The sequence below is a fragment of the Monodon monoceros genome, unplaced genomic scaffold (genome assembly GCF_005190385.1).
Source record: "Monodon monoceros isolate NGI ecotype Baffin Bay Population unplaced genomic scaffold, NGI_Narwhal_1 Super_Scaffold_17, whole genome shotgun sequence".
Taxonomy (NCBI): Eukaryota; Metazoa; Chordata; class Mammalia; order Artiodactyla; family Monodontidae; genus Monodon; species Monodon monoceros.
In genome coordinates this window covers 11,472,147-11,533,094 of record NW_021703773.1, presented here as the reverse complement: position 1 = coordinate 11,533,094, position 60,948 = coordinate 11,472,147, and the positions used below count along the sequence as shown (strand labels likewise).

At 42.0% G+C, this 60,948-nt stretch overlaps 1 protein-coding gene across 1 annotated transcript; it reads right to left on the bottom strand.

The window, feature by feature from the left end:
• Window positions 1-2,233: 2,233 nt before the first annotated feature.
• Window positions 2,234-47,965, bottom strand: GSR (glutathione-disulfide reductase). Its single transcript, XM_029226399.1, has 13 exons — window positions 47,589-47,965; window positions 31,981-32,007; window positions 29,315-29,403; window positions 27,710-27,779; window positions 24,451-24,598; window positions 21,427-21,481; window positions 16,198-16,297; window positions 11,829-11,915; window positions 10,213-10,371; window positions 8,541-8,652; window positions 6,713-6,844; window positions 5,490-5,623; window positions 2,234-3,170 (listed from the first exon to the last, which is right to left on the bottom strand). Exons 1-13 carry the CDS (start codon window positions 47,883-47,885, stop codon window positions 3,021-3,023), a joined length of 1,560 nt encoding a protein of 519 aa, XP_029082232.1. The 5' UTR covers window positions 47,886-47,965; the 3' UTR covers window positions 2,234-3,020.
• Window positions 47,966-60,948: the final 12,983 nt, after the last annotated feature.

Genomic DNA, 60,948 nt, shown 5'->3' with positions numbered 1-60,948 from the left:
TCCCAGCTGAGGCCAGCCTTCCAGTCAGTCATCCTTGCCCAAGTGCCTGACACATGGGTGACTGTTTTAGACTCTCTAGACCAGCCCATCCTCCAGTTGACTACCACCAAGTGATTTTTATCAACATCAACAGAAGAATCATCCTTGCAAGCTCAGTCCTGCTCCAATTTCTGACCCACAAAATCATGAGATATGATGATTGCTATTTTAAGCCAGTAAGTTTCCAGGTAGTTTGTTTTGTGGCAATATATAACCAGATCATGAGGTTCACAAGTGGGGAAGAACACTCCATACAAGGCTATCACATACTCTTGCGCTCCAACGAAGTTGAGCTCTATCATTCCCCACGGATACGTGGCCCACGTCTGCCCCACTGTGCCTGCCCCACGCTCTGACCTCCTGCACAACCCCCAAATTCCAGATCTTACCTGATCTCTTTCCTTCTCATAGCCTTCTTCAGTTCTCCCAGCAAAATGGTACTTTCTGCCTTCTCTGAACTTGTATACTTCCACCTCTCCAATGCCTCCCTAGGGTGGCACTGTCCCATTTTCCTCCAACAGTACAAATCTGTGTCTACTGTCCCAATTAATTTACGGGGGCCCCCTCACTCCCCAAAGTGTCCCATCCTAGTCAATAAATCATACAGTCACCCCGTGCTTAATGCACTAATTTGAACTGCAGTTACTTGTGTAGAACTTTTTCTCCTATTCTAGATTATATGGTTATTCAAAGAAAGCAAGTACCATGTCTTTCCTCCGATAAACATCTACTGAGCACCTACAGTGTGCTGTCTTGTGTACCTGTACCTTCCCCAGTGCCTTGTGGAATGGAGGCGGCAAAGGGTCAGATCAGCTCGCGGGCTGGACTGAGCCGAGAACTGATGAGAACGAAGACCCACCCTTGGAAAAGGTTACTTCCAGGTTGGTTTACTCCAGAACCAGAGAAAAAGCAGTGCAGAGGGTTCCTGAGATAAAAAACACATGGTGTGGACTTCCCTGGTGGTGCAGTGGTTAAGAGTCTGCCTGCTAATGCAGGGGACACGGGTTCGAGCCCTGGTCCGGGAAGATCCCACATGCCATGGAGCAACTAAGCCCGTGCGCCACAACTACTGAGCCTGCACTCTAGAGCCCGTGAGCCACAATTACTGAGCCCACGTGCCACAACTACTGAAGCCCACGTGCCTGGAGCCCGTGCTCCACAACAAGAGAAGCCACCGCAGTGAGAAGCCCGTGCACCGCAACGAAGAGCAGCCCCCTCTCACCGCAACTAGAGACAGCCCGTGCGCTGCAACGAAGACCCAATGCAGCCAAAAATAAGTAAATAAATAAAATAAAATAAAATAACTTAAAAAAAAAGAAAAAAAACACCTGGTGTGAGGGTACACATGACCACTGGGGCCGCTCCTTTTTCCTTCTGGAATCACACCCAAAGCTTGGGCCCTATGCAGAGTGAGAAACCCACCAGGTCAGCGGAGCTCAGGACCATGGTCCACTACCTTTTAGGCTGGTGGAGAAGAGGGGGCAGTGTCATGTCAGTCTACGTCCAGGTTTTTAGACCCTGTTTGCTTGCTGCAACATTTACATTACCTGGTTACCAGTGGTATTTTTCTTTCTTTGAGACTGGACTTACTTAATTTGTCAGTGCAGCAGCCTAGCCATGGCTAACCAGAAAGACATTCAGTAAAAGCTTAATGACAGAGGTCAGTAGCATTAACTCACTGCTGAAAGCCATGGAAAAATTTAACCAGCTTACGTAGCTGGTAAAGGCTAATGGAAATACAATGCTAAAAACTTGGGCTTCCCTGGTGGCGCAGTGGTTGAGAGTCCACCTGCCCATGCAGGGGACACGGGTTCGTGCCCTGGTCTGGGAAGATCCCACATGCTGTGGAGCAGCTGCGCCCATGAGCCATGGCCGCTGAGCCTGCGTGACTGGAGCCTGTGCTCCGCAACGGGAGAGGCCACAGCAGTGAGAGGCCCGCGCACCGCAAAAAAATAAATTAATTAATTAAAATTAAAATTAAAACCTATATGATTTCTAGACTGTGCTTCCAACTCAACCATTAAATTTGCTAAATGTTTCTTTTATACCTCTGGTCTTTATTTATAAAAGTGAAATCTCTTTTCTCCCCCATAAGGTCTTAAGCCAACTTAGGGTAGCTCACTATTGGCATCTGACCCTTCAATGTGAAATATTCTTAGAAAATGAACTGTTACCCATAAACACATAACAAATTTTATAAGAAGAAAAGACTGTAATTTTATTTTCAGATTTTGGAAATAGTTTTCAAAAAATAAAATGACAAGAATACATACAAAAACTGAAATCATTCACCGAACTATGAACTCTTGGCAGAGGAAAGGACTTTTGAAGTACATCTGAAAACACGGATCACTTCTAAACTGTCCCTCTCACTTGTGCAACCAGCCTCCTCAAATCTTTCCCAAATTTGATGAACTTCATCTCATAAAAGTAACACAAACCATTTTTAATCATTTAGAACAAAAGAAAGAATAAAATACAGGAGGCAGGCCTCTCAAGTTACATGCTTTTAGAGAAAACTCACATCCTTGGAGCAGCTTTGTAATATGCAGAGCGCAGTACTGGCTTCAAAAAAAAAAAAAAAAAAAGACTCTGTACTTGCATTATTTAAATGTGAAGAGCAGCTGTCATCTTCCTCTATAAAAATTAGCAAGTGACATTCATTCAAGTACATTAATTTCACTGTACTTCATATGGTTTTATACTTAGGATGAGGCAAAAACAAAACAAAAAACAGCTAGCACAGAGCTATTAATAAAACAAATAGTAATTATTGAGAGATGTAATCAAATGAAAATCAATCCTGGATAACAAAACAGATTTCTAATTACATAAATAAGTTTACTGAAAATTTCCACTACTGGAAGATCCTGATTACAATAAAGAAATACATACAATGGGAATGGTAAGTAAATGTGATGATATGGCTCCTTTCTGAAGGTCTAGTGGTCCAGCTGCTGGCCATACGAGTCTCTGGGTTCTCAACGAAGTGTGACCAGTTCTTCTGAAGAGGTAGGATGAATGGCAACAGTGTTATCAAAGTCAGATTTTGTTGCTCCCATTTTTACTGCGACCGCAAAACCCTGCAGCATTTCATCACATCCAATTCCCTGCATGTGGATCCCAACCACCTGTGACAGAAAAGACAAAAATCCTTCAAGTAAAAATTTTTATCTCCATAATTGTATGAGCCAGCTCCTTGTAATAAATCTCCTTCTAGGTACACACACACACACACACACACACACACACACTCACACACAATTTTTTTAATCAGGTACACTAATAAATTTTTTATTAGTCATGAGAGATACCTGATATTTAAAAACCTCTAAAAAAAACTTACATCTCTAATTCCAATATAGCATAACACAGCTACATGGCCTGCGCAGCCCTGACGTCCCTCCCCCTGCCTACCTCACTCAGCTCTCCCCACTCTGGACTCACCAGCTTTCCTCCTGTCCTGAGTATTCGCCATGCTCTCCCCTTTGCACAGGCTGTTCCCTCTGTCTGGACACTCTTTCCTCCCCTCTTTTAAGTGTTAAAGCCCATTCATTCTTCAGATAGCTACACCTGCCTTCCTGACCGAATTAAATTGTCCATCATGTGAGCTCTCAGTCCCAATATTTCTCCATCACGGTTCTATCACAATTGCAAAGTTGTATTCATCTGGGGACTGGACAATTACAGTCCATCTTTCCCAGGAGATGTTAATCTCTAGATGGAGGGAACCCTGCGCACTTCTGCTCCTCACTCTACCCTCCTGGCCGAGCACAAAGACAGCCCTTAGAGGCACTCAGCCCATACGTGCTGGCTGCCTGGACAAATGACCAACAAGAGGCATTTGTTTCAAATCACATTTTTCAGTCAGGTTTCTGAATATATTTTAAAATGACTAGTTAATATTCACCTCCAGCAAATACTTTTAAGGTCAGTAGACTACTGAAAAGCAAAGTTAGAGAATATAAACTAAATACGTTGCTTAAAAACAAATCAAGGATATACTTAATATTAATGAACAGTACATGTAAAAATGATTGATGCAAACTTAATGTTATACGTTTCTTTACAATTAAAAAAAAAAGTATATCTCAAGACAAAGAAATCCCAAATCATGTACTGTATATACATTCAGCCAAATTTTTAGATATTGTGATCTAAACTGAATTTACAAAGAGCTTCTGGTGATGGCAGGAGCCTTATGTTATTTCTCTCCATACGGTATCCGTTCTTACTCTTCAGTTGATTGTCAGGTGATGTTTACCAAATGAATGAATGATAAATGGCATAAAGAAATAACTGGTATGAGGAGATAAGTAAGGACCTTGCTGATTCAACAACTGGAAATCTCAGGCTACTGAGGAACATTCAGGGCAAGAAACAGCAACCTTTATCTTCCTGCCAAACCACTTACTTTCTTCTCTTTGCACTGATTCTCTGCTTCTGTCAACTGTCAGTGATGTTGATTTTTATAAGCCAGAAGCCAGGGACCATCTTGTGGCTTTCGGTGTAAGGGCCACTGATTTAGATACAGACTATGTTCTTTTTTAATAAGAAAAGTTGGAAACCATACCTGAATCTTCAGTTAAATTACCGTTCCTCACAAAGCCATGTTCCCAAGGCATATTGCTAAGTTCCACTTTAATATTTAATTCAGTTTATAGAAAAGCCCAAGAGGCTGACCTAATATCAAAACAACACCTATTTCAAAAATTATTAAAAAAAAAAAAAAACCTGTTCAAATTCAAACTCAAACCACAATGAGATACCACTTTGCATCCGGTAGGATGGCTACAATAAAAAAAGACAGTAACAAGTGTTGACGGAGGTGAGGAAGAACTGGAACCCTCGCACGTCGCTGAAGGGGACATAAAATGACACAGCCACTTTGGAAAACAGTTTAGCAGTTCCTCAAAAAGTTAAACCAAAAATAGATAACTGATTATCTCAGAACATTTTACTAAATAAACTTCTTCCTCACTGATTGGTTATGTTAATATGTTAAGTCTAAATTTTTTACATTAAATTCTTACACTTACCAATATTTCTGAGTTGCCTATCTATTCTGGCCTACTGGTGAATGACAATCCCGACCTCTCCCCTTTATATTTTACATGCTTTTTTTGGCCACACCGTGTGGCTTGCAGGATCTTAGTTCCTTGACCAGGGATTGAACCTGAGCCACAGCAGTGAAAGTGCCAAGTCCTAACCATTGGACTGTCAGGGAATTTCCCCCCCCCCACCTCCACTTATGTTTTTAAAGTAGTGGAACCTTCTTTCTATGTGAAATATTATGAAGAACCGCAATAGAGAGAGAGAGAGACAGATAAAGGGACTGTGCCAGTTGAATCAGAGAAAGCTTTACCTGGTCTTCCCTTCCCACCTCACCAAAATACCCCATCCCTGCCAACCTTGAAGACAGTCTTGAGCTTACTGGATTTTTCCCATACCTTTTCCTCTTTGTTGGCACAAACCATTTTCATCACACATTTTGTTTTCCTTTTGGTAACTGCATGATACATTGGGGTAAAGGTGGTGGAATAAACCTTCACGTTTTCTTTTCCATATTTATAAATGGCCTCATCTATAATGCACGGGGGGGAAAAAAAAGCATCTATCAGAAACTTAAACAATTCCACTGAGCTATCAGCGAGATGGCCGGAAATACATAACCTGAATCAAAGTACAAGGAAATAATAAACAAAACCACAATGAGCTGGGGCTTCCCTGGTGGCGCACTGGTTAATAATCCGACTGCCAATGCAGGGGACACGGGTTCGAGCCCTGGTCCAGAAAGATCCCACATGCCGCAGAGCAACTAAGCCCGTGCACCACAACTACTGAGCCTGCGCTCTAGAGCCCACGAGCCACAACTACTGAGCCTGTGCACTTAGAGACCGTGCTCTGTAATGAGAAGCCTGTGCACTGTAACGAAGAGCAGCCCCTGCTCGCCGCAACTAGAGAAAGCCTGTGCGCAGCAACAAAGACCCAGTGCAGCCAAAAATGAACTCATAAAATATATTAAAAAAAAAAAACCCACAATGAGGGACAATCTACAACATAAATGTCAATGTCATGAAAGACAAAAGACAGGCTGAGGAGTTCTTTCTCTTGACTAAAGGAGACCAAAGAGGTATCAAAACTAAATATACTACATTATCCTGGAATGAACCCTGGACTTGAAGGGAAAAATGTTAAAAATGAAATTATTTGAGATAACAGGCAAACTTTGAATAAGGTCTAAAGTTTAGATAATATTGTATCCACTTAAATATTCTCATTTGAAGCTATGCTTCTGTAAGGGAACGGCCTTGTTCTTAGGAAACAGATACTGAAGTGTGTGTGCATGTGTATAGAGAGAAAATGATACAGCAAAAGTGTTACCAGTAGACAGGAGTCTTCTGTAGTATTTTTGCAACTCTTCTTTAAATTTGAAATTAGTTCAAGTAAAAAAGCTTAAAAAATCAAACAGATAGGGTGGAGTGGGGAAAGGAATTATACTCTCGAAGTACTAGTAGCTGGGGAGGAAACTGGACCTGTGATGAGAAGTTAGTAGCTAAAAAGAAATATAACTCGGGGGCTAAGATAGATTTAGTCAGCTGACACACACCTAGTTTAACGTTAGCAGAGGAAGGGAAGAAACCATAAATGACCTTTATTTTTAAACACCTACCTTCTGTGAGTCCCACTGTCCCAATAGGGGGGTGGCTGAAGACCACCGTAGGGATGTTGTCATAGTCTAACTTGGAATCTTCTTTGCATTCAAAAAGTCTATGGGCAAGTTTTCGGCCAGCAGCAATCGCAACTACAAAGATATTTTTAAATCAGTGTTTAGCTTATTGTTCATCTTAACATAGCAGGATTATTCTACTAACCGTTTATCCATCTGGCTTAACATACAAAGTTCTGACAAAGTCTTCTGTCAATGCTCATTACAATATCTAGTTCAATATAATAAAAGACCTATCAATACCTTAGTTAACAATTCAAAACTATTGGCTTATGTCAATTCTGTACATTCTATTATGACCAAAAAAAAAAAAAAAAAAAAAGACACATTTACAAGTTCCCAACCATCTGGCAAGTTACCTCTTAATGCAGATATTAGCTTTTTGATATATTTATGGAGCAAACTACATTAGTTTCGAGCATCCTCAATTCTACTTTATAACCACAGTCATTTCACAGGAATATTTTGTTTCTTTTTAAAACTATTTTTATTTCTTATTGTTTTTTTTAAAGTTTATCCTCCTTAGCCTGTTTTTATTCCTAATGGTCAAAAAAAAAACAAACCCCTGAGTTCAGTAAAAGCATCAGTTACTAATTTTATTGACTTCAAATTGATAATTTTTTTTCCAAAATAAGGTATCAGTAGGATACATAAGAAATATTTTTCACCTCGACAAAATTTTCAGCTGTTAGGTTATGTTATGAAGGTTCTGAAACTTTGCTTGTTAGTTTGCTTTTGTGGAGAGAGCTTCCTTAAAGAGCTAAAAAGCTTTGGGGGTGTGTTTCCATTCTGAGTAAGACCCAGGCCATTTTGGAAAGGATGGTGGGGCCCCGGAGGGGTACAGGTGAAAGCAGATGGATGGATACCACCAGCAGAAGCAGGACAAAGAGCTTGAAATGACGCCAGTTAACTCATGAAGTAGGCTGAAGTATGGGATTCTGAGGATGGGGATCAGGTTGTATCAAGACTAAACAGTCATATAAGAATACCACTTCTGGGCTTCCCTGGTGGCGCAGTGGTTGAGAGTCTGCCTGCCGATGCAGGGGACATGGGTTCGTGCCCTGGTCCGGGAAGATCCCACGTACTGCAAAGCGGCTAGGCCCGTGAGCCATGGCCGCTGAGCTTGCGTATCTGGAGCCTGTGCTCCGCATCGGGAGAGGCCGCAACAGTGAGAGACCCGCATACCGCAAAAAAAAAAAAAGAATACCACTTCCTTCCACTGTCACCAACACAACTTGGATTCTAATTTACAGCATTCTTCAGAAGATAACTGTATCATCTGTATAAAAATTTCAGTCTTCACCAAGCATTTTTAAAATCTTTTAAAGGAAAATAAATACTATTCAAAGCATTTTTAAAGGAAAAAATGAATATTACTCATAACATGTCAGGTTCCCAACCAACATCTATCTCAACACATTTTACCATTTTGATGACATGAAGACACTCAGCCTTTTAACTCTGCTTGAGCTGATTTGACTATGAAGAGCTGAACAGTTTTTTGGGTTTTTTGGTTTTTTTGCGGTACGTGGGCCTCTCACTGTTGTGGCCTCTCCCGCTGCAGAGCACAGGCTCCGGACGCGCAGGCTCAGCGGCCATGGCTCACGGGCCCAGCCGCTCCGCGGCATGTGGGATCTTCCTGGACCGGGGCACGAACCCGTGTCCCCCGCATCGGCAGGCGGACTCTCAACCACTGCCCCACCAGTGAAGCCCTGAACAGTTTTATATAACACACAGAGCCTCCCTTAGCCCCCAAAAGAAGAAACATTACCTGGAGTAAGAAGAGCTTTTCCACACACATCCCCAACTGCGTAGACACCTTTTACATTCGTATTCTGGAATTCATCTACTAGGATATGACCTTTGTCATCAGTTTGAATCCCCTAAAATTGTAAAGGGACATCATGTAAGTATTTGGCCCATCTACAGAAAAACAGCAGCTCACATCTCTGGATCCGCCTCACTTCAGGCACCTCTTCAGCCTGAATCTCCAAGAAACCACAAGACTCAACCACAAGATGAAAAACATCTTAGCAAGCTGGCAGGCTTCACATCTTTTGCTTAATTTAAAAGGTAAATATTTAACTCAGTTTTGAGGAGTTTTAACAGGATTTGTCTTTGCATTGTACGATTCAGCTGGCCAGGCAAGCCTGAAAAGGAATCACTCAACTATCAGACATGGTACCTGGCATCCCCGTGGAGTCCACCTAAGACAGTGATTTTCAATTCCTTGGAAGCGCTCCTCCTGAAGCATGCTAACTCATACTTTAGACAGGCACAGCCTGAAGCAGTCATCAAAAGTAGACTTCTTTGAAGTTTACAGTTTTATCTTTAAAAATCCAAGCAAAATTTGTATTCTACTCTAAAAGATATCAATGTTTCCTTTAACCAAAATTTCTCCCTATACATTGAGTCAAATTTTTGCCCCAAGAATATGTGTCATGCTTATCTTGTGGCTTTGCAGATCCCCGGTGTATATACTCCCATGTGAGAAGTAGAAGGCCAGCAGGCATAGGGAGTAGGTAGTGTAGTCGTTAAGAGTAAAACCTTTGGAGCTGGGAGATCTGGGTTCAAGTCCCAGCTCTGCCACTTACTAGTTATGAGACCACCCATTTATCAACAAATACTTGACCCACACCCCAGGCTACTATACTTGACTGTCCTTCAAAATTTAAAAGAACAAATAAGAATGCTAACTATAGCACTGGTAGATGAGCTTCACATCTGTACCCATCCCCGAGTGCCACAATGTCCATGACGAGTCACACAACCATCCATTAGGATTAGAGCTGCAGACAATAAGAAATAATTATAGGGCTTTAAAGAGACAGGTATCATAGTAAAAAAGAAATTTGTAGGGAGAAGGCTAGTCAGGAAATGGCGAGACGATGACCTGATCTAGGGTGATGACACCAGAAAGGGGAAAAAAACCCTTTATTTCCATTCCAAAGGCAGAAGCAATGGGATTTAATGACAAACTGGACACATGGAATAAACAGAAAAGAATCCAACAGAACCCACTCAAGTTTTGGGGGGTCTGGGGATGGATCAGGGGAAATCACAGGACTATTGACCGATTCAAGAAGGTTTTAGGCAAGGAAAGTGGTCAAAAGGTACAAACTTCCTGTTACAATATAAATAAATACAATACCAGGGATATAACGTCCAACACAGTGACTACAGATAACACTGCTTTTAGGAGAGTAAACCCTGAGTTCTCAACACACAGAGAAAATTTTTTCCTTTTTTCTTTTCTACTTTTATTGTATCTACATGAGAAGATGGATGTTAGCTGATTCTCTTGTGGTGATCATTTCACAATGTATGTAAATCAAACCATGGTGCTGTATGTCCTAAACTTATGCAGTGATGTATGTCAGTTATTTCTCAATAAAACTGGGGGAAAAAAAATAGAACATCGTAGGCAGACTAGGTCAGCTTACCAGTTTGTTTAAATTCAGGCCCCTGGAGTTTGGGTCCCGTCCAATGGCCCAGAGTAGACAGTCAACATCTGGAATGGTGGTCAAGGTGGGTTTCCTACCAGGAATTGAAGTGACCATGCAGAGTTCCAGGCCTGAAGAAGTTTTTTTAACTTCCTTGACCTATTGGGAGATACAGTTTGTTAACTGGGGGTGTGGGGATGGGAAGGAAAGCAAATAAAGAGGAAACTAGAATTCTTAACATTTAAAAACTCTCCACTGAATCCTACATATGAGTCTTACATGCTGACACATTTAGTTTTGCCCAAAAGCCACCAACACTGGAACTCTCTGGAACCAAGATGATATCCTAGGTGGCCCCAAATCAGCCAGCAGCCAGAAGCGTCAATTCACATCAAGACCCTAATGCTTCAGCTTAAAAACAAAGTATTTGGGCTCCCCTGGTGGCGCAGTGGTTGAGAGTCCGCCTGCCAATGCAGGGGACACGGGTTCGTGCCCTGGTCTGGGAAGATCCCACATGCCGCGGAGCGGCTGGGCCCGTGAGCCATGGCTGCGGAGCCTGCGCGTCCGGAACCTGTGCTCCGCAACGGGAGAGGCCACAACAGTGAGAGGCCCACGTACCGCAAAAAAAAAAAAAAGTATTTTAAAGCATACTTCTTCAAAACTGTGATAAAATTTGAAACCACAAATCTAAGCACAGTGATTTGCAGCTGGAATCGGGGGAGGAAACGGCTGTAGCAGCATCATTAAGAGAGTTCCAAAAATTGCACCATCCTTGCTCCTCCCTGGACATTCTTAATCAGGACTTGGGGGAGGAGGGTAAGATCAGGTCCAGAGAGTGAAGGGCAGACAGAGTTCAGTGCAAGTTCCAAGGGGATTCTGATGTTGACCTTAACCACCAGTCCAGGACTTCAGCATTTACAGAGCAACTTCACATTTATTGTTTTACTTATGATATGGCCTATGCTGAAAGGGCAAAGCTTTGGGGAAGAAAGTCATTTTTACAAGGCTAATGTTCCAGGAAAAATCTGACATGTAGGTGATTCCCTGAGAATAAAAAAAATACAAAGTAGCTTTGTCATTGTTTCCATCTACAAAACCCAAAGGTGTTCTTTCAAAACTAGATTCCATGGGACTTCCCTGGCAGTCCAGTGGTTAAGACTTCACCTCCCAGTGCAGGGAGTGTGGGTTTGATCCCTGGTCGGGAAACTAAGATCTCACATACCTTACGGCCAAAAAGCCAAAACATAAAACAGAAGCGATATTGTAACAAATTCAATAAAGACTTTTAAAAAAATAGATTCCATAATAATATTTCCTGAAATAAATAAATATAAACCTGAAAAATAAGGATGTTCAATGAGGCCTTTGAGCACAAAAATTGTGGATTTAGTTCTAACTAAACTAAATTCAACTTCCAGATTTCTAATCTTTTATACCTTGGATTTCATTAAAACATTAATGTGAAATGCAGCTTCTGAGGATAAAGAAAAGTCTTGGTAATACTCTAGAAAAGAACAAACTGACTGGGGTAGAGGTAGTTTGTGTTTATAAAGCTAGTGGGGTTCACAACAGATAGACGACCAAGGGCCGTAAGCTCGCCCTCGGCTCGGTCATACCTGCGAGTACTTCAGCACCTCTATGCCAGCGTTCTCCAGCTCCTCAGTGCAGTTGGAACTGATTATTGAATCAAAACTTCTGAGCACCTGTATACACAGGCAGCAGAGGAATGGGTGGTGGGAAAGGATAAAACTTCATTAAAGATATGCTACAAAACTGGGAGGGAAATTTCAGTATCAACCCCCCTCTTATGTCCTTCTTCATTCACGGCTGCACTATGAGTGGAGTTTTTTTTCTTTTCGGTCATCTTTAAAAAATTATGGTTCTGAAGAACCCAGGGGCAGGACAGGAATAAAGACGCAGACGTAGAGAATGGACTTGAGGACACGGGCAGAGGAAAGGGTAAGCTGGGACGAAGTGAGAGTGGCATGGACATATATACACTACCAAATGTAAAATAGCTAGCTAGTGGGAAGCAGCCGCGTAGCACAGGGAGATCAGCTCGGTGCTTTGTGACCACCTAGAGGGGTGGGATAGGGAGAGTGGGAGGGAGACGCAAGAGGGAGGGGGTGTGGGGATATATGTATACATATAGCTGATTCACTTTGTTATAAAGCAGAAACTAACACACCATTGTAAAGCAATTATACTCCAATAGAGATGTTAAAAAAAGAAAAGATTTAACCAAAATAAATAAATAAAATAAGTTGCTATAAAAAAATTAAAGTATAGTTAATTTACAATGTTGTGTTAGTTTCGGGTATACAGCAAAGTGATTCAGTTATACACACACACACACACACACACACACACACTCTGTGTCAGATTTTTTTCCATTATAGATTATTATAAGATATTGAATATAGTTCCCTTTGCTATACACTAGGTCCTTCTTATTTATGTATTTTATATATAGTAGTGTGTATATGTTAATCCCAAACTCCTCATTTATACCCCCCCAACCCTGCTATCCCCTTTGGTAACCAGAAGTTTGTTTTCTATGTCTGTGGGTCTATTTCTGATTTGTAACTAAGTTCATTTGTATAATTTTTTTAGATTCCACATATAAGTTATATCATATAATATTTGTCTTTCTCTGGTGAGTGGAGTTTTAATAAGTCTGTTTTCCGACATCACCACCAACGTCTCCATTACACCTGACTTCACCCACTCCTGTTCTAGAGTTAAATCCACAGGCAACCTTCACGCCTCTACTGTCTTTGCCATGCTCCTCTCCTCCCAAGCTCTTCTCTTTTCCATAAGAATAGGGACCAGAAATTCTCTTTCCCCTTTCAGTATTCCAGGGCCAGCTTTCCTGCTGATACAATTTAAGGGAAGATTCTTGAACAAAATCTCCTATTCTAGGCAGAAAAGTCAACTACATGGCCTTAGAGATTTTTTTTAATACTAGTCTTAGTATTTGTTTAAGGTTTTAAGCTATGTATTCTAGGGTTCTAAATTTGGTAAAAATGGGATCCATTCCAATTAAGGTTCCCAACAAAGTTGAAAACACTGTGGTTTTTCTTCTGGAATGCTAGATGTTGTTCTATATGAGCCATGGCCGCTGAGCCTGCGCGTCTGGAGCCTGTGCTTCACAACGGGAGAGGCCACAACAGTGAGAGGTCCGCGTACCGCAAGAAAAAAAATAATAATAATAGTTGTTACTGTCTAGCAACTTTTTTCTTTTCTTTTAATAAATTTATTTATTTATCTTTGGCTGCGTTGGGTCTTCGTTGCTGCACGCGGGCTTTCTCTAGTTGCAGCGAGTGGAGTCTACTCTTTGTTGCGGTGCACGGGCTTCTCATTGCGGTGGCTTCTCTTTGTTGCGAAGCACAGGCTCCAGGCGCACAGGCTTCAGTAGTTGTGGCACGCAGGCTCAGTAGTTGTGGTTCGCGGGCTCTAGAGCGCAGGCTCAGTAGTTGCAGCACACGGGCTTAGTTGCTCCACGGCATGTGGGATCTTCCTGGACCAGGGCTCAAACCTCTGTCCCCTGCATTGGCAGGCGGATTCTTAACCACTGTGCCACCAGGGAAGTCCCTAGCAACTTTTCTTTACTTAGACTTCCTCCTTCTTTCTCTAGAGATTTCTTTGGGATAACACACAGGTGGGGTAAAGGTGGGAGGTCGTGATTTATTCATAGAGTAGCTCTAGAATGCAGTTATACCAGGAAGGGGAGAAGATGGAGAATGCACTGGGGGTGGGGGAGGGCAGGAAGCCCAGATATATGTGGCTCTCTGCCACAAGCCAATTTTCCAAATGCAGGAATTATCCACTCTACTGATAAACTGATGTGATTTATTTACTTATTTATATATTAGATTCAGGCTACCTATACCTCTGCCTTTCTCCCGCCATCTAATTTGCTGGACATATTCCAGCAATGCAAAATAATACTGACCTATGAAAAACATTCTTCAGGACAAAAATCTCCTGGGGGTTAATTTTAGGACAAGTCTAAAAGCCAAAGAGAAAGTCCTCTGGAGTCCACACTGACCAGGATTATCGGTTTCCCTCATCTGCCCCCCTATTTGCTCAAATACTCAGGAATCTGAGTCATTGCATTTGAGTTGTCAGGGATCTGATAAATGTTCCAAAGGCATTAAATGACTTGCCCAAGTCACACACTTGTTGGGGAAGGCCAGATTCTTAGGGACCAGATTCTTAGGGACCAGATTCTTAGGCCAACACTCTTGTTATTGCCCCACATGGTGTCTCTGAAAGCTCCAATACGGTGCCACGACCTAGTGGTGCTCGGTCACGATTAATCAACAAAACACATAAAGCAACACTTAATCAAGTACTGAGAAACATGGAGGCTGAATTTTAGCAGAAAGAATATTGGCCTGAGCTTTCTCAGAATTTCGTTGACTCTCAGTTTTGATATTAATTAGCAGTCATGAAACCTCACTTGGCCTTAATTTCTTCATCTACAAAATGAGGTTCCAGTCGATGAGATGATCTATAAGTTTCTTTTATTGTTATTATCTTTTATTGTGGTGAAAAACACATACCATTAAATTTACCAACTTAGGGCTTCCCTGGTGGTGCAGTGGTTAAGAATCCGCCTGCCAGTACAAGGGACAGGGGCTCGAGCCCTGGTCCAGGAAGATCGCACATGCTGCAGAGCAACTGAGCCCGTGCGCCACAGCTACTGAAGCCCACGCGCCTAGAGCCTGTGCTCTGCAACAAGAGAAGCCACCATAATGAGAAGCCCGCGTACCACAACGAAGAGTAGCCCCTGCTCGCTGCAACTACAGAAAGCCCGCACGTAGCAATGAAGACCCAACGCAGCCAAAAATAAAATTAATTAATTAAAAAAAAAAATTTACCAACTTAGCCATTTCTAAGTACGAAGTTCCATGGTGTTAAGTGTATTTACATTGTTGTGCAACCAGAACTTTTCCCTCTTTCAAAACCGAGACTCTGGGGGTGGTGGGGAGGGATAAATTAGGAGTTTGGGATTAACAGATACATACCACTATACATAAAACAGATAACCAACAAGGACCTACTGTACAGCACGGGGAACTACACTCAATATTTTGTGATAACCTATAAGGGAAAAGAATCTGAAGAATAATATATACATATATAACTGAATAAGTATGCTGTCCACCTGAAACTAACACAGTATTGTAAATCAACTATACTTCAATAAAAAAACCTGCGATTCTGTATCCATTAAACGGTAACTCCCCATTCCCTTTCCCCCCCGCCCCTGGCAACCCCATTTCTACTTTTTGTTTCTATGAGTGTGACTACTCTAGGTACCTCATATATGTGGAATCATATAGTGTTTGTCTTTTTGTAATTAGCTTATTTCATTTAGCATAATATCCCCAAGGTTCATCCATGTTGCAGCATGTGTCAGAATGTCCCTCCTTTTTAGAGCTGAATAACATCCCATGGTATGGATATTCCTCATTCTGTTTATCCGTTCCTCAGTGGACACAGGTTGTTTCCGCCTCCTGGCTATTGTGAATAATGTTGCGATGAACATAGGTGTGCAAATATCTTTGATACGTTTCCTTTTAATGCAAAGAATTTAGTAAATTTTTTGACTGAGTGTTAATAATCCAACACTATCTGATGTTAAATTGATTTTCAGAATAAGAAATTAACCCGACAGTCTGCTCAATTTAACTAATACTTATATTTAAGGATGTATGTTGTATTAAGGCATGCTATCTACCACTTCATGATGGAAACACCAGCCAGTCTGATCAAATCTAAATCAGTATCATCAACTAGCAGTTGGTGGCTGGGAAGGATGTAAGCCCTTATTCAGATGCCTTCAAAGCAGCTCCATGTGGAACAGACCAACCAGCTCCACATGCTTTGCACCCTAGTATTTAATGACAACATAAGAGAAAATTCTCCCTGTAGATTTTTAAAAGGATTAACATCAAGGAAAAGGATAGAATTTACCTTATCATGCCGTATGATTAGTGATGTCTTAGAACCCAGGGCAGAAAGGATCCCAGCTATTTCCACAGCAATGTAACCAGCACCAACGATGACACTGCGGCTACCATGAGAGTAGAGGGTTAAGATCGTTAAATAAACTTATTTTAGAATAATTTTAGATTTACAGAAAAGTTTAAAAGAGAGTACAGATAGTATACCCCCTGCCCAGTTTTTCCTAAAGTTAACATCTTACATTCATAGCAGCACTATTTGCAATATCCAAGCCATGAAAACAACCTAAATGTCCATCAACAGATGAATGGATAAAGAAGACATGGTACATATATACAATGGAATACTACTCAGCCATAAAAAAAGAACGAAATAACGCCATTTGTAGCAACACGGATGCAACTAGAGATTATACTAAGTGAAGTCAGAAAGAGAAAGACAAATAACATATGGTATCACTTACATGTGGAATCTAAAATACGACACAAATGAACTTATCTATGAAGCAGAAACAGACTCACATAGAGAATAGACTTGTAGTTGCCAAGGCGGAGGGGTTTGGGAAGGGATAGACTGGGAGTTTGGGGTTAGTAGATGTAGAATGGATGGACAAGGTCCTACTGTATAGCACAGGGAACTATATTCAATATATAGTCCTGAGATAAACCATAATAGAAAAGATACAAAAAATAATGTGTATATATGTATAAGGGAGTCACTTTGCTGTACAGCAGAAATTAACACAACATTGTAAATCAACGACACTTCAATTAAAAAAACATAAAGTTAACATCTTATAAACCATGGTACAGTTGTCAAAACTGAAACTGGTGGGCTTCCCTGGTGGCGCAGTGGTTGACAGTCCGCCTGCCGATGCAGGGGACACGGGTTCGTGCCCCGGTCCGGGAAGATCCCACATGCCGCGCAGCGGCTGGGCCCGTGAGCCATGGCCGCTGAGCCTGCGTGTCCGGAGCCTGTGCTCCGCGATGGGAGAGGCCACAACAGTGAGAGGCCCGAGTACTGCTAAAAAAATAACTAAAAACAAAAACTGACACTGGTACATTACTGTTGACTAAACTTCAGACTTTATTCAGATTTCACCTGTCTTTCCATTCATTTCCTTCTTCTGTCCCAAGATCAAATCCAGGATAACACAGTAATTTTAAATAGAAAATATCCTTCTGTAGAACAGAAATATATTTTTAGGTGTTTTAAAAATTCCTTAGCTTCATTTCCTCAGAGAGGAAATAGAAACCCTTTGAAGCTAGAGACGATTCCTTATGCAGAGATCTTTGCACCTAAAACTAAAATTGGCACCATAATTTTTTTTTTTTTTTGCTTTTCCGAGAAAGTCTTTTTTTCTCCACCACTTTTTTTTTTTTTTTTTTTTGCGGTACGCAGGCCTCTCACTGCTGTGGCCTCTCCTGTTGTGGAGCACAGGCTCCGGACGCACAGGCTCAGCAGCCATGGCTCACGGGCCCAGCCGCCCCGCGGCATGTGGGATCCTCCGGGACCGGGACACGAACCCACGTCCCCTGCATCAGCAGGCGGACTCTCAACCACTGCACCACCAGGGAAGCCCTCTCCGCCACTTTTGATGGGTAATTTTGCAGAGTAAAGAGTTCTATGTTGGTGGGGTTTTTTCCTCTCAACACTTTAAATATTCCACTCTCTTGTTTGCATAGTTTCTGAAGAGTTGTTGTAATTCTCATCTTTGCTCCCCTTATAGGTCAGGTGTGTTTCATCCTTCTGGCTTCTTTCAGAATTTTTTCTTTGATTTTCTACGGTTTGAAAATTATATGCCTAGGTATAGTTTTTTGACATTTATCCTACTTAGTGTTCTCTGACCTTCCTGGATCTGTGGTTTGGTGTCTGACATTAATTTTGGGGAAAGTGACAGTCATTATTGCTTCAAATATCTCTTCTGTTCCTTTCTTTGGCATCACAATCCTCACCACCGTTATTCTCCTCTGGCTCAGTATTTTCCCTTGATCATTGCTAAATTCTATCAATCTTTGCAATATGATGCAAGACCAATTTAAGCAAGCCATTTTAACTTGTAGCACAGATCTGCAATGAAACTAGATGCCCTGAATAAATTCTGGTCTAAAAAAGCATCTTAAACACTAGATAAATGTTTGGGTGAAGGTCTGAGTCCATGGTGCAGAAGCTGAGCCCAGCCCTAGAGCAATCGCTGCAGCATACAGAATAAGTGCCCTTCAGCTGGAGCTAACCCTTTCAGGGCCAGAGTTCTCTAAAGCATGGTCCTACCACTGGTGCAATGCTTGGGTAAGAAGAAAGCAATCAGGGAAGAAGAAAGGAAATCTTTCTTTAGTACCTTCTACAAGTAAGGTACCTATGTTGTGACTCCCTGCCCTCAGAGGGCTATGGTCTGGATGGAGGATGAGGTATGAACCTGAATGGCTATGTATTAGAGGTAAGGATGCTCTTATCCTACAGCCCAGTGTATAAAAAGAGAAATGTCTAGTTTGGAAACTAGGAAGTAGCTCTTCTTCCATCTCTACCATCCTCTCTCCTATTATATGTTGACCGCTTTTCCTTTCTTTGGGTCTTCGCTCCTTACTTTCTTCTTTCCTCTCTCCATCTTCTCTCTCTTCCCCAAACATTTCTCATGTAAGTCCTACTTCTGTTAAGCATTGCGCTGGACACAATGGGTAGCGATCCCTGTCCTTGAGGAATTCCTGAGGGGAAACATGCCCAGGGGTCTGTTAAAGCTCAGAGGGCAACACTTAGTTCCTGCAGGGGAGAGGGCTCAGAAACACTCCAGATTCCTGAAAGATGAATAGCTCTGGCAAGGGTTGGGAGAAGTATTCCCAGTAGAATGGATATACGAGAAACACGTGTGAAACGTCTTGGCTTCTTCAGAGAGGAGACAAAAATCTGCAAGGAGCTCAGTGTTTCCCCCTCAGCTTCCACAGGAAGCTGGAAACCACTGGAAACAATCTTTTTTTTTCTTTTTGGTTTAAAAAAAAAAAGGAATTTATTGATTCATGTAACCGAGAAGTCCTGACTTCAGGTATGGCTGCATCTAAGTGTTCCAATGATGTGTCAGGACCTGGTCCCTTAAAGATGCTCAGCTTTGCACTTCATGTTGGCTTCATTCCCAAGCTCTGCATTGTGATACAGAGACTGCCAGAGGAATGGCATGGTCTTAACAAGCTGAAGCTCAGGCTGGGGAGCTGACATCCAGGCTTTTGGAGTCTTGATTTTTTTTAAATTAATTAATTTATTTATTTTTGGCTGTGTTGAGTCTTTGTTGCTGCGCGCAGGCTTTCTTTAGTTGTGGTGAGCGGGGGCTACTCTTCGTTGCAGAGCACGGTCTTCTCATTACGGTGGCTTCTCTTGTTGCGGAGCACAGGCTCTAGACGTACAGGCTTCAGTAGTTGTGGCTCACGGGCTCTAGAGCGCAGGCTCAGTAGTTGTGGTGCACGGGCTTAGTTGCTCCGCGGCATGTGGGATCTTCCCGGACCAGGGCTCCAACCCATGTCCCCTGCATTGGCAGGCGGATTCTTAACCACTGCGCCCCCAGGGAAGCCCCTGGAGTCTTGATTTAAAACACCAGTCTTCAGTATATGAAAAACTCAGTAAGTTAGGTAAAAACTGTGAACCAAGCACAATCTCCTTCGTGCCCTCAATGCCTGTTGGTCTTGGAGAGTCTCCAGGAGAGGAGGGGGGAGGCCGTGGCTCACCCTGAGGACATAGACACTTTGGCAGCCACACCTGGGAGTCCTCCACCACCTAGAAACAATCTTATATTCTGCTGAGTCCCCAGAGCACTTCTCTTTCCCTCATTATGGCCGTCAGAACCTCTTGTCCCACAATGTTCCACAGACTCCATGCTCCAGCCTCCCCTCAACCATAAGCCCAATGAGGGTAAAAGCTGGATCATACAGCCCAGAGCACATGTTACCTCGCCTATAAATTTGTTCCTTCTTTGATTATTTACTTACTTACCAACATAACAATGATAAAGGAGTCTTAAAAAAAGAAGACAAAAATCATATACCAATTGTTAATTCATTTTCCTATGTTCCCAGAGTCTTGTTTATAACACGCATACATTCCTTTCTTCAACCTGTAGTGCTACCAGCACAAGTTTAATAAATGGTTTAAAAATAGGTAATGGACAGATATCTACAATGAAGCTTGAGTCCAGATTGAATTGTATCATTTAAACACAATGAGTCATGACCACATTTCTGCATATATTCTCACATGTCTCATATCCTTCACACCTAAAACCAAACAGATCACGAGGAAAGAAAGGCTGCTCTCTAACACACTGCCCTGCCCCACAGACAGCAAATCTAAAATGCCTGTTTGCTTTTCTCAAAGTCAGAAGATGACCTGGTCTGAATGTCGTAACAGGACATTTTCACAGCAGCTATGGAACTGCCAAGATGCCTTCTTGTCCCTGATGAACCACTTGTGGTTCCAGGTGAATTAAGGTAAAGGAACAAGCAGGGATTATTAGTCACCCTCCAGAAAGGCCTTGATGGAAAAGCGCGGGATTAAGACTTCCTACTGCACTGGCAGTACCTACCAAGAGAGCAGCAGAGTTGAGCAATAATGACTCCAGGGTGAGTGCTACTCAGAGGGAACTAAAGGCCAAACTCTGGGCTAACAGGGTCCCTCCTCCAGTTCCCAGGTGCCCTATCACTTATCATGAGTGAAGGGAGGACCCCTCTAATCAAGGAAGCCTGCAATTGGCAGCTTCTTCAAATTAGAGAAACAATCCTCCTCATTATGTTTTTTCTCTCTGTGTTATCTAAATCCATGACAGATGTCTACTAAGGTTATTAAGGACAAACATGTATAAAGGCCAATTTCAGAAAACCTATTTTTGTGAGACTGACAGAGCCTTCATTTATCCAGATGCCTCTGTACTAGCTGCTTTGAAGACCAGAATCACTTTAGACACATTATCAACTGATGCTCTATCAAGTTGAAGAAAGAAAACAGTTTTAGGACTTGAGTGTTTATTCTCAAAACCACCCTGCATTTGATTCTGCTCCTAAAAATTTTACAATGGCCTCTGACCAAAAGCATGAAAGATTTGAGTCATTTATTGTGGGCTACTCATGGATGAGATACCCAAGGTCATAAAAAGAGAAGAGGTAGAACAGAATTCTGGAAATTCCTACATTTAATAGTTGGGAAGAGGAGGTAGAAACTGAGGGAGAATGAACACGGATGTCAGGAAGAAAAGCAGCTTACCTAGGCAACTCTTCCAGCTGAAAAAACCCATCACTGGTTATTCCTAGGCTGGCACCTATGTAGGAAAATGCAATATAGGTCACACAGATGGAGTTTTCTCTTGTAAAATAATCACAACATTTTATGTACGAACCAAACACTTTCTCAGCCATCACACTCTCTGTTTCGACAAGTTCTGTTAAAGTCTCCACTTGGGAAGCTGCCAATCAAACCTTCCCTGAGCCAACATTTTTATTTCCTCTGTAGAAATAAGAGTACTGATGACTAAGTAACTATTAAATTTCTTTGAGGAATTAAGAGCTCCTCAGCTTGGGACTTCCCTGGTGGTCCAGCGGTTAATAATCCGCCTTCCAATGCAGGGGACTCGGGTTCGATACCTGGTAGCGGAACTAAGATCCCACATGCCTCAACTAAGACCCAATGGCAGCCAAATTAATTAATTAATTAATTTTTTAAAAAAACATCTCCTCAGCTCTCATGAATAGACTCCTTGCTGGCTCTGCTTCATTCTCCTGCCCCCAAATGGGCTCAGCCTTGGTTCTCTTCTCTCTGCTTTTTTCCTTCAAAGGTTTTAACCAACTCTCCCTTCATTGTGGGAGACTTCCAAATGTGTAGTTCCAGTTTTGACCTTCTCCCCAGGTTCTAGTTCCATATTTCTAACTGTCTTTCTATACCATTTAACTTTGTTTTAAACTCATTATTTTCAAAATAGAATCTTAACTTGATTTCCCAAGCCATATCCCTCTCTTGTTTACCACTTCAGCTGAAAAGACTACCTTCCATCAATAAGCCAAAGTCTTGAATTATCAATCCGTAATTCCTTCTCTCAACAATGGCCAGCTCATCAGTTATTTAAAATACTGCATTTTGCCAAATTCAATGCACAATGATTAAGGACCCATCCTGATTTCAGAGGTTTTAATGTGTCTTGGAGTCAATGAAATATACTAGCCGATTCATCCTTCTGTGTCTCTTATGTCTGTCCTCTCCTCCTAGCGCCTGGCACATAGCAGGGGCTTAGTAACTGTCTGCAGAGCTGAACTGAGTATTTCCACCACATTTCAGATGCTAACCCCGTAGTTCAGAACCTATTACCACCTCCTGTACATTCTATTGCAACAACTTGCTAACTGGCCTTCCGCCTCTGTAGATCACTATCAGATCAGTTTTCTATAATTATCACTTAGGTCTTGTCACTATCCCATTTATAGGCTATTAATAACTGGTTTTTGTGAATGACGGAGATTCCTTAATTTGACTTCATAAATGTCCACAATTTGGCCCCAACCTTCTTCCAGTTTCAGTTCAATGTACTTGCTTCCAGATTTCACTGCCAGAAAAACTGGTTTAATTGACTGAATGTCCTTTAAAGACCTATTTATTACCCACTGGTTCTTCTGGTCTTTCTCTTCTTCGGCACATGGTGCTCAATTTGTAAGCCCTTTTCCCAGGAAGTCTTTTTGGTCCATGACAGCTCATAGTAATCCATCCCACCTCTGAGGACCCCGACCCTCACTGTCTGGCAATCACCTTGGAACACTTACCTTTTATTTTATTTCTTTGCATTTGTTTTTTATTACATGTTTTAAATTAATAAATGTATATCTTTTTTTTTTTGGTACGCGGGCCTCTCACTGCTGTGGCCTCTACCATTGCGGAGCACAGGCTCCGGACGCACAGGCTCAGCGGCCATGGCTCACGGGCCCAGCCGCCTCGCGGTATGTGGGATCTTCCCGGACTGGGGCACGAACCCGTGTCCTCTGCATCGGCAGGCGGACCCTCAACCACTGCGCCACCAGGGAAGCCCAATAAATGTATATCTTAAAAAATTCAAAAAGCACCACAGAGCATCTAGTGAAAAGCAGGTCTCTTTCCCAACCCAGAGCTCTGGTCCTCTCCTTGGAGGGAGTTGGCACTGCAGGGTTTTGAGTGTCCTTCCAGAGATCCTAGTGCATCTGTACAGTCTCCCTGTCTTTTTAAAAAGACATAAACTGGGGTTTCCCTGGTGGCGCAGTGGTTGAGAGTCCGCCTGCCGATACAGGAGACACGGGTTCGTGCCCTGGTCCTGGAAGATCCCACATGCTGCGGAGCGGCTGGGCCCGTGAGCCATGGCCGCTGAGCCTGCGCGTCTGGAGCCTGTGCTCCACAATGGGAGAGGCCACAACGGTGAGAGGCCCATGTACTGCAAAAAAAAAAAAAGATGTGTATATCCAATCTTACCAACTAAATTTTAAGTTACTTGACAACAGCATCTTCACATTTTTTACAGTAGTTGTTCTTTAGCTTTTGGGGAGTCACGGACGCTTTTAAAAGCTGGTGAAATTTTATCGATCCTCTCTCCAGAGAAAAAAATACATAAATACACACACACTCAAAATTTTCCATATAAATTCAGGTTGGTCATGGGTCGTAAGAAGCCAATCCATGGTCATGGGTCTTAAGAAGAAGTTGTATAAACTATGATCACCATCCACAAAGACCTTATAATCTACTTGGCGAAAAAGATACGGACAATGGTTCCTATGAGAGAACAAGGCAGTATGTTATAACTCATCCCTGTGTATACAAAGGTAGACAAGACTGTCTCAGAGATTCCTTACTTCTTTAATTTTCTAATTCTTTATATGAGAGAAAAATATGCATGTAAGAAGGCTTAATTAGCTGATGAAGTTACATCTCTACAAGATTTCTCTCTCTTAAAGAAAACAGTAGATATCTCATGACAAACTGAGGCTGAAAACAATCTCTACTGTGCCGAGAAGGGAAGGATGGGGCTTTTGCTGATTCTTCCCCCTGTGTTACTGTAGTATGTCTGAGCCTGGAGCTGGATGAAATATCTTCCTTTGCCCCGTCACTAGGTACCACTTAGGCCAATTACATTTAGGTTCTGCAGAGACCTTCTCTCATGTGTCCAAGACAAAGAACTGGTACAGGGCAGATCCCCTGGCATGGCTTGTAAGGTGGAAAACAACGGTAAATTCTTTCTGACTATTGTTAACAAGCATACACCTTTGGAAGACTCACCAGGGATCTGGCTCTCCTGAGGAAGTGAGGGCACGCCACCTGTGGCAATCAGGATGTGAGGGGCAGTGTACTTTTCCCCGTTGACCTCCACTGTGGGCTGGGCATCACCCGTGAATACTGCATGGCCGCGGATGATTTCTATGTGGGACTGGAGAAGGAAGCATGGTCACTTCAGCCTGTTCTTAAGATTAAAAAACAAAGGGGTGGGGAAGGGCAGTACTGGGAGTTTGGGATTAGCAGATGCAAACTATTATATATAGGATGGATAAACAACAAGGTCCTACTGTATAGCACAGGGAACTATATTCAATATCCTATGATAAAACACAATGGAAAAGAACATGAAAAAAATATATATGTATAACTGAGTCACTTTGCTGAAGAGCAGAGACGAACGCAACACTGTAATTCAATTATACTTTGATAAAATTAAGAAAAAAGAAGAGGGGCTTCCCTGGTGGCGCAGTGGTTGAGAGTCCGCCTGCCGATGCAGGGGACACGGGTTCGTGCCCCGGTCTGGGAAGATCCCACATGCCGCGGAGCGGCTGGGCCCGTGGGCCCGTGGGCCATGGCCGCTGAGCCTGCGTGTCCGGAGCCTGTGCTCCGCAACGCGAGAGGCCACAATAGCGGGAGGCCACAACAGTGAGGGGCCCGTGTACCGCAAAAAAAAAAAAAAAAAAAAAAAAAAAGAAGAAGAAAAAGATTAAAAAATAAAACAAGGGAATTCCCTGTCCAGTGGTTAGGACTGGTCGGGGAACTAAGACCCTGCAAACCGTGTGGTACGGTCAAAAAATACCCAAAAAACAAACAAAAAAACCACACAACAAAACTTGCTGCAACTTCTTACATCTTTCCATTCTCTACTGAGGATTGTGATTTATGGTTTGCTGATGCTAAGACAACTCTCGAACGTTCGAGTTTCTGCAGAACTTCTGACTGTTAATTGATACTTAGGTTGGGGGTTGCCATTTGATGCTAGAAGTATGCAGTAAGAAAAAACAAAGGGACTATCTTGGGCCAAAACCCAGAGACTAAAAAAAATATACGCAAGTCATTCCCACAAGGAAGAAGATTACATCTTTGTCCCCAAGAGTTGAAGGAAAAAGCCTTCCTCACTTAGAATGAAAACACCCTGAAGAATGATGTGTCTGGAGGAAAGAAAGAAGGCTGAGAAAACAAAAGGATAAAGGTGCAGGGAGCTGAGGCCAAAGGGAAATACTCTGGCCAACGGAGGGAAAAGCAATGTTTCTGTTTTCTCAAACGAAGGAGGGAAGAATACCACAAAATTCCATGACCGTGAAGCTCTACACTAGAGGTGTTGAGAACTCAGACTTCATTTGCTCTTCCTGGCAGCCTCTGTGCCTGGGCCTGAGTTTGGACTGCCAGCAAGCTTCTGCCTGCCAGGATACACATACTGGCAAGAAATGTGGGCAACTCACAAGGATAATGGGATCCTGTAAGCACGATCACAGAATGGGGCGTTGCAACCTTTTGGAACACACCTGGTTCTGAATTGAGCTATTTCCTCCTTTCTAATCAGCCCTCCAGGCGTGTTCTGCAGGTGCCCTGCTTAGTCAAGGTGAATCAAGATTGATGCCAAAAGCCACAAGGCTCCTGAAAAACTTTCCTTCAGGAGGTAATGATTTCCTACCGGGTGCTAGACAAAAAGGAGACTGAGTCGAGTGGCAATAATATGGGTAATCGCTTGGGGAAGAAACTGATGAAATTTTTATTTTCATTTCCTAGGATATTTCACAGAAAGTTTCCTATTCCGAATTTCTGGATTGCCTGTGATTCCTTTTCCATAAGGTCATGGTCAATTCTGCTACACACCAAGATTTTTGAGTATTAAAAAATGCTATTTCCTAAGTAATTTTCCTATCTGTTTTGCAAAAGTACTTTAAGCTAGCTCCATTAAAAATTTTTTTTTTTATTTCGGTGTTGTAGTATAGCAAATGGCATCTCATATTCATGTCTAGCCACCTTAAAATCTCTTGAACTCAGTGCACAGGGGTCTGAAGACCAAATACTTTCCCCTTGAATTTGGAGGTTAAGGTCAGAAAATATCACCCTCCAAAAAAATAAACCCAATGAATGGTAAGAATTAATATAAAAATTATGAGGTCAGCCATCTGTACAAGTAACTCACCCTAAAAAGGGGTGTATAAACACGTGCTAATGAGATTACAGTGGCCCAAATACCGTCCCAAATATACTGATCTAGTATAACCTAAACTATGTTGATGTCTTAGAAATTGCAGAGTGAGACTACAGAGATCAATTAAGGGTGCTGGGAGTCACACTGTCAAGAAAAGGGAGAGTTGGGACTTCCCTGGAGGTCCAGTGGTTAGGACTCCGCACTTCCACTGCCAAGGGTGTGGGTTCAATCCCTGGTTGGGGAACTAAGATCCCACAAGCCGCACAGCGAAGCCAAAAATAAATAAAGAAAAAGGAGAGTTGGATGGTGCTTCAGTACAGTCCAGTGGAACAGGAATGACATCAAAGCATGAGGGTGGGAAAAGCCTCAGCAGAGCAAAGGACAACATACATTAGCTGAAGGCAAACACACCTTTGCCCAATTTTCCTGATTGGACTTCATTCCCAAAAACGTCCTTCTGAACCATAACATGGTGTCCTGAGTAGATTTAGCCACCAAGGACGAGGGCGTTCTCAGCAGACGAGCTATGGCAGGTTTCCAGCCAGATAATGGTCCTGATTTTAATCCATAAACTGGCACATTGTTACATCATCAGGCTCTTATGTGCTTGGTTTCTGGAACTAAGTGGAGGGTCAGACAGGTGCAGGCAGGCATCAGGTGAGACCTGATTCACCGACTTAGGCACATACGTCCCACTTTCTGTAGAAATAGAAATGAGACTGGCCTACCGAGTCCGACTTACATTCTTACAGGTCAATATCAAAACCAGTAATCACAGGGGCTTCCCTGGTGGCGCAGTGGTTGGGAGTCCGCCTGCCGATGCAGGGGATACGGGTTCGTGCCCCGGTTTGGGAAGATCCCACATGCCACGGAGCGGCTGGGCCCGTGAGCCATGGCCGCTGAGCCTGCGCGTCCGGAGCCTGTACTCCGTAACGGGAGAGGCCACAACAGTGAGAGGCCCGCGTACCGCAAAAAAATAAACACAGTAATCACAAAAGAAAGAAAAGAAACAAGAGATAAATGTAAAGGCTATGTCTGGTCAGATTTGGTTCTCTGGCAGAGAACAGCTTCTTCTCAAAGTTCAAAACCTGGCATGCTCACCTTGATTAGATTATTCTGATAGATGGTGTTTAGGCGGCTCACGTAGGCATCCCGCTTTTCCTTTATAACCCTGCAATGAAACCGGAGTCAGTACTGAGGATCTGGACTCTCCTCTTTCAGTTGTAACTAGGGCCTCTGACCCTGAACACCTCGGAGCAGAGAATCAGACTGTCCATAAGAGCCCTGGGAGTGAGTGTCTCTAAAGACAGGCACACCTTCCCCTGTGTCCGTCTGCGTTCCGTATGTGCAGAACCCTTATTCTACTCTTTGGAGAATGTTCACTTGGCACGCAAGGTTCATAAATTTCTTTCTGCAAAGAAGGCAAGGAGAGCTGCTTTGGCACAGTGCCTAGTATATGGTGGCCACTCATTATTTGCTCAATAAATGAATGAATATGCTAAAATTAAAAAAAAAATTTATGGCTAGAAAAGTTCATGGCAGGGAATTCCCCTGGTGGTCCAGTGGTTAGGACTCCATGCTTCCACTGCAGGGGGCTCAGGTTCGATCCCTGGTTGGGAACTAAGATCCTGCATGCCGCAAGGCGTGGCCAAAAAAAAAAAAAAAAAGTTTATGGCAGTTCCTTTAGAAGTTAAACACGGGGGATTAAGAGGTACAAACTATTATGTATAAAATAAATAAGCTACAAAAATATATTGGACAGCACAGGAAATATAGCCAATGTTTTATAATAACTCTAAATGGAGTAAAACCTTTAAAAGGTGTGAATCACTATGTTGTACATCTGAAACGTACATAATATTGTATATCAACTATACCTCAATAAAAAAAATAAATAAAAGGTATAAAACTTCAAAAATAGTTAAATATAAATTGCCATATGACCCAGCAATTCCGCTTCTAGGGATAGTCCCAAAACAACTGAAAACAGGGACTTGTAGACCAATATTCATAGCATCATTATTCACAATAGACGAGAGATGCAAAAAGCCTAGGAGTCCATTGAAGGATGAATAAAGAAACAAAGTGTGGTATATAAATATTAGGGAACAGCATTCAGCCTTAAAAAGCAATGAAATTCTGACACATACCACAGCATGGATGAATTCTAAAAGTGCTACGCTAAGTGAAATATGCCAGGCATAAAACGACAGATGTTGTATAAGGTACCTAGAATAGTCACATTCATAGACACAGAAAACAGAATAGAGATACCAGGGGTTTGGAGCAAGGGAAGACTGTTTAACAGGTACACTGTTTCTGTTTGGCATGGTGGAAATCTGGAAATGGATGTTGGTGATGGTTGCACATATAAATATACCTAATGCCACTGAATTGACAACTTTAAAAGGGCTAAAATGAACCTTTCATGTTGTGTTGTGTATTTTAAAACCACTTTATTGATGTATGACTGACATACAAAAAGCTGTACATATTTAATGTATCAACTTGATGAGTTTAGAGATAAGTATATGCACAAGTAAGTCATCACTGCAATCAATGCCAAAAACATATCCTTTACCTCCAAAAGTTTATGTTATATACATTTTGCCACAATAATATACCCTCAAAAAATTTATGGCTTACTTCACTATGAAAGAAAAAATGTACGTTTGTAAACAGAGCCCTCTCAGCGTTTACACTTACCGCCAGCTGAATTTACCCTCACAGCTTTGAAAGCCATAATCAACGTGGTCATGCATGAATTCAGAGTGGACAGCTGTGTTCCACATTACCTATAAAAAAAAGTACCCAAGACAGTAGTACATGAGTCCAGAGAAAAAAGAGAAATTTTTTTCTACAGAAAGGTAACTATATAATAGTAGATAAAGATACTGACCTTTAACTTACAAGCAAAACTAAACATTTTAAAAGAGAAACTTCAGAAATATGACCAGATAGATTTCATAGTGAGACTTCTGAAATGTTGGGGGAAATTAATTCTACTGCTGAATTCCACAGTTTATATACTCTGTAAAAGCAGAATATTATGTCTCACAGTTCTTCCATTCAAATTTACTACTGCTTACATTCATTTTAAGTTTCAAATTTCTTTAAGCCTTGCCTTCTGTGCTCAATTTAAGAAATAGAATTGCATCTGTAACTTTAAGATTTAGAAGGAAACTATTAGATAAAATTGAGCACTGGAAACTTTAAGAAAATGGATTCCTATTAACTACAAACGTGTCCCTGTAAGGATATATGTAATCAGACATGTGGAACTCAAAGGTTAGCTGCGTCTCCTGTGGGATGTAGCCTATAATCTGTAAACCAACTGATCATCATGAGAACTGAATTGAAATTGGCATCCAGAACTCTAGATGACAAACTACCATCTTCTTTGTCAGACACGCCAGAGACATGACTTTTATTTATTTATTTATTTTTGGCTGTCTTGGGTCTTCGTTGCTGTGCGCAGGCTTCTCACTGCAGTGCCTTCTCTTGTTGAGGAGCACAGGCTCTAGGCGTGCGGGCTTCAGTAGTCATGGCACACGGGCTCAGTAGCTGTGGCTTGGGGGCTCTAGAGCGCAGGCTCAGTAGTTGTAACACACGGGCTTAGTTGCTCTGTGGCATGTGGGATCTTCCCGGACCGGGGCTCGAACCCGTGTCCCCTGCATTGGCAGGCGGATTCTTAACCACTGCACCACCAGGGAAGTCCCACGACTTTTGACAAGCCTTTGATTCCTTCTTTGTACCTTCCTCCCTTTATGCCTAAAGAAGAATAAATGATGACTGTGCTGGATTCTTTTAACTGAGGTGCAATTCTATCAACTGCTTACCACAATGGTATCCAAATACTGTCCTCAGAAACATCATTCAAGCAACTTGAGAAATGCAATTTTAGAGTGGCCAGGAGATACTCAACGTCACAGGCTATATGATTTTAACTTGGATAATTTATAGGGAAATAGATTTCTGTTTAAAAACAAAAACTACTAACATCAAAATAAAACAAAAAACCCATGACAATCTTCACACGTCTTTCCAGGAGAAAAACTATTCTTGTCTCTCTGGGAAAAATTGATTCAGAGATGCCCTGGAGCAGGTGAAAGACCAGATGGCTTGAGGCAAACACCTCACTCCGTGCAAAGTCACCCAGGTTCCATGTAGTTAACCAGAGCCACATGTAGGAGGGACATCCATCCATCTGCCACCATCATCTACTTGCTCTTGGTCATATCAGCACTTGGGCTTACAGTGGGGTATAAACTTTTTTATTTCCTGGCTGGATCTTCTATTGAGAAAAAGTTATCCCCTGCAGATGGACAGTGCTTTTCTTTTACACCATGACTATAAACATTTTGTTGGTCTTTGTTCCTTCTAGACCATCAGAAGCTTGAGACCAGACACTGTGTTCCATTCCTGGTTATCTCCCCTCTGTGTTCCCACAGGGACTTTGTCACTATGGGAACTTAACCACAAGGTTCATGGCCAGGATGAATTTCCTTTGTATATATGATGCAATTAGTATACAGGAGCTAGTATTTCTGTGGTTATCTCTCCAGCAGCCCCTCCCTCCTTTCTTCCTGGCTGAAAATGCCACTCACTTGCCCATTCTCCCCTGCAGGCGTAGCTCATCCTGGCCAGGAGAATCTAAAGCAATCTGCAGGGGCAGTGCTGGGTGAGGACACCCTGCCTGGAGCTCCACGAGCCATCCTGTGGCCATGAGGGGGCAGGGGTTACCACTGACCATACACCTAGGATACCAGAGTGGAAAGATGGAGAGAAGCCAGGGTTCTTTCAGATATCTTTAAGTGCTAAGCCAATCTCAGAAGCTGCCTATCTCCAGGCCTCTTTATTTCTTCCTCCAGGCTTCTTAATAAATGACATTTAAAAATACAAATAAAAACTATCCTATCGAGCTTCCCTGGTGGCGCAGTGGTTGAGAATCTGACTGCCAACGCAGGGGACACAGGTTCGAGCCCTGGTCTGGGAAGATCCCACATGCCGCGGAGCAACTGGGCCCGTGAGCCACAACTACTGAGCCTGCGCATCTGGAGCCTGTGCTCCGCAACAAGAGAGGCCGCGATAGTGAGAGGCCCGCGCACCGCGATGAAGAGTGGCCCCCGCTTGCCACAACTAGAGAAAGCTCTCACACAGAAACGAAGACCCAATGCAGCCAGATAAATAAATTAATTAATTAAGTAAATTTAAAAAAAAACTATCCTATTGTTTAAGCCCTTTTAGTAGCTTTCTCAGTTATTTTTTGCAGCAAGAATTTTAACTGGCACATTTGAAAACATCCTTACTCTGATCATGATTTACCAAATATGTCAAAGGAGTGTGGAAGGAAGGAGAAGTAAAAGTTCTACCTTTTTGGGAACACATCCAACATTCACCTAGAAAAAAAATAAAAAGCACATATTTTAAGATTATTAAACTCAAACCATCAAACAAACATGCAGGAGATGAATCCCAAGCATCAACCTAGGAGACTTCCTTGAGTTCTAAGTCACACTCTACAGCTACTTCCTTTTTTCTATTAGAGTTGGAAAACATAGGAACATTACTTTCCTTGTATGAGGAGGCAGAGAATTTTACTTATGAGTATTTTCTCAAGAAAAGCAGTTGAGGGCTTCCCTGGTGGCGCAGTGGTTGAGAGTCCGCCTGCCGATGCAGGGGACACGGGTTCGTGCCCCGGTCCCGGAGGATCCCACATGCCGCGGAGCGGCTGGGCCCGTGAGCCGTGGCTGCTGAGCCTGCGTGTCTGGAGCCTGTGCTCCGCAGCGGGAGAGGCCACAACAGTGAGAGGTCTGCGTACCGCAAAAAAAAAAAAAAAAAGCAGTTGAGAAGAGACGAGGAGGAGGGGGAGGGGAGAGGAGGGAAAGGGAAGAAAGGAGGGAAAGGGAAGAAGGGAGGGAGGGAGGACAATTCCATTTCCGGGGGAGGGGGATGCTCTGCAGGGATGGTAATTGGTCAGGAGGTGGCCAAAGCCTGAGCTTGCACAGGTCCAAAGGAACAAAGCAGAGAGAAACAGCAGCACGGAGGTGAGAGGACCCACCAGCTGAATAAAGGCAACTGAACCATTTGAGCAACTGTCCTAAAGGATTTCTGGGAAACTTACCATGGCCTATGCTGGGTAAAACACCCAGAATGTCCCCTTTGAGAAAATCTCTAGTGGAAAACTACATTATTTTTCAAGATCAAAGGACAACTGATGAATCAAGCAGTCAAGTTCATCCATGCTATTATCTAGCCAGCTAGCTACTGATCTATCTCCATGCTTATATACTTGTTAGAGATAGACACAAACTTGACTCAGCCTTCTGGCAGCCTACACACAAAGGAAAACACAAATAGTTGTAAGATTTCACGTAAAAATTAGACAGTTGTTTAAGAAAGTAAGTATTCATACCCCTTAGACTAGAAAAAAATTCCTTGCAACAGTCCTTGTAAACTGTGATGTATATGTTTATACACACATTTTTGTTTACATCTGTTTTTTCCTTTTGATCACATCCTAAAATAACTTGGAAAAAAATTGTGGTTAAGAGTAACACTAATTAGAATTTAGACAATGACATTGTACTGTAATTATGTAATATGATAAATATCGCTACATGGGCGATATTACAACCTATAAATGTATCAGAGTAACACACTGTACGCCTTAAACTTACACAATGTTACATGTCAAACTTATACAATTAAAAAATATTTTTTTAAAGAGTAAGACTGATTAAAATTGCACATACCATTTGGCACATACCATTAGAACTTAGCAATTCTAAATTTAGGAATTTATTACACAGAAAGAGTCACATGTTATGTTCAAGCATCCAAAGATACATGTATAAGGATGTTCCCTGTAGTGCTGTCACAGTGAATAACTGGACACAAGTTAACTACCCAACAGTACGGAAGCATTATTACAGGGAAATTATTGTACACTGAGCCTATGGAATACTCTGCAGCCATTTAAAAGGACACAGTAGATTTCTATTTACTGTTACAGAAGGTGTTCTTAGGATATTAGGTGACAAAAAGAAAGCTGCAGAACAATTTGTTCTGCATGTTCCAATCTGCATTATATATAATTGCAAATGTACACATACATTTAAACAGTTTGAGCAAATATTCCATGTTCTTAGCAGTCATCTCTGGGGAGGGAGAAAACTTTCATATTTTACTCTAAATGCTTTTTATAATGTCATTCATTACTGTATAATTCATTTAGACCAAGAAATAAACCAAAATGATTTTATCTGGGTAGTGGAATTTAGATGGGTGATTCTTTGATCTCTCTTGTCTATTTTCAATATTTTTTTATAATACAATTATTTTTCTTTTATATGGAAACAAATGCCTTCTAGACATAACTTATGTCAGGTGCCTGTAAGCTCTGCTGATCATGACCATAAGGAAAGAGGTGGGCTCTCTTGGGGTCCAAAGAACACAGGTCTGGTGCCAAGTGTATGACTAACGTTAATTTTTTAGAAGTTTATGAACTTTTTAACTTGCGACCGTTCATTCATTCAGAAGTACTGATGAAGTGCTCACTCATTGCTGTCAGGCATTATGCAAAGCAGAGCACTCAGTGGATATGGTCCCTGCTCCCATGGAGCCCACGGTCCTGACCTGGGAGAGGTGCTCAGCCTATCCAAGATGCTGGCTCAAGAGACAGCAGCAGAATCAGCCACATTCCCTAAAATTGCCAAGTCTTCGGCCAGAAATCAGAGGAAGGAGGTGGTAGAAAATTGTGAGCTTCGGGGGCTGGAGAATCTGTATTCCAGCACAGCACACTTTGGGTCCGGGGGCTATGGCTGAATGGAAGCCCTTGACCTTGAAGCACTCCTCCTATTTTGGCAGCTCCTAGTGATAGGCCTCCAGGGTTTCCGACGGGTTTCAGAAACCTCGAACACTTCAGTGCAACACAACTGATTATCAGATGGCTCTTTGACTTGGAAGGGAAGAAAAGAACAATTGGTTACCTACAAAGCTGGGGAAGCCGGGGTGGAGAGCTCTGTGCAGTCCTGTTCAAGCCTCCATCTCGCTCTCCAGCTGAGGTTGCTTTAGGTTGTCAGAAAGAGAGCTCGGGCATAGAGTCAGACAGACAAGAGTTTGAATCCTTCACTTCCTGGAAGTTGGTGGGTAGCTTTCTAAACCCCTCTGAGCTCAATTTCCCATTCCATAGAATAGGAATGATAATACTTACATTCCAGAGATTTTGCAAAGATCAGAGATAATGTATGTAAAGCACCTCTTTTCTAATTCATGATAGGTGTGGTGATGCCACTGACCCCTCTGAATTATTCCTGCAGTCTGCCAGCTCCCCATGGGTACAAAAGCCGTATGGCAAACAGAGGAGATAAATTCCCCGGTGGCCGGCTCCCTTTCAGAAACAGATCAACAGATGATAAAGAAAGCTTGCCTTCCAGAATGGGGCACTAGGGTCACGGGTTGTCAGGGCTCTGACCTCCCAGGAGTGCACACAGCTAAGACCTGCAGCATACCATGCTTTCCACCTGGCAAATCCCCCTGCAGAGCCCGCATTCTCTAGGTGGGCACTCACCAACAATAAGCCATAGGAACAGAGACAACCCAGTGCCAGAGAGACTCCTGCAGCTCTGCCTCCCTCTGCAAACTGATGGTCCGTCTCTGAGAACTCCCTCTTCCAATCTAGTGCTCAGAATCCTTCTGTTCCGTGGGCCTGCCAGCACCGGCTCACAATGAGGATGGGGGCCTCTCCAAACAGGGAAAGAACATGTGAGGAGTCTGATGGTACCTGTGGCAAAATTCAGAGGTTCTCCACTTCCCTAGGGCTGGCGCTCTTACCTTCAATTCTGCCCAGATAAGTAAAAACCGCACACTGCCCATGTCACTGGTTAATTTATAACCTCACCTGTCAAGAATGTCACCTGTGCTTAAGTAATAGGAAGCTTCCTTCCTCTGGTTTCCCCCTTTCTGTTTCCCATCACAGAGCTGCCTAATGGTTCCTATCAAGTTCAGGACTGATACGAGGAAGGAGCACTTAGAAGATGACCAGTCATCATTCACTAAGCAAAACAGTATTGGTTCATCAACACATTCTTTCAGATTGTGCAAGACACTGTTCTAGGGGCTCGGTATTGCTGACCAGAACAGATAAAGACCCCTGTATTTATCAGCTTTACACCAACAGTTATCAAGCAAGATGCTGTCTGGACACCACTTGCCCATGTCCTTTCACAATTCTGACACTAACTCTGATGTGTGTTTTATTTCTCCACACAATCAAGCAATTAACTCAATTCTGACACTATCTACCTGGAGACAGCATTAGATCCCAAAGGTGAAGGGCTCAGTCCTACAAGACTGTCCTATCCCCCCCGCCCCTAATTCAGTCACCAACCACAAGTCCAGGTTGTCAGCTGTGCTTCTGAGCGACAGGCTATAGACCCAAGGTTCCAAAGACCCCTTCCCCTTTCTTGGGTTTGATTAATGTGCCAGAGTGGCTCGCAGAACTCAGAGAAACATGTGATGAAACATTTTACTTACTAGATTACCAGTTTATTATAAAAAGTTATAATGTAACTCAAGAACAACAGCCCAATGGAAGAGATGTACAGGGCAAGGTACCTGGGAAGGGGTGTGGAGCTTCCGTGTCCTCTCTGGGCATACACGCCACCCTCCCAAAACCCCATGTGCTCACCAACCCAGAAGCTCTCTGAACTCTGTCCTTTCGGTTTTCTATGAAGGCTTCGTTACATAGGCACGGCTGACTAAATCATTGGCCACTGGTGACGGTCAACCTCCAGACCCTGTCCTCGCCTTGCCAAGGGCAGGGGGTTAAGGCTGACGTTCCAACCCTCTATCACATGGCTGGCTCCTCTACCAACCAGCCCCCATTTGATGTTCTTTCCAGAAGACACCTCATTAACACAAACTCAGGTGTGGTTCAATATCCAGACACCCTTACCCCTCAGCATGTAGTAAATTCCAAGGGTTCCAGGAACTCTGTGCTAGAAATGGGTACAAAGACCAAATACATATTTCTTATTATAAATCCAATATCACACTCTGGCACGTATTAAACATTCAACATCCATGTCTTTACCTTCAAATTTCAGATAAAGGTTAGCCCAGTAAGGCATCTACCTTGAAAAAGAGAGAAAGAAAGAGGGAGGGAGCAAGGAAGGGGAGAGAGAGGAAGGGAGGAAGAGAGAGGGAGGGAGAGAGAAAGAAAGAGAGAGAAAGAAAGAAAGAAAGAAAGAAAGAAAGAAAGAAAGAAAGAAAGAGAGAGAAAGAAAGGAAGGAAGGGAGAAAGAAAGGGACAAAGAAAGAAAGAAGGAGAAAGTATTCTGTGTAAGGCAGAATCTAAAGTAAGAAAATGAACTGATACAATATTCAAATGTTAGAACTAAAATTATTTTGGTTCAATTCTTATTTCAGCAGAACTTTAGATGAATGTGAAATCTCCAGTCCCAGGGATCAAACTTCAATGAACTCTTACTCTGGGGCAACCGGGGAGACCCAGACACAGCTACAAGAGTGTCAGTTCTGACACAGCTCTGGAGTGTCAGTTTTCTCTACCACCTGACACCCACTGAGTGATATCTGGCCCCAAATCTCTTGCTTCCCCTGCTCAAAAGAAAAAGGATCTGGGATCCCATATCCTATTTAATATCTCATGTTGTAACAGCCAATGAATAAACGGTTACTAATTATGACTGTTTGAAATCCACTTACAAACGCGGAAGGTCATTAGAATTTCCGTAAAGTTCCTTTAATTCCACTCTACCAGAAAAATTCTCTGCTGCTACTTGTTCAAGGTACCTTTCGCAAAGAAACAGCAACTCTGAGGGATCAAGAGGAAGTCTTTCCTTTTCTGGCCCTGCAGATTTAGTGGATCCTGAGGCAGACGGCAAAGCAGTATTACTAAGACTGATGCAAAAGATTAAACAATCAGTAAGGTAAATCACATATATACACTCATATGTATAAAATGGGTAACTAATACGAACCTGCTGTATAAAAAAATAAATAAAATAAAATTCAAAAAAAAAATAAGGTAAATCAAAAGACAAATTTCAATAATTGGATTTGCCTGCTTGAACTAACCCTACCCTTTCTGATCACTCCTTTCTTTGGCATTTATGAACACAGGCGTGCCGCATTTTATGAAACTCTCAACCCAGGAAACAAATTAGGATTCTTTTCTGGTTTTGAGGGATCCTTGTCAATACTGAAGGAACTAATGGCAGGGCTCCTTAAACTGAGATCTCCTTTTAGTAAATGTCCATTTAAAAATTCACGTTCAAATAGAAGGGACTTTCACTTCTATATTAACTTTTTACAATGAGCCAGTATTACTGAGAAGAAAATGAAAAACATTTTTGAAGCTGCTGTATTACATGAAGTATATGTGGTTTAGCACATTCAGGTGAACTTGGTTCTGTAATCCCCAAACATTTCTGAAAACAGTCCTTACTTAATGCTGCTCCTTGTTTATGAGGAACAAAAGGAATGAAAATCACGACAATCATTACAATAATGATAATCTCAGTTCCCCAGCACCGTTTTCCTTCCAAGTCAAACCCATAAACGACATCCACTCTTGTCTGCTCATCTTTGTTCAGACTTTTCGATTTATGAACAAAATATCACCAGACTGACACAGGCTATCAACTTTTCACTTGCTAATACCTACTTTAAAACATACAACTCTTTACTATCATGCTCATTTCATATAAGAAAGGATGTTTTAACACCAAACGACATTGCCTTAAAATAGTATATTGAACTTTATGAATAAAACCATTACACTGTCAAAAAACATTAAAAAAAATAAAAATGCATGTTCAACCTTGGAACAGCATACTAATATAAGTGAAATAAGCTAGTCACAGAAAGACAGATATTACGTGATTCCACTTATATGAGGTATCTAATAGTCAAATTCATAGGATCAAACAGTGAACAGTGGTTGCCAGGGACTGGGGGGGTAGGGAGTGGGAGAGGGCAATTGGGATTTACTAATCAATGGGCCCCAAATCTCAGGTAAGCAGGATGAGTAAGTTCTAGAGATCTGCTGTACAACGTTGTACCTACAGTCAACGATACTGTACTGTATGCTTCAAAATTTGTTAACAGGGTAGATTTCGAGTTAAGTATTCTTACCATTAAAAAAAAAGAAGAAGAAAAGCATGTTCAGCCTACTGGGGATACAGACACTATAATACCAAAGTACACGCTATCACCTCCAAGTTAGTTTCTGATTTACATGTCGCTGAGTAGTTGTTTTCGGCCTAGATGAATACAAACAACCCACCAAGTGGCCTGTTTCTCAGGCCTCTTCCAAAGCCCCCGCTCCTCCTGCTGGCCTCTCCAACTGGTGTGTACAGCACAGCTCACTGTGACATTAATGATCAAGAAGGCTTTTGCTAGGTACAAACTTCCAGTTATAAAACAAACAACTTGGGCTTCCCTGGTGGCGCAGTGGTTGAGAGTCCACCTGCCGATGCAGGGGACGCGGGTTCGTGCCCCGGTCCGGAAAGATCCCACATGCCGCGGAGCGGCTGGGCCCGTGAGCCATGGCCGCTGAGCCTGTGCGTCCGGAGCCTGTGCTCCGCAACGGGAGAGGCCTCAACAGTAAGAGGCCCGCGTACCGCCCAAAAAACAAAAAACAAAAAACAAGTCACGGGGATGTAACGTACAGCACGGTGACTATTGTTAATAACACTGTATTCCATAGATGTATTTTTTATTGAATGACATCACTTCTATGTGGAATCTAAGAATTACAACAAACTAATGAGTACAACAAAAAAGAAGCAGACTCATAGGTGCAGAGAACAAACTAGTAGTTACCAGTGGGGAGGGAGAGAGGGGGACCATAGGGGGAGGGAAGTGGGAGGTACAAACTATTGGGTGTAAGATAGGCTCAAGGATGTATTGTACAACATGGGGAATAGAGTCAATATTTTGTAATAACTGTAAATGGAAAGTAATTTTTTTAATGATATAAAAATTTTTAAATGAAAAAATAAGACACTAAATTTTAATAATAAAGATTCACATTCATAAAAATATGTGCAAGCAAAAATGTTCACTTAAAAGAAGATCATTATATCAATACTTTGCAGTTTACACGGCTTGTCACTATTTTTTTAATAGATCTTTATTGGAGTATAATTGCTTCACAATACTGCATTAGTTTCTGTTGCACACCAAAGTGAATCAGCCATATGCATACATATGTCCCCATATCCCCTCCCTCTTAACCCTCCCTCCCACCCTCCCTTACCCACCCCTCTAGGTCATCACAAAGCACCGAGCCGATCTCCCTGTGCTATGCTGATGCTTCCCACTATCCAACTATTTTACATTCGGTAGTGTATATATGTCGATGCTACTCTCACTTGGTCCCAGCTTCCCCCTCTCACCTCGTGTCCTCAAGTCCATTCTCTATGTCTACATCTTTATTCCTCCTCTGCAACGAGGTTCATCAGTACCCGTTTTTTTTTTTAGATTCCATATATATGTGTTAGAATACGGTATTTGTTTTTCTCTTTCTGACTTACTTCACGCTGTATGACAGACTCTAGATCCATCCACCTCGCTACAAATAACTCAATTTCGTTTCTTTTTACAGCTGAGTAGTATTCCATTATATATATGTACCACATCTGCTTTATCCATTCATCTGCTGATGGACACTTAGGTTGCTTCCATGTCCTGGCTATTGTAAATAGTGCTGCAATGAACATTGTGGTACATGACTCTGTTTGAATTATGGTTTTCTCAGGGTATATGCCCAGTAGCGGGATTGCTGGGTCGTATGGTAGTTCTATTTTTAGTTTTTTAAGGAACCTCCGTAGTGTTTTCCATAGTGGCTGTATCAATTTACATTCCCACCAATAGTGCAGGAAGGTTCCCTTTTCACCACACCCTTTCTAACATTTATTGTTTCTAGATTTTTTGATAGTATCCATTCTGATAGTGTGAGGTGATACCTCATTGTAGTTCTGATTTGCATTTCTCTAATAATAAGTGATGTTGAGCATCTTTTCATGCGCCTCTTGGCCATCTGTATGTCTTCCTTGGTGAAATGTCTATTTAGGTCTTCTACCCATTTTTTCATTGGATTGTTTATTTTTTTGATGATGAGCTGTTTGTATATTTTGGAGATTAATCCTTTGTCTGTTGGCTCATTTGCAAATATTTTCTCCCATTTTGAGGGTTGTCTTGTTTATGGTTTCCTTTGCTGTGCAAAAGCTTTTAAGTTTAATTAAGTCCTATTTATTTTTGTTTTTATTTCCGTTACTCTAGGAAGTGGGTCAAAAAAGATCTTGCTGTGGTTTATGTCAGAGTGTTTTTCCTATGTTTTCCCCTAAGAGTTTTATAGTGTCTCATCCTACATTTAGGTCTTTAATCCATTTTGAGTTTATTTTTGTGTATGGTGTTAGGAAGTGTTCTAATTTCATTCTTTTACATGTAGCTGTCCATAGAAGCTGCTAAGAGGGTAGATCTTAAAAGTTCTCATCACAAGAAAAACTCGTAACTATGTATGGTGGCAGATGTTAACTACATTTAAGGTGGTGATCATTTCCCAATATATACAAATATCGAATTATTATGTGTACACCTCAAAGTAATACAATGTTATATGTCAATTATACTGCAACTTAGAAAAAAAAAGGTTTTGTCTGGTGATCAGTCCTTATTAGTAAGAACTGTATGCCTATACCACAAGAAGTGGGTCAGTCTTTACCACAGAATCAGTACAGTCAGAAAGAACACTGGAACACATGCTCCTACAGGCCTGGGGCAAAGGGAATAGTAAGTCAGAAATAACTTTTTCCTCAACCTGACTCTTCCCGTATCTACATGGGCAGAGAACTGAACCGCCCTGAATAGCAGAGACAAAGCTCCCAGAAGGCTCTAATTCACCTTGGCTTTGGGCCATCTGTGCATTTCTTCTTGGTTTGCACTTGATCATGAGAAGCATTGTACCAGCAGACCTTGGAGATATTGCAGATTCAGTTCCAGACCACCGAAATAAAGTGAATATCGTAGGAGTCACACCATTTTTTTGGTTTCCCAGTGCATATAAAAGTTATGTTTAGGGACTTCCCTGGTGGCGCAGCGGTTAAGGCTCCGCCTGCCAATGCAGGGTACACGGTTTCAAGCTCTGGTCTGGGAAGATCCCACATGGCGTGGAGCAACTGGGCCCGTGAGCCACAACTACTGAGCCTGTGCGTCTGGAGCCTGTGCTCTGCCACAAGAGGCCGCAATAGTGAGAGGCCTGCGCACCGCGATGAAGAGGGGCCCCCGCTTGCCGCAACTGGAGAAAGCCCTCGCACAGAAATGAAGACCCAACACAGCCAAAATTAATTAATTAATTAATTAATAAAAAGTTTGAAATATTGCAAGAATTACAAAAATGTGACAAAGAGACATGAATGAGCAAATACTGTTGGAAAAATGGTGCCAACAGGTGTGCTCACCGCAGGGTTGCTGCAAACCTGCAGTTTGTAAAAAAAAAAAAAAAAAAAAAAAAAAAAAAAAACTGCAAAAAGGTAGGAGGTTTTCCCCTTATTTTCCTTTTTTGGGACTACCAAAAACTTAATTAAAAAAAAAAAAAAAAAAAAAAAAAAAAAGCAGAACCTGCAAAGTGCTAGGAGTTATGCCTATATTTACCTTTTTGGAGACTCCCAAAAACTGAACTTGAAAATTAACTCATGTATTTTTCTGCTCTCAGAAATTACTTAATCGCAGTAGGCACTAAAAGATTATTTTTAATTGAATCCTAGAAAAACAGATGATTTCTTTCAGTTTCCCTTTTTTAATGCCTAACCTAGTACTATTATAATTTTTTGCCTGATCCAGAAAAATAAAGAGTAATTTAAGAGTGGAATCTGGGCCTTCCCTGGTGGTGCAGTGGTTACGAATCTGCCTGCCAAGGCAGGGGACACGGGTTCGAGCCCTGGTCCGGGAAGATCCCACATGCCGCGGAGCAACTAAGCCCGTGCGCCACAACTACTGAGCCCACGTGCCACAACTACTGAAGCCCGCGTGCCTAGAGCCCGTTCTCCACAATAAGAGAAGCCACTGCAATGAGAAGCCTGCGCACCGCAACAAAGAGTAGCCCCCGCTCACCACAACTAGAGAAAGCCCGCGTGCAGCAACGAAGACCCAACACAGCCAAAAATTAAAAAAAAAAGAGTGGAATCATGTTGGAGACTTCCCTGGCAGTCCAGTGGTTAAGACTCCATGCTTCCACTGAATGGAGCGCAGGTTTGATCCCTGGTCGGGGAACTAAGATCCCACACGCTGCACGCGATGTGGCCAAAAAAAAAAAAAGAGTGGAATGTTATTAGAGCTACACCTGCCTCTTGACCTAGTTTACCCATCAGAAGTTTAGTAGCAGTACTGGCTCTCATTGCTTATTTCACTCTGAACTTGAGGGGATCAGAATATGCCACCCCAAAACATGCTCCTTTGACATAAAAATTATTTTGAGGTGAAGACAATTAAGAAACAGCAGACACAGGAGGAACTCTGCTCTCCCCCTTTCTACCTAAAAGCAAAACTTAAATTTCCCTTTATGAAGGTGTTTCCCACCCTTATCCTGTACCAGCAGCAGAAAAACCCTTATCACTGGAGATGGAAAGGTAGCACTGAGATGAATCTGCACAAAAAAACCTTATTAAAGTAACCCTTATCTTCCATTAGTTTCCCCCCATATATTTACCTTCCCACAATTTACCGCCTCTAGAAGCCCAAGCCCCCTTTCCTCTGTCTAGTCACTTTTCCACAATTTGTCACCCTTTGTTAAGTTGGCATTAAGCTCCCAGGCCTAAGAGTTCCTTTTTTTCTCACTTCTTTTCTGTGACACTCATGTGTGCATATGAAATAAACCTTCTCTCCCATAATCTGTCCATTTTCTGTTTAATTTGCAGGCCCCAGCTACTGAACATAAATGGGAAGAGAGAAAGTTTTTCCTCCCCTAACACAATACAGAGCAAAGTCATTTCATACCTGAGTTTCTTAACAGTTTAAAGTGATAAACTCCATCAAAGAAAAGTGAACTCTCAGGTACACCAACACAGGTCACTCATCTTGAAAATACCTGTTTGCTCGGAAGGGACCTACTCCATTGTATCACAGAAGAGAAAAAAAAAAAAGCATTCCGGAAAAGGAAAACTGAGGAGGAGTCAGGAGATCAAGGCAAACAGTCACACCATATAGACCCCCATGGAAGGCTCTTACTCCAGAAGAATGAAATTATGAAACAAGGAAATGAATGACTCTAGGCCCAAACTCATTACCATCTGATGCCCACAACTGTGCAGGGTTCTCCAGATTCATTCTAATGCTTCCACAGGGTTAAAGTCTTCACACAGTTCCTGCTCCCCATGAAACCCCTGGCGCTGAGTTGGGCTCAGGTACACCAGAATCAGAATGGGGCTCTTTAAAAATACACCTGCTGGGGCTCCACTCCAGACCTACTAGATCAGGAGCTCTGAAGTGGAGACCCACCTAGTAGATAAGTGCTTTTAAAGTAAATAATGACTGTTTCCTAAGAGGCAGAAGTAGGAAGGTTCCTCGCCTGTAGCTGAGAAGAATGCTTAAAAATGTTCATCAAATCATAAATTACTCCACACAATTACACAGAAGGCATGGTTTGGCTGCTAATTAACACAGCTAATAACCTATGCTAATTCCATAGGTTATTCTACACTTGGTTTGTTTTCAACCACATTTTAATTGACATTCAATTTGCTCCTTGGTAAAAATGAGGGTCCAGGGCTGGAACAATGCTTCTAAATTCCTATAAGCATTTGTGTAAGTTGGATCCTTAATGAAATGAAAGCAATGGGGCCCATGCTCCGTTTTTATAAAGCTAAAAGTATTCAATTTAAAGGACAGTCAGGACTTCCCTGGCAGTCCAGTGGTTAGGACTCTCTGCTTCCACTGCAGGGGACACGGGTTTGATCCTGGTGGAGGAACTAAGATCCTGCAAGCTGCGTGGCAGCCCCCACCACAAAAAAAAGAGTTAAATAAATAAAGGGCTATCCCTTACTTGAAATTATAAGCTTCCTACTTTTAATCAAAAAATCGTTCTTGATAAAAATGATAGTGATAGAAGAATTTTTTTAATGGTCATTACTCTAAAAAAAATTAAGTCAGCAAGCTTATGTAAGTGCTTCCTATTAAAAAACAAACAAACAAAAAACAACTATAGTCAGACTGGATTAGTAGATCTCCAAAATCACTTCCAACTCCATCAGTCCATGAGTCTAAGTTTTCATGGAGGAAGGCTAAAAACAAAAACTTGTATCCACAGCAACTTAAAAATTTTACCAAGCTTTAGAATTAAGATGCATTAATTAACATTTAGAAAAAAAAAAACCTGGTTGGAGAGTCAACAGTAAAGAAACTTCTGACTTTCCCAAGGGACATTTCTCAATAGTATCTCCAGTACAAAGCCACTTTTATTGTGTCACTCTCCCGCTCAGAGCCCTTCCACAGTTCACTGTGCTTCCAGAAACTCTACCTTTTTACTACCACCTAACCATCAGCTTTATAGGAGACGCCCTCTGCTCCAGTCAATTTTTTTTTTTTTTTTTTTTTTGCGGTACGCAGGCCTCTCACCGCTGTTGGCCTCTCCCGCTGCGGAGCCCAGGCTCCGGACGCGCAGGCTCAGCGGCCATGGCTCACGGGCCCAGCCGCTCCGCGGCACGTGGGATCCTCCCGGACCGGGTCACGAATCCACGTCCCCTGCATCGGCAGGCGGACTCTCAACCACTGTGCCACCAGGGAAGCCCTCCAGTCAAATTTGATTACACAACATACCTTGCTTCTGTGCCTCTGCCCCTGACCTACCCTGTCAAAAAATGATATTCATCCAGTTCAAGTTCACAAAGATACTATCTCCATCCCAAAACTATCCAATGTGCCCAAGCAGAAGTGATAATTACACTCTTCTCTCAACTACCATAACAGCAATTAACATAGACCCCCTCACTCTGGGGTTGACTGTCTACATTTTGCTTCCCCCCCACCTTATCGCAAATTCCTTGAGGGAAGGGACCTTTGTCTTACAAATGTTGGTATCTACCCTTTTACCTCAACCAGCCCCAATCAAACACTTAGCACTTACATTAGAGGAGAAGTGAAGACAGCAACAAATGAAATGTGCTTCAGAATGCCTCAATTTTCCCTAACACCTGTTTGGAAATCCCTGCACTAAGAAGTTTATTAATGCATCTGTGGATAACCCAGATAACTAGAATACTGAGACAAATCTAAGCAGGTCTTATCAGTTGGTTTTCTCTTCTCTGATATTCTAAGGCATACTACATCCTTCCTTGAATTCAAAACCAAAAGGCAGTTTGAGAAGAGCCCAAATGGAATGAAATAAAAATATTAAATAGGGGATTTGCCCCAAGAGATCAATGCTTACTAAAAATTAAAAGTTGCAGCATAATGAGATAAGCAAGGCCAGGCACTCCATAAGGAAGCAGTAAATGGTTGACTCCTAAGCTGTCCTTTATTTGCCCTCGGAAGTAGTTGATCTCTTAAAGCATTCACGTTTCTAAACAGGAACCTAAAAATGGCGTGAGCCCCTCCTTGATTAGTACCAGTGGAACCAGGCAACGATGAAGGCTGCCACAAGCTGATTATGACACACATGGCGAAGGAGGAAAACAGAAAAGTAGAGAGGGACAAAGATGAGCAGTTATCAAGTGTTGTCACCAGTTGCCCGGGGGGCCTCTTAGTGGCACCCCTCCATCTGCTTTCTGCAGAGCCAGACTTCTCCTAAGAGTCTGTCTAGACTAAGGCGTCAAGGTGCAAGTTGATAATTAACAGGGATTTTTCCTTTCCTCGTTCCCGCTTCCGTTTTGAACTTAAAAAGTGAGCACGGGACACTGGAGACAGCCCTTTCACAGCTGTTAATTTTGAGTTTCATTCACATACGGTTATTGAGCAAGCTCTTTGTTAAGGCGATGAGAGTTTGCAAACATATGAACCCATTTCTGCCCTTAAGGAGTTCCCAGTGTAGTGTAATTTAAGCATCCCTCTTCAAAGGAACTTCGAGAACTCCATGCCCAAGCCCAGGTTACACTCGGATACAACATTTTAATACTAACAGCAAGTACCTCGCCCAAGTCTTGTGACAGAAGAGCCCACACCAATAACTTGGGAACTAAACTTATTTTTTAAAGTAATAGTTCCTGAATCGCAGGATTTACAACCCTCTTTTGGGGGTAGGTAGTTTTAAAATCCCTCCAAAACAAAACAAAAGGTCTGTAAAGTCATTTAACGATAAATCCTACATCAATGTCAACTGTAGTTGGTGATTCTTAACCTTGGCTGCAATTAAGAATCACCCAAAGCCGAGGCTGCACCCAGGCAGCAGAATTTTTTCAACTCCTCAGGTGATTCCAATGTGCAGCCAACAGTGAGAACCGCTGCTGTAAATTCTGCCCTTGAAACTGAAGGGAGAGGACCGGGATCCTAATTCAGTGACACGGGCTCCATCCTCCCTTCCCCTCTCCCCACAGAGGCTCAGACCAGCTGCAACTATTCTAGATGCAGTTTTATGCTTCATGGATCTGGTGATGAGATCGAGCATGGAACCCTTCCACCTTGAGGAGTGAGGATGCAGGAAAGTTATGTTAGATTTCACCATCTCCGGCCAGCGTTATTATGATACCTGCGCTGGAACAGACGCAGGCTCAGCTTCGGGGTCCGCGGAAAAGCCCCTTTACACTTGTCTCATCAAACCCCGCTGGGATCCTAACTCCGACCCGCGTGGGAAAGCGGACAGCGCAGAGCTGGGGGCCCATCCTCAGGGAGTCGGGGGAGGTCGCACTAGGCAAGGGCACAGGCTGTTCCTGCAGAGAGAGGCTGAGACAAAGCGGGACGGCGGGACGCGGCGCTGCAGGAACCCAGGCATGAAGAGAAGCGCCGGGAGCGAGCGGGTACTCACGCAAGTGCCGCCCAGCTTGTGGCTCTCCACCACGGCGGCCCGGGCGCCCAGCTCGGCCGCCCGGCGCGCGCTGGCCAACCCGCCCGAGCCGCCCCCGATCACCAGGTAGTCGTAGCAGGCCGCGACGCCTGCGGCGGGCGGCGGGCACGAAGACTGGGGCCCGTGCCTAAACGCCATGGCGCGGGAGAAGGCGCAGGCAGCCCGGGCCCAAGGTGGCGCGTAGCCGGAGAAGGTGCGCGCCGCCTGCCTCCAGCCAAGCCCCTCGCTCGCGCTCAGAGTCCGGGCCGGCAGGGCCATGCACGCGGAAGTGCGCGCCGCTGGGGTGCGGCCCGTGGGCGGGCCCGGGGAAGGAGGAGGGCGCGCGGGGGCCGGCGCAGCCTCACGGTGACTAAGCACTCAGCCGGCGCGCGGCGGCGTGCGGGGCGGGCTGGCGATGGGGCTACACGGCTTGGCCGGACCGGGGCAGGGGGAGTCGCCCCACTCCGTCCCGCTGTGCGCGAGCCAGCCCGCCCTGCTCCAAGGGAGGGTCTCTCTTCTGGGAACTCTCCGCTTCCGTCTTCACCCCAACATCTGGGTCCCCGCGCCCGAGTGGCATCAGCCGAATGTACGTTTCTGAAGGCTGATGGGGCGAGGAAGGATGAACGCCCCCTTTTGTTCCCCCAGCCTTTTCTGAGCGGGCCCTTTGGGAGTTGCCAGTGGCGCCGACTTCTCCAGGAAGGGAGACTTGCCCACCATCATTTTGAGGGTGATGTTTCTCAAGGTTTGATCCGCAGACCACCTGATCCCTGGGCCCTAACCCAGATCTACTAAATCGGACCCTCTGTAGCAGGACCCCAGCAATCTACATTTTAAGCACCCCCCACCCCGGCTTTCAGCACATTTAATTTGGGAGGCTTTGGAACAAATGTTTTTGTGTTCCACAGATGAAGCATAAAGATAGCGTAGAGATGGAGACACTAAAGCATTTTCCTCCCAAGCTGTAGAGACTGGGGTGTCATTTTAGAATATCTGGAGCAACCAATTGCACAACAAAATAGTAAGTCAGTCAGTTTGTGTGGCTGACGCCCATCACCCACAAGGCTGTGAGCACTGGAGGCAAAGGAGTAAAGGTCCGGGTCTCAGAAGCTAGGCCCAGCTCGCTGAAGGGGAAGGGGGACCAACCGCACGCCAGTTAGAATGGTATCCAGTTATTTTTTTAGGTTTTTTGTTTGTTTTGTTTTCCTGATTAAAAAGTAATAGAGGGAAAAAAGGGAAAGATCCCCCTTCCACTAGGCTGCTATGTAATAAATGTAGACTAAACAAGAGTTAGAAAAATCACTTTACAACTATCATAGTGATCACTGTCATTAAACATCAGTGAATGTTAAAACCACTGGGTGAAAGTTTGATGAGGAAAAGGTTGTTTACAGTCAGACTATGTCCCCACAGATTGCTTATTGATCACAAAGGGGAAAATGGTGGCTTTATAGTGGGCCACACACCACCTTATCCACGTGGTCAAAGGTGAATATTGCTGAGAATGAGGCAGCTCTCATCGTGTGCCTGGTGATACGATGCAGTAAGAAGTATACAACTTCACTTACGTAATATTCCTGCTAAAAATCCATAACCTGAGTCTGTTCGTGAGGTAACACTCAGAAAAAGCCACATTGAGGGAAATTTTCAAATAACTGGCCTGTACTCCTTAAAAGCTGTCAATGCCTTGAAAACAAAACAAGGCTTCAACTTCCCTGGTGGTGCAGTGGTTAAGAATCCTCCTGCCAATTCAGGGGACACGGGTTCGAGCCCTGGCCCAGGAAGATCCCATGTGCCGTGGAGCAGCTAAGCCCGTGCGCCACAACTACTGAGCCTGAGCTCTAGAGCCCGCAAGCCACAACTACTGAAGCCTGCACGCCTAGAGCCAGTGCTCCGCAACAAGAGAAGCCACCGCAGTGAGAAGCCTGCGCACTACAACAAAGAGTAGCCCCTGCTCGCGGCAACTAGAGAAACCCCGCAAGCAGCAACGAAGACCCAACACAGCCAAGAATAAATAAATAAATTTTTTAAAACTTAAAAAAAAAAAACGAGGCTAAGGAACTATTCCAGGTTAAAGAAGATTGAAGAATTATGAGAATGAAAGGCAAGGTTTGATCCTGAATGGGATTCTGCATGGGGAAATCTTCCTATAAAGGATGATTGGTGAAATTTGAGTATGGCCTGTATAACGTATAATGATACTACATCAATGTTAAGTTTCCTGAGTTTGAGAATTGTACTGTGGCTAAATAAGAGAATATCCTTGTTCTTAAGAAATATGCACAAGTATCTAGGAGTAAAGAGTCTGAGTCAGAGAAATTTGGTTTCATATCCCCCCACAGGTGCTGTCATAGTCACTTAATCCCTCTGAGAGTCAGTTTCTTCGCGCGAAGTAGGAAGGCTGACAAAAAGGAGACAGGCTTGTCAAACAAGAATAGCTTACAGTGGAGGAAATGAGCTAGCAGTAACTGGAGGAAGTAAGCGGAGCAGTGCCGACCAGCTGAACTGTCGGCAACTTAAAGGGGATAATGGGAGGTGGGTGGAGTCCTGGAAAGCCTTGCTAGTAGCCAGGGTAAGGTGTTTAGACATTACTCCAGAGGCAATAAGGAGTCTCTGGAGATTTCTCAGGGGCGTCTTTCCCTGGAAATAGATGAAATGGATTGGAAATGGTGAAACTGGCAGTGTAGGAGGCAAAGGTAATAGGTGGCAGTATTGAGAACAGGCAGGAAGAAACAGATTGGACAGACATAAGGAAGTGAAATTGACAGGGTATGAGTCAAAGATGACAAGTCTTGAATCAGGAGATACGGAAGGACAATGATGCCATAAAGCAAACATAAAGAAGATGAAAGGAGGTCTACGTCTCTGCTAGTTTTAACAGAGGAAAGAACTTTTCATCAACATTTTCATTAAATACATAATCCCATGCAATATGTTGAAACCAAAGGTTCATAAGGTATTATTTGGGACGATAATATTTTACATTCATGTAAATGTTTTTCCTCTTTGAACTTCTGACTTAGGTTGGAAGGGGAACGGGTAGCCATATCCCCAACACTTGAAGACTTCAGACTGTATCTAAACTTTCTCTTCTTCAAGCAAAGAAATATCAGCTAAAGTAAAAATTTAGTCAATGTAGTTAATAAGAGGTAGTTTCAGGATATTAAATGCTGAGAATGAAAATCGACTAAGTTATCATTCAAGTGCGCAGTCTTATGACGTCATTATAAACTAGCATGATTTGTGAGGGACAGCAGAGCCCCAAGGGATTATTTCACATTTTAATAATTCCATCATTAAATTTTTCTTTTGAACACTATACAAATTTAGGTGATTTCCACAAAGACACTGAAATATTTGTCAAAATAATAAGCCAACGATTAGTATAGATTGAACTAAGCACTGTCCTTAAGAACTTTATTAGGCACGATGCTAAGAGCTTTCTGTTACCTCCTCCTCAACCCAAGAAATAAATACTATTATTACCCCCATTTTGTAAATAGACTAAGGCTCAAAGAGAGTAAATGACTTAATAACTTGTATTAGATTACACAGCTGGTGAATGGCAGAGCTGGGATTCAAATCCTGGAGGCCTGACTCTGAAGCCTATTCTCTTAACCATTACTGGAAAGAAACCATCAAAGATATTGTCCTATGGTGAAAATACAAGATCCAAGATTTTTTTTTAATGGTATTTTTTGAAGGAGAAAATGTTGAACATCACTTATTTCATTTAAAAAATTGTCGCCTCTGGGCTTCCCTGGTGGCACCGTGGTTGGTAGTCCGCCTGCCGGTGCAGGGGACCTGGGTTCGTGCCCCGGTCCAGGAGGATCCCACATGCCGTGGAGCGGCTGGGCCCGTGGGCCATGGCCGCTGGGCCTGGGCGTCCGGAGTCTGTGCTCTGCAGCGGGAGAGGCCGCAGCGGTGAGAGGCCCGCGTACCGCAAAAAAAAAAAAAAAAAATTGTAGCCTGTCTCCCTCTGCATTTTAAAAAATATTTACATGATGCAAATGCCACACACTGTTCTAGATCCTTTAATATTTTATTCATTTATTTATTTAAAAATTTTTTGGCTGCATTGGGTCTTCGTTACTGCACGCCGGCTTTTCTCTAGTTGCGGCGAGCAGGGGCTACTCTTCGTTGCGGTGCGTGGGCTTCTTATTGCGGTGGCTTCTCTTGTTGCGGAGCACAGGGTCTAGGCACGCGGGTTTCAGTAGTTGCGGCTCGCGGGCTCTAGAGCGCAGGCTCAGTAGTTGTGGCGCACAGGCTTAGTTGCTCTATGGCATGTGGGATCTTCCCAGACCAGGACTCAAACCCGTGTCCCCTGCATTGGCAGGTGGATTCTTAGCCACTGAGCCACCAGGGAAGTCCCTCCCTCTGCATTTTTTCCTAAAGTGTAATTTATAGGAAATGTATTCATGTCTCATAAGTAACTCACTGATATTACGACTCTGTGTTCTTTTAAGGTTACAGGTCAAGAGCTATTATGTTAGAAGGAAGGTGGAAATGGTACTTTTATAGAAGTACTTTTATAGATTGTTTACAGACGATCTGCGAAGTCTGTACAGGAAATAGTAATACGTAAAGAAGCTTGCACATCTAGGTTGCTCAATGAAATGTATTTCTCATGACGCATATATGAAAATAATTTCAGTCATTTATAAGAAGGATAAATATAATACGAGAAAAGGAATTAAATAAAGATTACTAAATTGCAGTTTCATTGTTTAATATTGAGGCAACGAATAAACACTGAAAAGACAGACAACAATAATTATAACTGAATGTGAGATTAACAAAAAGCAAATTTTACAATAAGAGGAAGGAATCTTTCCAAGGGAAACAGCAAGTCTGCTTTGTTGGAAAATGGGCTACTACCTTAGAAGACACGTCTAGAGAGAAATCACACATGCACTGATTAGCTCTTTCACCCTTTTGATCTCTAATTTTTTACCAATGTATTTTCAAAGAATATGGGTGGGGGAGATCATAAAAAAGCTTTAGAAATAACACTAATATACCTATTCTGGATCTAAATATGTATTATGATTTCTGTAATTACTTTTTTTTTACACTGTACATTTCATCCCCATGACTTATTTATTTTGTAACTGGAAGTTTATGCCTCTAAATCTCCTTCACCTATCTCGCTCATCTCCCCATCCCCTCCCACTCTGGCAGCCACCCGTTTCTTCTCCATGTATATGACTGTTTCTGTTTCGTTTGTTCATTTGTTTTGTTTTTTAGATTCCACATAAAAGTGAAATCATACAATATTTGTCTTTCTCTGCCTGACTTATTTCACATAGCACAGTACCCTCCAGGTCCATCCATGTTATTGCAAATGGCAAGATTTCATTCTTTTTTATGGCTGGGTAATATTCCATTATATATATATATTTTTAATCCATTCATCTGTCCATGAGCACTTAGGTTGCTTCCTTATCTTGGTTATTGTGAATAAGGCTGCAATGAACTTAGGGGTGCATATATCTTTTCAAATTAGTGTTTTTGTTTTCTTTGGAAAAATATGCAGAAGTGGAATTGATGGATCATAGGGTTGTCCTATTTTTTTATTTTATTTTATTTTGCGGTACACGGGCCTCACTGTTGTGGCCTCTCCCATTGTGGAGCACAGGCTCTGGACGTGCAGGCTCAGCGGCCATGGCTCACAGGCCCAGCTGCTCCACGGCATGTGGGATCTTCCTGGACTGGGGCACAAACCCATGTCCCCTGCATCAGCAGGCGGACTCTCGACCACTGCGCCACCAGGGAAGCCCGGGTTGTCCTATTTTTAATTCTTTGAGAAAACGCCACACTGTTTTCCATAGTGGCTTCACCACTTTACATTTCCGTCAACAGTTCACAATGGTTCCCTTTTCTCCACATCCTCGCCAACACTTGTTATTTGTTGTCTTTTTGATAATAACCATTCTGACAGGTATGAGGTGATATTTCATTGTGGTTTTGATTTACATCACCCTGATGATTAGTGATATTGAGCATCTTTTCATGTATCTGTTGGCCATCTGTATCTCTTCTTTGGAGAATGTCTATTCAGATCCTCTGCCCATTTTCAAATCAGGTTGTTTGATTTTTGATGTTGAGTTGTTGGAGTTCTTTGTATATTTTGGATATTAACCCCTTATCAGATATATCTGGACAGATCATCCAGACAGAAAATCAACAGGGAAACACTGGCTTAAGTAACAGATTAAACAAGTCTCAATAAATTTAAGAAGACTGAAATCATATCAAACATCTTCTCCTACCACAACACTATAAGACTAAAAATCAACTATAAGAAAAAAAAATGCAAAAAAGAACAAATACATGGAGGATAAACAATATGCTACTAAACAAGCAATGGGTCACTGAAAAAATCAAAGAGGAAATTTAAAAAACACTTAGAGGCAAGTGAAAATAGAAACACAATGATCCAAAATCTATGGGCTGCAGCAAAATCAGCTCTAAGAGGGAATTTTATAGCAATACCTAAAGGAACTAGAAAAATATGAACAAACAAAACCCAAAGTTAGTAGAAGGAAAGAAATAATAAAGATCAGAGCAGAAATAAATTAAATAGAGACCTAAAAAACATTAGAAAAGATCAATGAAACTAAGAGCTGGTTCTTGAAAAGATAAAAAAAATTGATAAACTTTTACCCAGACTCATCAAGGAAATAAGAAGACAGGGCCCAAATCAATAAAATCAGAAAAGAAAAAGGAGAAGTTACAATTGACACCATAGAAATACAAAGGATCATAGAGGTTACTACAACCTATTATACGCCAATAAAATGGACAACCCAGAAGAAATGGACAGATTCCTAGAAATGTGCACTCTCCCAAAACTGAATCTGTAAGAATTACAAAATATGAGCAGACTAATTACCAGCAAGGAAAGTGAACCAGTAATTTAGAAATCAGACAAGAAGAAGTAAAAGCAATCCAAATTGGAAAGAAAGAAGTAAAACTGTCACTGTTTGCAGATGATAATATATTTTGAAAATTCTAAATATGCCACCTAAAATCTATTAGAACTAATAAATGAGCTCAGTAAAGCTGCAGGATACAAAGTGTTTCTATACACTAACAATGAACTGTTGGAGACATTAAGAAAACAACCCCATTTACAGTTGCATCAAAAAGAATATAGGGCTTCCCTGGTGGCGCAATGGTTGGGGGTCCGCCTGCCGGTGCGGGGGACGCGGGTTCGTGCCCTGGTCCGGGAGGATCCCACGTGCCGCGGAGCGGCTGGGCCCGTGGGCCATGGCCGCTGGGCCTGCGCATCCAGAGCCTGTGCTCCTCGGCAGGGGAGGTCACGGCAGTGAGAGGCCCGCATACCGCAAAAAATAAAAAATAAAAAAAAAAATAAAGAATATAATACCTAGGAATAAATCTAACTAAGGAGGTAAAACACCTGTATTTTGGAAAACAATAAGACATTGATGAAAGAAATTGAAGACCAAATGAAAGATATATTGTGCTCATGGATTGAAAGAATTAATCTTGTTAAAATGACCATACTAGCCAAGGCAATTTACAAATTCAATGCAGTCCCTATCAAAATACCAATGGCATTTTTAACAGAACTAGAACACATAATTCTAAAATTTGTATGGAAACACAAAAGATCCCGGACAGCCAAAACAATCTTAAGAAAGAAAAACAAAGTGGGAGGTATCACACTCTTTGGTTTCAAACTATACTAATAAGCTACAATTATCAAAACAGTATGGTACTGCCACAAAAACAGACCCATGGATCAATGGAACAGAACAGAGAGCCCAAAAATGAACCCATACTTACATAGTCAATTAGTCTACAAAAAAGGAGGCAAGAATATACAATGGGGAAAAGACAGCCTCTTTAATAAATGGTGTAGGGAAAACTGGACATCTACATGCAAAAGAATCAAGCTAGACTACTTTCTCACACCATATACAAAAATAAACTCAAAATGTTTTAAAGACTTAACTGACAGATGGGAAACCATAAAAATTCTAGAAGAAAACATATGCAGAACACGCCCTGACATAAATTATAACAATATTTTTTTGGATCTGTCTCCTAAAGCAAGGGAAACAAAAGCAAAAATAAACAAATGGGACCTAATTAGACTTAAAAGATTTTGTACAGCAACGGAAACACTGACAAAATGAAAAGACAACCTACTGAATGGGAGAAGATATTTGCTAATGATATGACTGATAATGTGTTAATATCCAAAATATACAAAGAACTCTGACAACTCAACATTTAAAAAAAATCGATTAAAAAATGGACAGAAGACCTGAATAGACATTTTTCCAAAGAAGACACACAGATGTCCAACAGGCATATGACAAGATGCTCAACGTCTTTAATCATCAGAGAAATGCAAATTAAAACCACAATGAGATATCACCTCACACCTGTCAGAATGGCTACCATCAAAAAGACCACAAATAACAAATGTTGGCAAGGATGAGGAGAAAAGGGAACCCTCTTATATTGTTGGTGAGAATGAAAATTGGTGCAGCCACTGTGGAAAAAAAATATGGAGGTTTCTCAAAAAACTAAAAACAGAACTATCATATGACCCAGCAATTCCACTCCTGGGTATATATCTGAAAAAACCAAAAACACTAATTCAAAAAGATACATGCACATGCACCCCAAGGTTCATAGCAGCATTATTTACAACTGGCAAGATATAGAAGCAACCACCTAAGAATCCATCAACAGATGAATGGATAATAAAGAAGATGAGATACACACACACACACACACACACACACACACACACAATGTAATACTACTACTCGGTCATAAAAAATAATGAAATTCTGCTATTTGCAGCAACATAGATGGACTTGAAGGGTATTATGCTAAGTGAAATAAGTCAGATAGAGAAAGACAAATACTGTATGATATCACTTATATGTGGAATCTAAAAATAAAACTAGTGACTATAACAAAAAGGACACAGGCTCACAGATACAGAGAACAAATTAGTGGTTACCAGTGGGGAGAGAGAAGCGGGGAGGGGCAAGATAGGGGTGGGGGATTAAGAAGTACAAACTGTTATGTATTAAATAAATAAATTACAAGGATATATTGTACAACACAGGGAATACAGCCAAAATTTTATACTAACTACAAATGGAGTATAACCTTTAAAAATTGTGAATCACCATGTTGTATACCTATAACATATAATATTGTGCATCAACTATATCTAAATTTTTTAAAAAGGGAAAAAAAGAATAATGAACATCCACACCTTTCAGCTTAAGAGATGAAGTCTTACCACACTGCATAGCTCCAGATATCTATCCCTGTCCCATCCTCTTTCCTCTCTTCCTCCCCTAAGAGGTAATCAGTATCCTAAATTTGGTCTTTATCACTTCTCTTTTCTTGGAAATAAATGTCCATCATCAGAAAAATAGATATTCATGTTCTTATACTGGAACATTATGTGGAAATGAAAATAAACTAGGGCTACACAAATTAACTGGGAACAATCTAACATTAACATTAAATTAGAAAAGGATATATGACATTTTAAAATATGCTAAACAACATTATAGTACTTAGAGATACATAATATGCTAATATTTAAAACTTTTCTTTATATATATATTTAGAAGTTTTTAAAAATCACCCATAATTTCACCACTCTGATGTAACCATTTTTCCTTGTTGGCCTACTTTAAAGTTATGTCTCCTAATTCATCATCTATGTCATTTCTGAGTCTGTTTCCATTGATTTTCTTCTGCTTATGTGTCACCTTCTCCTGCTTCTTGTTATGCCTAGTAATTTTTTAATTTAATGGTTGACATTGTGATATTGAATGTCTGAATTTAAAAAGTGTTGGTCTTTGTTTTCCCAGGAAGTTGTTACTTATGGATCAATTTGATCCTTTTGTGGATCAAAACTTAAGTTTACATAAGAACTTGTAAACAAATGGTTGTAGCAGCTTTATTCATAATAGCCAAACCTGGAAACAATCAAGATGTCCTCCAAAGGTGAGTGGTTAGTCAAACTATGGTACATTCATATCAAGGAATACTACCCAGCGATAAAAACGAATACACATAACAACTTGTATGGATCTCAAGGGGATTATACTGAGTAAAAAAGCCTATCTCGGGAACTTCCTAGTGGTCCAGTGGCTAGGACTCGGCGCTTTCACTGCCAGAGCCTGGGTTCAATCCCTGGTCGGGGAACTAAGATCCTGCAAGCCACAAGGTGTGGAAAAAAAAAAAAAAAAAGGAAAAGCTATCTCAAAGGCCAATATTAAAAGCTTTAATATGCCTCAGTTTGTCTTTTAACAATGCTTATATTGGAAGTCAAGGAATGGTACAGTTAAGATATGTGCATGTCATTGTAGTTAATGAATGCTGTATGATTCCACTTACATAATATTCTTGAAATGACAAAGAGATGGAGAACAGATTAGTTGTTGCCCAGGGTTTAGTGAAGGATAGAAAATGAAGTGACTGTGGCTATAAAAGGGTAGTGCAAGAGACTCTTCTGAAGGAACTGTTCTGTATCTTGACTGGTGGTGGTCACATGAATCAGCACAGGTGATAATATTGCATCCAACTAAATACACATCCACAAATGAGTGTATATAAAACCGGTAAAACCTGAATAAGGTTGGTAGATTGTGTCAATATAAATCTCCTGTTTATGATATTGTACTATAGTTATGCATGGATTTGCCAATGGGGGAAACTGAGAATGCATGTGATCTCTCTGTATTATTTCTTATAACCCTCTGTGAACCTATAATTATTATCTCAAAATAAAAAGATTTTAAAAATTATGATGTGTGTACAAAGCCTAATCCAAACAGCACATTTTGTATAATTCCATTTCTAGAAGTCCTAGAAGAGGCAAAACTAATCTATGGTGGAAAAAAAATCAAAACAGTGGTTACTTTCTGGACAAAATCTTTTATCTTGCTCTAGTATATGCTGTTAAGAAACAAGACAAAAAAAAAAAAAAGAAACAAGACAAGAGGCCTAAAATGGAGTTGCTTATGCTAAACCCCACACCAGCAAATGCAGAATTAACTTAATTAGTTTGGGCTCTCCCAGAAATGGAATCGCTTGATCAGCACTAGTTAGGTAATCTGCTTGTTGGACCCCTGCCATCCCCTAAAGGAAAGTAAACTTGCAATAACCAACCCACTTTTTTGCCTGGAATAACTTCCTTGTCCCTGCTCCCTTCTGGCTAGAAAAGTCTTTCATTATACAGCCCCAGCTCCTCAGAGCTCCTTTCTATCTGCTATATTGGATGCTGCCTGATTCAAATCAATGTTTGCTCAAATAAACTCTTAAAAAATTTAACATGTTTCAGTTTATCTTTTAACAATGCTTATATTGGAACTCAAGGAATGGTAGGGTTAAGATGTGTGCATTTCACTGTAGTTAATGACATACATGCTGAAATATACATATCATATGAAGTATGCATATGCACATAATATAGTTAATGATATGACACTGAAGTATTTTGGGGGAAGTGTACTAAAGTCTCCAACTATGAAATGCATCAAAATAAGACAGATTGATGAATGGATAGATTGATAGACATGTGACAATATATATAATAAAATGTGGTGGGTATATGGATAGTTAGTGTAAATTTTTTTCAACTTTTTTGTCTGAAAATTTTCATAATAAGATATAGGAAAACTTTACTAGTTGATTTTTTTAATGCAAAAATTCCAAATGTTAGGTCACAAAAGCAGTTTGGATACACTTAATACATACAATTCAGGCTACATTTTAATTAACATTTGTCCCCCCCAACCAAATATGATTATATGTAATTTAAAAATGTGTCGGGACTTCCCTGGTGGCACAGTGGGTAGGACTCTGCGCTCCCAACGCAGGGGGCTCGGGTTCGATCCCTGGTCAGGGAACTAGATTCCACATGCATGCCACAATTGTGTTCGCATGCCACAACTAAGGAGCCCATGTGCCGCAACTAAGGAGCCCTGGAGCCGCAACTAAAGGAGCCCACCTGCTGAAACTGACCTGCACAACCGAATAAATAAATAAATAAATAAATATTTTTAAGATGTGGGACTTCCCTGGTGGCACAGTGGTTAAGAATCCACCTGCCAGTGTAGGGGACATGGGTTTGATCCCTGGTCCAGGAAGATCCCACATGCCACGGAGCAACTAAGCCCGCGAGCCACAACTACTGAGCCCGCATGCCACAACTACTGAAGCCCGTGCACGTAGAGCCTGTGCTCTGCAACAAGAGAAGCCACCGCAATGAGGCGCCCCTGCACCACAACGAAGAGTAGCCCCCATTCGTCGTAACTAGAGAAAGCCCGTGTGCAGCAATGAAGAACCAGTGCAGCCAAAAGTAAATTAAAAATGTGTTGACAATCCTATTTCTTTATACATAAAGAAAACAAGTAGCATCACTTCTTAAATTTAAAAAAATGTGAAATTTGTGTCTGAAGAATGTTAATAGAAAATGATTTAATATAAACTATCAAGATTTAAAAGTCCCTTCCTCTTTTACAGTATTCAAGGTATTCATAAGATTTTATTGTGAGAACTGAGCTATCTATAACCCATGGCTTAATTATGATCACTGAAAACTATGACCTTAAATCAACATAACTTTACTGTTTGTTCCAGGAAATTCTTGCCAACAAGGACAGGCTGTAAATCAGTACATAATTTCATTGTTAGCTTTAGAAGCTTGCTGAAAATCCATTCATCTGAACAACAGGTTGCTAATCTGGATAAAAAGCTTCCCTCTCAGGCACTGAGAAGTTGAATTGATCTCAACTGGGCAAATGCCCTTTCTGATCAAAAAGGGGGCAGATCTGACTTCAAGTCCCTCATCTTGCTGTGTCCAGCAGCCCTAAACTATTATACCATGTACTATGTCCAATCCCAGTAAGGTCCCCACATCGAAAAGGCCACCTTAAACTACTCCAACCTAGACTCCAAAAACCCTATAAAAATCACCCTTGACTTCCCCTCTGAGTCACTACAGAGATTATGTCACAACAGTGTTCTCCCTTAAATCAGTAAGTGAGAAACTTGGTTTTAGATGAATAGGTTATTTTGGTGGTTTGGGGAGGGGGGTAAGAGTAGATAAATGCAGTGAAGAGACTTCACAATCAACAAAGTTTGGGAAATGTGTAAGACCCCATGCAGATCTGGAGTACGTGGGAGCCGCCACTTTATTGTCCTGACAGAGATTCATTGGTGTCAACAGATTATACTAGGAATATAGAAAGAGGAAGAAAAATACCTAAAGGAGGAAATCATACCAAAATGAAGACGTTTAAGAGGTGAAGAACTTCCTTTCTTTCCTGTC

Excerpts from the sequence above, each read along its gene's own strand:
- GSR (XM_029226399.1), bottom strand. The coding sequence starts at position 47,885 with ATGGCCCTGCCGGCCCGGACTCTGAGCGCGAGCGAGGGGCTTGGCTGG. Across the intron at positions 27,780-29,314 it reads GAGGGTAAATTCAGCTGGCG|GGTTATAAAGGAAAAGCGGG; the intron begins GTAAGTGTAAAC and ends GTTTCATTGCAG. Across the intron at positions 16,298-21,426 it reads CAGCTGGAAGAGTTGCCTAG|CCGCAGTGTCATCGTTGGTG; the intron begins GTAAGCTGCTTT and ends CTCTCATGGTAG.